The 70805-nt window shown below is 34.7% G+C and overlaps 2 protein-coding genes across 6 annotated transcripts; both read right to left on the bottom strand.

Annotated features, from left to right (window-relative positions):
- Positions 1 to 35834: 35834 nt before the first annotated feature.
- On the bottom strand, positions 35835 to 65968 carry LOC108913616. Of its 4 annotated transcripts, none has more exons than XM_023456223.1 (4): positions 65739 to 65968; positions 43666 to 43715; positions 40483 to 40909; positions 35835 to 39305 (listed from the first exon to the last, which is right to left on the bottom strand). In XM_023456223.1, exons 3-4 carry the CDS (start codon positions 40899 to 40901, stop codon positions 36110 to 36112), a joined length of 3615 nt encoding a protein of 1204 aa, XP_023311991.1. In that variant the 5' UTR covers positions 40902 to 40909; positions 43666 to 43715; positions 65739 to 65968; the 3' UTR covers positions 35835 to 36109. The 4 variants fall into 4 exon arrangements, with proteins under 4 accessions (XP_023311991.1, XP_023311989.1, XP_023311990.1 ...); XM_023456221.1 differs by lacking the exon at positions 65739 to 65968 and adding an exon at positions 43878 to 44116; XM_023456222.1 differs by lacking the exon at positions 43666 to 43715.
- On the bottom strand, positions 44541 to 46324 carry LOC111691272. Of its 2 annotated transcripts, none has more exons than XM_023456224.1 (2): positions 45662 to 46324; positions 44541 to 45395 (listed from the first exon to the last, which is right to left on the bottom strand). In XM_023456224.1, the coding sequence occupies exons 1-2, from the start codon at positions 46082 to 46084 to the stop codon at positions 45168 to 45170; spliced, it is 651 nt and encodes a 216-aa protein (XP_023311992.1). In that variant the 5' UTR covers positions 46085 to 46324; the 3' UTR covers positions 44541 to 45167. The 2 variants fall into 2 exon arrangements, with proteins under 2 accessions (XP_023311992.1, XP_023311993.1); XM_023456225.1 differs by having other exon boundaries at positions 45827 to 46324.
- Positions 65969 to 70805: the final 4837 nt, after the last annotated feature.

Genomic DNA, 70805 nt, shown 5'->3' with positions numbered 1-70805 from the left:
AAACTGTCACTAGCTGTCAGTTGCTTGTAATTGTGTGCATTGTTGCAGTAAACGTACTTTTTTACTCAATTTTCTGTGTACTTAAGTACTTAGTAAGTTATAATGGCGCTTGAATTAAGTGAAACGGAAAGAATACAGGTTTTAATGATGGTGGGGATATGGTGACAGGAAAAGGACACAGCAGGAAGTATGCGAGTTGTTTAACGAACTTCATCCAAACAGACCTCAAATAACACAATCTTGTGTTTCCAAATTGTTAAAAAAATTTAACGAGATGGGAAGCGCTAAAGACAAACTACATACAAGGCGGCCAAAAACAGCTACTGATGATGATACTACATTAAATGTGCTTCTGTCAATACAAGAGAACCCACATTTGTCCAGTTGGGAAGTTGGTAGGGTGCAAGCCATTTCACACCGTTCTGTGTTGAAACAGCTCCACAAGGAAAAGTTTCATCCATACAAGATGCAGCTCGTTCAAAAACTTGTGCAAAATGATTTGAATTTTGTAACACTATGTTAGATAAATTTAACATGGATTTGGAATTTGGCAAAAAGATTGTGTTCATCGACGAAGCCACTTTTATCCTTCATGGATTTTATAATAAACAGAATTATCTATATTGGTGTCAAGAAAATCCTCATTGGATACGAGAAACTCGAATCCAGCGACCAGAAAAAATGAATGTCTGGGCAGGTATACTAGGAAATATTATTGGACCATTTTTTATTGATGGGAACCTAACTGCCGACAAATATCTTTCTCTGAGAGAACAAATTGTACCTGCTTTGAAGGCCCTAGGTCCAATTCATCGAATGTGGTTTCAGGAAGATGGAGCCCCTCCACATTATGGAAGGGCCATAAGAGAATATCTAAATGAAATGTTTCCTGCAAGGTGGATAGGTCGCGGAAGTGCCATTAAATGGCCAGCAAGGTCACCCGATTTCAATCCGTGTGATAATTTTTTGTGGGGTTACTTAAAAAGTATAGTCTACAAAGAAAGACCAGTAGATGTGGAAGATCTTAAAGCGAGGATCAGAATCGAGCTACGGCAAATTTGACACCACACGTTGGCAAACTTGAGTGATTCGTTTTTAAAGAGACTAAGAATGTGCCTGAACAATAATGACCGTCATTTTGCACATTTAATGAATTAGTTCACATACGTTCCATTTTTTCATTTATCCTATTAAAATTAGCTTAAAACGTTGATCTTCTGATTTTTTGACTCCTTACTTTAGGACATAAAATAAAATTATAAAAATTGAATTTACTGTATTTTTTCTTATGTGACCCCATTCAAATTGTATTGTATCGTATTTAGGAAGGTCCAATGTATTAATTTTCACCAAAAAAAGTATATGGTGCCGTTTAAAAAAATTAAGTCGGTTACCTTGGTAACCACATTTTTTGTGATACGAAAGATTGCTTATATCACTCAACGGAAAATAATTTCCCCTAATACTTTTATTAAAACATGTTTTTGATATAACGAATATTTTAAGAAATATAAGCAATATTCCACAATTTGTATCCACACTGTATGATAATGAAAAGGACGATATGTTGACGAAAGCTCCTCAAGTAGTAAATTCATGAATACCAAACCAATATTCGGGCTATCAGAATTTTATGTAACAGGATCCATACATAACACTTCAACAGAATTGGTCTGAGAGCCACCTCAAGACGTCAGAGAGACTCCAGTAGAGTTACTGCTTGCCTTCCCATCATAACACAGATCTGTTTAAAACTCTTAGGATGCTAAGTGGGTCGTAACACCTGAGTACAGCGGTTAATGCTTCATTCACATACGATTAGTGTGGTTGCATTGGTACTGTAGAAAAGTTCTTAACATGCATTGCAATAGGGACCTTCAGATAAACGCTGATGTACTGTAGCTGGTACGGCAGAACCTAGAAGCGTTTTTACCAATCCGTTACCACTACAAGGACCAATTAGACAACAGCATACATCACATAACACCACAAAACATACAATACAGCAAATAATACTAATTTTATGTACAGGGTAGATAATATTTATACCATACAAGTACAATGCAACAGCACAACTGGAGTGCCATTGCACGTTTATCTGAACGTTACTTAACTGTGCCACGTTCTACAATTACATCAAAATCAATAAGGTAGGGTGCCTGTACTCTGTACTATATGAAACAATAGTCGTTCTTTTAATACATATCGCTAGCATTGTAAACACAGTTAGCTTAGCGCGTTGTGACGTCTTAATATTAGCTGTTTTAACATGCATATTGAGTGTATTGAACATGTAGCTAGTGTAACACTGTGGTATACATAAGCATAAAGCAACAATATAATATATAATTTACTTTTAAAACAAATTTACCAAAATGAAGCAAAAAATAAGTACCTATTTAAAATCTTACCGTTTATGCACTGAAGAAACAATCTCATCCATCTGAGATTCGTTCAAGACAAAAGAAATTCTCTTCAGTATTTTCATTCTTAATGCATAAGATGTTGTTGGAAGAAAATCATTAATAAAGGCCTCTGGAGAAATTTTTCCAATAATTTCCAATAAAAGGGGGGGATGTTTTAAAATCTTGCTTATAAATATTTCATTTCCTTCTTTAATTACTTGTAACAATTTTGTAGACATTTTGAAATGAATAAATATATCAATTTGAAATAGCTTTTCTAGATGTGTTCTAGGACATAAACTCTTCAAATCATCTTCATTCAAAGGAGGCTGCGCTTTTAGAAGTTTAAAAAAATTCTTTTTTCTTTCCGTTACCAAATCACCTTCTAAATTATAAAATTGTGCCACAAAATCTGAAGTGGCCATGATATATGCTAAAAAATAATAATAATTACTTCATATAAAATTTAACATATTTCTACTTATAAAATTGGGAAATTCAGTGAAGTGAACATAAACTAGAATATTTTGGGAAACCATGGACAGTAATCAACTAGATATTAAAACAAACAGGGCGTTCAAAAAAGTAAAACTTTCTCTAAGCAGTGCCTTTAATTTTTGTTTTCGTTAAAAACTGTAATAAACAAATAAAAATAAATCCGTGCGTACCAGTGACAATACCAGACAGGTAGTATGCGTTGCTAGGATACAAGTAAGTATCGTCTAGGAATGCCGGAAGCATCATTTGAATCTGCTGCTGGTGTAGAGTAGGTACACCACTTGCAATTCGAAAATTTAAAACTGCTGTCCTATCCCAGCTATTTTGTCCGTTATAAAGCATTAATGTCATGAATTTTTAAACAGCGTGATACAAAAATAATTTTCGAGAATTCTGTGAATAATACACACTCCTTATTTTGATTTAAAATATAATTAAATTAATTATTAACATAACACGTTGCTACTAATAAAACAATAAATCACTTCTTGAAATTAAGACGGCCACTTCTGACAGAGGAAAACTAGATGGCTCCACCAACAAATTATTTCAAAGATGATAATAAATTTAAAGGAACTAAATTTATTGCAAATGAAAAGTTGTAAGGGTTTAGCATTTGTTGGAGCTCCTAATGACATAATTTGGTTAGAAAATATTCGCTATTTTACGAGAAATAAAATTATCTTTGAGAAACTGTTTATGGCTAAAAACTTTGTTTTTTAGATCAAAACGGTTATTTAAAATATGTCATTAGGAAATTTGAGGTTTTCTGAAGGTACCTTGACAAAATTCAAGTCTAGAAATGGTTTAATATTTAAATGCATCATATTTGAAAATCGTAAGAATTCACCGACATGGAAAACTGAACATTATTTACACACCCGATGACAGTTAGAAACTAAAATACGTTTACAACTTTGGACACTCTGTAACAGATGGCGCTCGCCTCACTTCATTCTGATATTATGTAATTGTTTTGTTATTCAATTCACGGTCCGTAAAAAAGACAATCGAGTATAGACAGAAATTATGGGCGTGGCTTATCTACAAAATTTCTAACCTCTAGGATTTATGTTTGTTTACATTCGACTTGGCTAGTGATTTTGCATTTTTCCAAGTAGTAGATCTTTCATAGTTATTTGGGTATTTTGCAGTAATTAGTTAGTTATTGTTAATAGTTTTTAATAAGTTGATGGTGTAGTGTTTAATATAAACTATTGATTTACCACGTAAAAATGCCAGGAGTGAGGTGTAGTGTTGCAATTTGCAATAATAATTTTTATAGTGCTAACCAAGACAATTTAAAAATTTTATTTTGAAGAGTCAATCTTTGAACGCGATCTTCAATCAGAGCTATTAAGTTTATCATCAAGAAAAATACTTAAAGAAAACAGGTTAAATGTTAAATTTCTAGTTTAACTGATTGTATTCACTTCAAAAAGGACTAAATTTATTGTTATTGTTGTATAACAAATTGATGTGATTGTTAGAAAAGCGACTGGAAATTTTCGGTATCTATCGGAATGTGATTTTAATATTTTTGTAAACTTGACAATTTTTCTTAAAATTAAATGTTATGTCAAAAGTTCTGTGAGAATAACTTTTCCTCCTCTTCCTTTCATTTTATTCCTCCATTTAACTCTGAACACTGAAAAAAACTCTTTCAAGGCTAAAAACTACTGTATAGTTTACTTGTAAAAACTTAAGAATTTTTTTATTCGGAACATCAACTGTAATTGAATAAATATGATAAATGATAATTATAGCTGGTACGTACAAAAATAAATTATGTTGCGGCCTATTATAATAAAGAATTAAAGTACTCATATTACCTGTTAATTAATCATAATCATTACTGATTTAATTTATTATTTTATGTTAAAAGGAGTGTGGTACAAGAAAAGTGACAATTTTAAATTTGCCTCTTATTTTCTTATGGGATATGCAATGAGTCAGAAAGAGATGACAGTTGAACGAAGATAAACTGGAATTTGGTGACGTATTTTGTTTTTATTGGTTGATTGACTTATGCGGCGACCGTCTCTTAACGGACTATGATTGTTATTCACCTGCCCCATAGACAGAGTTGCCAAATGTAGCGATTTATCGCCATTGTGGCGAGATGACACCGTATTCTAATGGCTGCCAAAATTTCACATAGCAACTAACGACTTTTATATTTTTATACGATAGTAGTAATTATTTGTATAAAGTGTCACTTGTTTAAAGATAAAATATAAAATTTCTGATTTGAATCTGCGTTGAAATATTTTCTTTGCAGTCCAATTTGTATTTTGTTACTCTTTTATGTCTGATTTTTAAATATTCTTTCAGAATGTTTAGTCCTATGAAAGTAACTTAATTTTTTTACAACTTTTATTTCAAACAGAGTTTTTGGCTACTGTATTTCCATCTACTGACGGCAATAGATAAAATTTATTTGGCAACCCTGCCCATAGAACTTTATGCCCCCCAGCCCAAACAACATTTATCTATGATTGCCAAAGAATTATACATATACAATTATTGGGCCAGCCCGCCCAGATTTGATTCATAAAAAGATAAGTTATGTTATGCGACATATGACTTCAATCAATATTTTGAAATTTTATATTGTCCTATTTGCTTTTAAATTTAAAATGTAGGTATACGTTTAAGTTTTGCAAGGTTTATAGGGAGTGTTCGGGGCAATTTTTTTGCAGTGGTCCATTTATTACCTGACTGCTAATTTATCAAATCCAAACGTATATGTGGATCACATTATGATAACAATTAAAAAAGTATTGCTGTATTCAAAAATATCCAACGTTAAAAATTGTAACATTGCTATGATAGGCCCTGGCAAGCCAAAAAAGCACATTTTTGGAAAATTAAAAAATATTAATTATATTTCGATACCTATATTAATTTTTATTTTAAAGAGGCGCTCGCAAAAATTGACTAGATCTTCTCAGCGGATGACCCTACAGTAATTTTTTAGTATAGACCTATTTTCTTCGTAAAGAGTTGTGTTACCATGCTATAAAAAAGTTTTGACAACTTTATTAATTTTAAGGATCAAAACATTTTTCAAATAACTTTCAATTTTTACTTTATGACGACTTTTATAGAAAGAAATTGCTGACATTTTTTCACGAATTAAAAGAAAATGTCTTTCTATGACTGAATACGAGGTAACTTTTTTATTTAAAAATCTAGAGGACGCAATTAACATTTTACAGAGATGCGCTTGATGGAGGTTAATATTGAGTACCTACTTAAATTTTCAAAAAAAATAAAATAATAGAATGTGTTTCACTGATTTTGTATTAGTATTAGTAAATAAGTAAAAATTAAAGCGTAAAGACGCGCGCTCGCTCTGGAAACTGAAGAAGTGCATTCTAAATGGCTCGCGCTTGCAAAATCTTTGATATCTGATATCTCGGCTTCTGGACCACGTGCAAAAATCCTTTTGTGCTTAAATGCAACCGACGTTACACATAAATGTATTAGGAGTTGACATTAATTCTACGGTATACCTGTGACACCTTTTGTTCAAAAGTCATACTTATATTGACTTTATATTAAACTACCGCAGCATAGCCAGGTTCTTATCCTAGCTGTATATTACAATTTAATAATTTTAAGCGATGCTAACGCCCAAATATCCCTGGTGGCAGAAATCGCCGTCTTAATATTTCTAATATTTTTAAATTCTATATTTATCACGATCATTATCTATTTTAAGACGCCTTTGCACAAGTAAAAAAATCTTTATCACCGCTGCTCCGTCCAAGGACACCGGCGAAAACGGTTAAATCACAGATTAATACACTAGTCCAGTCATTAGTTTTTTTTTTGGGGAAAAAATTCTTGTTGGAGTTTTTTTGGGGATTTTTTTTGGGAACGTTTTTTTAACAAAATATCAAAAAATCAACTGGAGACTAGTTGGGAAACTTTACTTAAATAATGTTCAAAGTTATGGAAAAAATTTTAATAAATGTTAACATTTTTTCAGTCATTTTTAAACAAATTAAATTTGAAAAATTAAATTCTTAGTAAATGCATATGTCAATACAACTATTTAGGTACAAAAGCAACTAATGATCGAAACTCTACAACGCCTGTGAGTTTGGGAAAAATGAATTGAAAACAGCATCTTCTTAGATAACAAATTCCGCCAACGCCAAACTGATGAAGCTTTCCGGCATAAATTTTTATCACTTATCAAGGGTGCAAAGAGCTTAAAAAATCCTGAATTACAAGTGTCTGCGACGAAAATTGCATTAATGATTACCAATTGAAAAAAAACGGCAATTTTCGACCATTTTTGAGCTTTCGCGCATAAACAAATTATCGGAATTTAATCGGACTTGTCTCATTTTACAGGTTTATTTAATACCTACGTTTTTTGTATAAACCATTTTTCACTATGAATAACGGTTTTTTTACGCTAGTAAAAAAAACACTTTTCCATAACATTGACCTTTGTGTAAATAAAGTATCCCAACATTCCCAACTAGTCTCGAGTTGATTTTTTGATATTTTGTTTATAACAGGTTTCCGAACAATATTCCGCAGATAAATTTCTAACAGTATTTGTTTCCCGAAACATTCTGTTTCATATCTATAATGACTGGACTATACATACAGTTGGACGAACTGAGGTTACAAATCTCAGAGCGCACTATCAGCTTCAAGGGTTGTTATAATTAACTATTTTCCTAAAATGTTCCGGGAATGTGCATATTATTCACAAACACAATACTGAAATTAATGTAAGTAAATAAAATGACAGTTATATATCCGACCGTGTTGAATAGTATTTAGGTCCCAAATTTTGATTATAATTCTGTGTCGACAACGAAATGAAATTGCTAGCTTATGCTAGTTTATTGCTGTGATTTTGATTATTGAAAACAATTTATTATTAACGCATCCTACGAACCATTAAAAAAATCCCCAAGTTTGTAAATACCCTAATTTTTTTCTTTCTGTGTAAATGAAATTGAAAATGAATATAGTTTCATAATTAACCCTTGGTCGATCTTTTTGGGTTTGTTTACCTAATAGATTTGCTTTTCATTTTGTTGAATATTATGAGAAATATACAGTAACAAAAATTAAAACTCATAGGACCAATCTAAGTGTGTTTACTTTATCTTTCTGTTTATTTATTAAGACCGAGCTTGACCCATGCCTTTCTCAAAGAGGTATATTGATAACTGTAGAAATATGTATCATAAGCCCATCTAAAAAGCACTTCTTCAGGTAAACGCTGAGCTGAACAGACGCACTATAATTCATTTGGACTTAGGTATGGACAAAATTAAATAGCGCCTCGTAGAAAAAAGATAAAAAAAAAAACAAAAATAGCATTTTAAAGCTTAAGTAGAACAGATTAAGGGAAAAATAATCACATTTCACCAGCACCCTATTTACACCCTCAAAATTGAACCCCAAAATTATAATTTTGAAAAAATGTAATTTTTTTTCCAAAATTATAATTTTGGGGATCAATTTTGAGGGTGTAAATGGGGTGCTGGTGAAATGTGATTATTTTTCCCTTAATCTGTTCTACTTAAGCTTTAAAACGCTATTTTTTGTATTTTTTTATCTTTTTCTACGAGGCGCTACTTAATTTTGTCCATACCTAAGTCCAAATGAATTATAGTGAGACGTCTCTAGTTTTATTTATTAGCCCTAATTTCCAACATATTTCACACTTGGAAAGATGCAAAAATAAACAGAGGAAGAAGATAAACAGAAAATACCATTGCTTATCTATAAATAGAACATTTCCCAAAATTATTAGTACTTACCTAAAAAATTACACAATATACGTTAATGTTATTCCATATACGTATGTATATTCCCAGTCGAATTCGAATTGGTATATCGGAGTAGGCGAAAGCTCCAATATTTTTTTATAGTAGAAATATGTATTGTTATTATTATNAATAACTGATAAATAAGTAAAAACTTACCTGGGCATAACCCCGGCACAGGTGCTGTAACAAAGATGCCGACGGCGTCTATGCTTAAGCCGGGGATTAGGTCGGTGATTAAAAGGAAAGAAAGGGATTCTTTCCAGGTAGCCTTAATAAAGGCAGGTAGAATTTGCTCCTTGCACTACACTTTCACAAAACACGTGTGCTCTGGTCGGCTGCCCGCTAGGAACTGATACTGCAACTGAACCTTTAGTCGTGAATTAAAACGATCCGTCCACAGAACATCCTAACTAAGAACGAAATCCTTACTCTTGTTCAATAGGGGTCAGGCTTAGTGACGCCATCTCTTGTTTCGGGCTATGTACTAAGTGGAGCCCGCGAAATTTGAACTTTGCTGTATTAAAATTTATTATTGTAATTAACATACATATTAAATGTTAATTTAACATGCTAATTACTAACATATTAAATTAGCATTACTATTTAATATGCGAGCAATTAGCATGTTAAATTAGCATTTAATATGTTAAATTCTACTGAAGTCTAGTTATTGGTACTGAGAACATCAAATCAAATGAAGAAAAAGTAGGTTACTTGAAAAAAGGCCATAAAATAAAAAGCACAACATAATAAGTAAGTATTTTATTTCAATAGACCAATATAAATAAAGTATGAGAGATTAATATATGTACATAAGAAATACACAATAGTACATTGTGTAACGAGTGAGGAAAAGTTGCCAATAGCGCCACACGGGCGCAGTTGACGCACAAGCGAAGCGAGTGTGGAAAGTGCCCAACTGGCGCTATGGCAACTTTTCCGAACGAGTTGCACATACTATTTTCTATCACAAATGCGAGTCGTTATGAGACCTATAGCATAGGAGGTTATGTGCACGGAAAGTGCCAGATAGTACAACGGCGTGATGTTATTTTCATAGCGCAGCGCTGGAGCATTGCGCTATGCTATAGGTCCCATAGCGAGCGCGCGTGATAGAAATACAAATAATAAACCTGAAAATAGTAATTTTTACGAAACTATGCTTAGAAAATACAATTGTTTGTTAACATACTTATTACATACCTTATTACTATAAACATACATACTGATTAATTATTTTTTATGGATTCTTTTTGTGTACAATTCGTGACATATATTTTCAATTGCATTTTTTTGCTTGTGGATTACTTTTGCCCATGATTATGTTATCTAACTTTTTTATGTAATTAAATATATAATTTTTTTTGCAAAATAATCTAATATGAAATTTTCTGTCATTTCTGTGAACACATTCTTCGAATTGCAGCATTACTTTACATTTTAGAACATTTGCGACAGTTCTTTTAGATAATTTTTGCCTATAGCATCTGGTATATATATATTTGGAGAAGATTATACATCTTAATTAAATTTTTTATTAAATTTATTGAACCATATTTTAATTTTCTGGCATTAAAATCATATTCCTTTAAAGATGTTAACTTATGATGAAAATCATCTGTGTCTTCAGCATCGTGCAACAAATTTTTTTTGCAAAGATCACAATTAGGTATTTTTTTAAACAATTTATTGTATAGAAATCCAGATACATAACTATTGCCGCCGATTCAATTTGGCTTATTGACATTTGACTTATGTCGGGTATATGCCAGCGATCTGCTGGTTCATTTGGTAGCTGACATGGTTTAATAATTTCCCTTATTGTAGCTATTGATTCTGAAAGATCTTGAATCTTTCGGATGGTGCTGAATGCTTTTAATTAGCAATGTTTTATAATACGAACAGAAGTCTATGCATGTAGAATTTACATTTCTTACACTCATTTGACAAGAAAAATTTTCAAGTGGATCTTGGTTAAACATTCTTGTTCCAAATTTTGAATATCCAAGATCCATAAGTCTTTTTCTAATTTGCAAAAATCCATTTACGTTTTTTTCCAACTTTCCAAGACCGGAGGTCTACTGCGGTCAGAAGATTTGGATTTTATAAATTCCATTGAATTTATTATACGTAATAATCGTAACCATTCGGCCGCATGGGAAGATTTAGCAGAAACTAATTGTTTGAGATGTTTTCCATCACATTTTGATGAAGAACCATTTACACTGTCAAATATTAATAGTAATTCAGCTGTTTCCAGAGCACTGGCNTTTTTGCAAAATAATCAAATATGAAATTTTCTATGTCATTTCTGTGAACACACTCTTCAAATTGCAACATTACTTTACATTTTAAAACATTTACGACACGTTCTTTTAGATAATTTTTACCTATAGCATCTGGTATATATATTTGCAGAAGATTATACATCTTAACTAAATTTTTTATTAAATTTATTGAACTATATTTTAATTTTCTGGCATTAAAATCATATTCCTTTAAAGATGTTAACTTATGATGAAAATCATCTGTGTCTTCAGCATCGTGCAATAAATTTTTTTTGCAAACAGCACAATTAGGTATTTTTTTAAATAATTCATTGCATAAAAATCCAGATACATAACCTATTGCTGCTGATTCAATTTGGCTTATTGAAATTTGAGTTATGTCGGGTATATGCCAGCGATCTGCTGGTTCATTTGGTAGCTGACATGGTTTAATCATTTCCCTTATTGTAGCTATCGATTCTGAAAGATCTTCTTCACAATTTGAATCTTTTGGATGGTACTGAATGTTTTTAATTAGCAATGCTTTATAATAAGAACAAAAGTCTATACATGTAGGATTTACATTTCTTACACCATATTGTCTCATTTGGCAAAAAAAATTTTCCAGTGGATCTTGGTTAAACATTCTTGTTCCAAATTTTGAATATCCAAGATCCATAAGTCTTTTTCTAATTTGCAAAAATCCATTTATGGTTTTTTTCCAACCTTCCAAAACCGGAGGTCTACTGCGGTCAGAAGACTTGGATTTTATAAATTCCATTGAATTTATTATACGTAGCGATCGTAACCATTCTGCCGCATGGGAAGATTTAGCAGAAACTAATTGTTTGAGATGTTTACCATCACATTTTGATGAAGAACTATTTACACTGTCAAATAAATTGTCAAATATTAATAATAATTCAGCCGTTTCCAAAGCACTGGCATCTAATTGAGATATGCCATCAGTAGACTGTAATCCTGAAAGTGCACAATATTTTATTGCCGTTGCCACAGTAGCACTAAAAACCTGTGCTGCAATAGACACCTTCATTTTCTTTATTTTTTGCGGTACAATATGCAAATCATGAATTTTTTTCATGACTCTGATGTTATTAGATCTATCAATATTATAAGCTTTTTGGATATGACACCAAGAAGCCCTTTTCTTAATCCCATCTACTGAATAAGTTAAGTCTTTTGTTAGTAGATTATTTCTTATACTTTTTAATAAATGGGGCGGATCAAACAATGGCACAATTGATGAGTTACTTACAGTAATTATGTAATCACGTGGCTCTACACCTTTTAAAATCAAATTTCTTTTACTTTCTTCTGTAAGCATATTAATGGCTTTGACGTTATTAGTTCCTTGGTCACATACTGATGCAATTACAATAAAGCCTATTTTTTCACATTGCATTACAATTTCCCTATAATAATTAACAATAGTGCTGGCAGACATAGCAGATTTATGAAACATGAAACCAACAGGTTGCTTCCACTTTTTAAACACACCTCGTAACATAAATACAGTTGCATGGTCAGCTATATTTTGGTTTCCCGCCTCAAAACCTACTACTCTATCTCTATGCACATCATAATCCAAATGGGGTTGAATGGCCATCTCGTCAAATAGAATTATGCAACACTTATCCTTGTCTGTCATACTTTTTGCATTATTGCCTAAACTATCAAACACTACCTGGGAAATACCGGGGCCAACTGGAATCTGGCGGAGTAATTTCCGTAATGTCACCGATGTCGGCAAGTTAAAACCTAATCTATTTAAATTTCTGTATGTGCTTGGACTTGTCTTCCATAGTAATAAAGAATCCAATTTTTCCTCCAAGGTAAACCTCCTTGCTTTTCGTTTCAACCTCACATTTCTTAATTGACAAGCAAAGAATCGCTTTTGAAAAGGCGTCAGATTTTCAGTTAATTTTTGTATGTTTTGAGAATGAATCACTTTACGCGCTTCTAGAAGTCTCTTTTTAAGGGAAGCCTTGCTTTGATTTAATCGCCGCCCCTTACGTTTCAAATAATTAACTTGGTTATATAATTGTAGTGCTTTTGGCGACAGATTCTTCAACCTCGTTGGAGGAATTATGGGGCTCCTAATTACACCTGAAATGAAATACATATATAGATTTCAGTAAAGTATGTTAGTATATACAGAATGTCTCAAAAGTATATATTTTAGTTTTAAATATTATTTCTTGAAATGAGACACCCGTTCTTTATATTTTAATTCTCTGTTCAATTGTCTAACAAAAATTTATAATAGTATATATGCCTATTTCTAACGCATTCCGAAATAATTAACAAAGAGGTTATATCTGTAGACAGAGCATTAAATTTTATCCCAGTAGTTGCTATGGTTTCCATTATATGAAATTTATTTAGACATGTATGACATAATTATGGAAAACACTGGATTTTAAATAGAGGTCCTGTCACTCAACAATGTTGAAAAGATAAAAATGATAAAATACACTAGATCAAAAAATTTTTAAGTTTTCAAAAATTGGTACTTACTTCTGCACTCAGAAGTAACAGTCATTGGAGAACATTCATAAGTTTGAGAGGTTGATGCTAAGGGCTCTTTATTAGTCATATCCAAGAATGGTCTCTTTGGACTAATTCCTTCCAGTATTGCAGTTGCTTGCCTCTTTGGAGTTAAAATATTCTCCTTTTCAATGGCGCAAAATGTAATTGCAGACAGGCCCGGATCCAGAGGGGGTGGCGATGTGGCGATCGCCACCCCCAAAGCACAACATTTTTTAAAGATCTTCAATTTCTCCAAACGACAACAGGCAGTTAGTCGATATTAATGAAGTAGAAGGATTCATTAGTGTCAAGCTCCTCTGAAAGAAGTGCTTTGCGCCACCCCCAAAACCAGTCTCTGGATCCGGGCCTGATTGCAGAGGCTGGCGCTGCATCGGTGTCAATGTCGAGTTGAACTTCTATGGGGTCTGTAAAAAGAGGAATTATAGGAAACTTAAAAAAGAAACACTAGACTGTTTAACAAGCATAGAAAACCAATAATTAGCCAGAAAATACATTCATTTAGGGTATATCCATTTTTTTAAGTGTCTTAATCAATACTTGTATATCTTTTGGATATCTTTTCTAAGTAAAAATATATTTTTTCCATGTACAATATAAGTGAAATATAACTGTTATTTTAAGTATTTGAAACTTAAACAGCCTATTCTAAATCTTAATATAGATTTTATATCAACCCAAATCTTTTGTAGTAAATTTTTGTACAATGGACAAGGTAAAAAAATTTTTTTGTTTTCAAAAATTGGTACTTACTTCTGCACTCAGAAGTAACAGTCACTGGAGAACATTCAGAAATTTGAGAGGTTGATGCTAAAGGCTCTTTGTTAGTCATATCCAAGAATGGTCTCTTTGGACTAATTCCTTCCAGTATTGCAGTTGCTTGCCTCTTTGGAGTTAAAATATTCTCCTTTTCAATGGCGCAAAATGTAACTGCAGAGGCCGGCGCTGCATCGGTGTCAATGCCGAGTTGAACTTCTATGGGGTCTGTAAAAAGAGGAATTATAGGAAATTAAGGAAAGAAACACTAGACTGTTTAACAAGCATAGAAAATCAATAATTAGCCAGAAAATACATTCATTTAATCAATACTTGTATAACTTTTGGATATCTTTTCTAAGTAAAAATATATTTTTTCCATGTACAGGTTAAGTGAAATATAACTGTTATTTTAAGTATTTGAAACTTAAACGGCCTATTCTAAATCTTAACATAGATTTTATATNCAGGCCCGGATCCAGAGGGGGTGGCGATGTGGCGATCGCCACCCCCAAAGCACAACATTTTTTAAAGATCTTCAATTTCTCCAAACGACAACAGGCAGTTAGTCGATATTAATGAAGTAGAAGGATTCATTAGTGTCAAGCTCCTCTGAAAGAAGTGCTTTGCGCCACCCCCAAAACCAGTCTCTGGATCCGGGCCTGATTGCAGAGGCTGGCGCTGCATCGGTGTCAATGTCGAGTTGAACTTCTATGGGGTCTGTAAAAAGAGGAATTATAGGAAACTTAAAAAAGAAACACTAGACTGTTTAACAAGCATAGAAAACCAATAATTAGCCAGAAAATACATTCATTTAGGGTATATCCATTTTTTTAAGTGTCTTAATCAATACTTGTATATCTTTTGGATATCTTTTCTAAGTAAAAATATATTTTTTCCATGTACAATATAAGTGAAATATAACTGTTATTTTAAGTATTTGAAACTTAAACAGCCTATTCTAAATCTTAATATAGATTTTATATCAACCCAAATCTTTTGTAGTAAATTTTTGTACAATGGACAAGGTAAAAAAATTTTTTTGTTTTCAAAAATTGGTACTTACTTCTGCACTCAGAAGTAACAGTCACTGGAGAACATTCAGAAATTTGAGAGGTTGATGCTAAAGGCTCTTTGTTAGTCATATCCAAGAATGGTCTCTTTGGACTAATTCCTTCCAGTATTGCAGTTGCTTGCCTCTTTGGAGTTAAAATATTCTCCTTTTCAATGGCGCAAAATGTAANAATAAAATTTGACAAATAAATGTCGCTCCCAAATTCATCGTAATTGTGTGTATAGAAATGTGTATAATGCATCTTGGTGTAGAGCATAGAATTATTATATAACTTCAATTTTTACTTACTTCAAAACACACACTAGTGAACTATATGAAATATCTATATACAGTTCAATAAAAACACTCAATATTAAAATAAACAACTATAAATCACAGAAAAGAGCCAACGTAAGTAAACAACATTCACCAAACACCAAGATAAAATGGCGGATACGAAAATGACACAATGACGAAAAATTCGACAGGACAAGTAGATATCTACTTACCACAAAACAGAAACTATTTGCTGATGGCGCACCCTGACGTCTCGGGCTGTGAAGTTCTGCGTGTTACGGCAATAACGTAGGAGGTTTTTAGGCCCTGGATCCGTCTGTTATATCTAACCTAACAACGACTGCGTCAGATTGAGATATATTTTTAGTAGTGATGGGAGAATTCGAATGCAAGAATCGATATCCATTCGATTCTTAAAAGTTCTCGCAGTTCTCGAGAACTTTTATGTCGGCATTCGAATACTTGAGAATTCATGATGAGATTTCGAGTATCCCTCAGGACAGGCAGATAGATGGACTAGACAGTAGGCGGATGTTATTTAGAGGCCAAAATTGAATGTTTTTTAACATTTGTTGTATTGCCAAATAATTTAAACTTTTTACTTATTTATTTATTACTTTTTTTAAAATGAAATCCCAAACTAATGATTTTCAGCCAGGCTTCATTTTAAAAATAAGAATTCAATAATTATAAAATAACTAAAAACATTCATATTTAATAACGGAAAATGCTCCGTGAAACAAACCACATCTCTCGTTCGTTGCGAGGTTTACCTTAATTACTAACTGCTAAGCTACCATCGATGCGAGTACGAATAAAAATATCCCAATGATGCTTTCGAATCCACACCGTGTCGCCGACATACACCGATTCTGCATTGTCGCTGTTCTCGAGTCCTGTTCTCGGATACTCATTCGGTCTCGGTCCGGTACTCGGTTCTCGGATAATCATTCGATTCTTAAAAGTATTTGAGTACCGAGTTCTCGATTCTTAAAAATACTCGATTCTGCCCATCACNATGCCGGCATTCGAATACTTGAGAATTCATGACGAGATTTCGAGTATCCCTCAGGGCAGGCAGATAGATGGACTAGACACTAGGCGGATGTGCTTTAGAGGCCAAAATTGACTGTTTTTTAAGATTTGTTGTATTGCCAAATAATTTAAACTTTTTACTTATTTATTACTTTTTTTAAAATAAAATCCCAAACTAATGATTTGCAGCCAGGCTTCATTTTAAAAATAAGAATTCAATAATTATAAAATAACTAAAAACATTAATATTTAATAACGGAAAATGCTCCGTGAAACAAACCACATCTCTCGTTCGTTGCGAGGTTTACCTTAATTACTAACTGCTAAGCTACCATCGATGCGATTACGAATAAAAATATCCCAATGATGCATTCGAATCCACACCATGTCGCCATACACCGATTCTGCATTGCCGCTGTTCTCGAGTCCTGTACACGGATACTCATTCGGTCTCGGTCCGGTACTCGGTTCTCGGATAATCATTCGATTCTTAAAAGTATTCGATTACCGAGTTCTCGATTCTTAAAAATACTCGATTCTGCCCATCACTAATTTTTAGACTACCTGGAAAGCAGTGGCAGCTCGTGTCTTTGTTATCTGAGTAGGCGACGTGTTCATACTCTATTTTCTAGCCATGTCATAATTTTAAGAGTTTGTTCCTTTAGGTCATTTTAAATAAAAAAGCTTTAAGAACCCCAGATTTAAAGCCACAGTTTGATATAATTATTATTCACAATCTCACTATTACTGACTAACCATTTCGAAATTCTTTCACCGGTGTAAGTCTAAACTGATTCACAATTTTTTAATGGGACAAAGTGACTGACGACAAAAATTAACGAACGGAAAGTGATGGACTGCACTTCAACCATGATCGTGGTTAAAATAGATGTTATTGTTGGTATGGTTACCTTTTGTACATGGGTCATCACAAAACAGTTTATCTCGACAACAGCCGGGTCATTAGCCAGAAATCAAGAGGGTACATGAAACAAATATCAAAGTTACTGTTCTGTCAATAAAAAACAAATAATAAATAGGTAACTCACCGGGGGGGTTACACTTCACCTAACTTTAGGATTCGAGGTACATCCTTCCATAGGTTTCCATTATATCAATTAGCAAACATGTATAATTTTTTCTTCAACAACTAGCTAGTGTCACCTAAAATGAGTCGAGGCTTCCCCGGATGCCAACTAGTTAGCATACCAACTACCGGGTGTGTGAGTCATATTATTATTATGACACCTACCTCAACACCACCCAGTATGTGTCAATCAAAGCACATGCAAGACCCCGTAGAACTTACAAGGCACACTTCGAAGGATTCACAGCCATTAAGACCGGGAACATGTGGACCGCTCTGGGGTTTTCAAAAACATAAACGAATATGGCATATTACTCACAAATTCACAAGTCATTAAACTTTATTCAAGCTAGCAAATTATATAATTGTAAATTATATAATTATATAAATATTAAGGGCAAATAAACACTTGGCCGGCGCACTCCGTGTCAACAGCTGAGATTTGATTCAAAGCTACCACGATAGTTTTCATTTCATAATAAAATATTGTTACGAAATATATATTTTTTTGTCAAAGTTGTGTTGTGTAAATAATATTATTTTTGCCAAAGTTGTTTTTGTTGTGTGGTGTGTTGTGTTATTTTGTTTTGTTTGTGTAAATAATAATTGTGAAATACAAACCGTTCTTTGCTCACCCTGTACTTTACCTTTTCCCTTGCCACCTGATGTTAGATGCTTGTTTTACTATTCGTGATCTCAGGAGTCGGTTCTATTGATTTTTATACACACACAAGAACAACGCAACACACCAAAAAAATAGATTAAACTTTAATACAATTTTATTCCAAAATTTTGTTGTGGGTTGACTTATAACTTTCAAATTGTAGCTCAAATTATAAATACCTTTCTTAACACTAATAAAGAATATTTTTATTAATTTTGTGGTCTTATCTAATTTAGTACAATCAAATACATTACACACATTGTTTTAAATTTTTTTTTTACTCTATTAGCAATTACTTTAAATTAGTCAATTTGTTGTATTGTATTTTGCCTATCTTACAGGGCATAATCTCTTTTTGACATAAAATTCTAGTCTAATTAAATATGGCCGTTGTATTAATAATTTAGATCGATCTCGAGGATTTTGTAAAGCTTTTTGGAAATATGATTGTTGGACTTGATTTAATTTTAGTCAGGTAAGTTCTATTGTTTATTCTGCATCTTTTTACTAAGGTTTGAAGCGATAGAAAACTATCATTTATAGGTTATAGCTATATGTTTTGTTTCTAGTGCTCTTTAAATTTTATTTTAGGTACCTGATTTTCGCTAGCTTGTACTTTTCCTTATTGGAAACTGCGTGGATGTTCTGGATACCATTTATGGAGCCACTGGAAACCTCTCTGAACTCCTCACAACTGGTAACGGAAATTTTTCTTTTCGAAGGTAAATTTCTTTCTTGTGTTTTTTTTACAACAAACTTTTAACTTTTCTGGTAAGTTTAGTTTTCTTACTTGACTATTCTTTCCTTTAACAAATTTAGATTTTGTGGAGCTGCTTCTTTACTCTCTGCATTCTCCAAAACCCAAGCCGTAACTAATCAACCAACTTTTGTTTCTCCTCCTTTCTCGAATGTTCTGGTTTTAATTTTTCTTAAGGTCCCTTCACAGAATTTCCAGTCTTTGGATGTCCTTCTTTAACAACACTTTTCACTACACTCCTTATAACTAATACATTTTTACAAATGTCCTTTTATTTTTAAACAATAACAACCAATTTTATCACTAATTATTATTAAAATATTCTAATTATTATTAAAATATTCTTTATTTTATGTTCTTTTTGTAGGTCATCTCCAGGTAAAGCCAACTTTAGTTTTGACTGTGGTGTATATGTTGTCCACCAAAATAATTAGCACGCCAGTTAAACTCTAATTCTTTATTAAATTGGTTTACACACAATAATTGGAATACTAGAAGTACTGGGTTATAAACACTTGCTGTGCCGATGCCGGTCAACTAGAGAGTGTCACAGATTGCCTGCCTAAGGGTACGGTCAGCTATCCAGAAGGGTCGTTATTCTTTTGGATTTATGGCATGACAAGTGGTTCTGAGACAGGCAAATCTGTTTCAATACAATTTCTTATTGTAAATATTTTCTATGAACGCAGAGGCGTACTAGGGAACGTGTGTCCCCACAGTACCCCCCTGCTAGTGCTAAAGTTATCTGGTAGAAATAAAAAGAAATAAGAGAACTATGTACATATTAATTGAATCCGCCTTGCAGTCGATCTGGGAATCGGACACGTCTGCCTGCTCTTGTGGTCCTGACGTTCCTGATGACGTTATCTTCCTGGATATTGAGAGGACCACCCGGGTTGATTGTTTCCTCGGACTGCGATGTAGGCTGGCTTCAGTCTATCAACTGATACGGTAGTATCACGTCCGTTGATGTGGACGACAAACGTCTTCTCATTCCGCTTTAGGACTTTATATGGTCCGTCGTAAGGCTGTTGCAGGATCCGCTTCGAGCTGTCTCGGCGTACAAAAACTTGGTCTGTGGTGGCGAGGTCTTTGAAGACAAAAATTTTTTGATTGTTGTGCCGCGACCCGTTTCTGGGTCGTAAGTCTCTCATCAGCTGACGGAGCGACTTCACAAACTCTGCAGCGTCTTCAGCGGCTTGGTCTAGATGTTGTGGGGCTAGGAACTCTCCAGGCAGGCGTAGTGACTGGCCGTACACTAGTTCTGCTGCTGTTCCTTGGATGTCCTCTTTCCAGGCTGAACGAATTCCCAGGAGCACCGTGGACAAGGTCTCCGTCCATCTGGTATCGCCATGGCACATTATTGCTGCCTACAGTTGTCTATGGAATCGTTTCACTAAACCATTTGCTGCCGGGTGATATGCTGTCGTCCTTAGGTGGGTTGCGCCTAACAAGCACTTTAGATGCTTGAATAGGTGTGATTCGAACTGTCTGCCTTGATCGGTGATAATTCGTACAGGCGTCCCAAATCTGGCAATCCAGTGGTCAAAAAGAGCTCGAGCAACTGTCGCTGCTTCTTGGTCACACAGGGGTACAGCTTCTGGCCAGCGAGAAAAAAAATCGGTCAATCATAGTAAGACAATACCGATATCCTTCGGATGGTGGCATGATAACTATGTCAATGTGTACGTGTTTGAACCTAGTTGAGGGTGGTGCAAATTTTCCAAGAGGTGCGGATACATGGCGAGTAACATTGGATTTTTGGCACTGAACACAGCTACGCACCCGCCATTCTCTGCAGTTTGCTTTGATTGACGGCCAGACATAACGTTTCGTCATAAGCTTGACCGTCGCTCTTGTTCCAGGGTGGGACAGGCGGTGCACAGAGTCGAAAGCAGTTTTGCGAAATGGTTCAGTGATAAAAGGTCGAGCTGTTTGAGTGGATACGTCACAGAATACGGATACGTCCGTACCAGGAATACGTACTAACTTGAGACGTAGTGAGGAATCGTCCTTAAGGTGCTTCTGTAACTCAACGTCGTCTCGTTGTGACGCTGCCAGTGCTTCGTAATCCAATGCATGTCTCAACTCTTCAATACGCGATAGGGTATCCGCCACAACATTGTTTTTACCGGACACGTGACGTATGTCAGTGGTAAATTGGCTTATAAAATCCAAATGTCGGAACTGTCGAGGCGAGCACTGCTTGTTCTTCTGCGTAAAGGCGACAGTGATGGGTTTATGGTCGGTGTATACGGTGAACGACCTTCCTTCTACCATTGTGTTTAAAATGTTTCACTGACAGGTATATGGCGAGTAACTCTCTATCGTAGGCTCCATATTTTTGCTCCGCTGTACTGAGTTTCTTAGAAAAGAAATCTAAGGGTTGCCAGGCACCTTCTATAAATTGTTGCAGGGACGCTCCCACGGCAATGTCCGATGCATCACTAAAAATAGCTAGTGGCGCGTTATGTTGGGGGTGTGTCAATAAAGTTGCTTGGGCTAGACTCTCCTTACTAGCCTCAAATGTGCGAACACTTTCTGCTGTCCAGTTGATGGGCGTTCTTCCCTTTACATTGCCTTTTAACAGTTCATTCAATGGGGCCTGAATCTGTGCGGCATTGGGTAAGAATCTCCTAAATAAATTTAACATACCCAAAAATTGTCGCAGCTTTTTCACGGTATCTGGACGGGGAAAGGAACGGATTGTGTCCACTTTCTTAGGTAGCGGGCTTGTGCCTTTCTCCAGAAATGAGGTAGCCGAGAAATTTTACTTCAGGTTTCCCAAAAATGCACTTCGCGGAATTCACTACAACACCATATGTCTTAAACCTTTCGTATAACAACTCGAGGTGTCGCAAATGTTCGCTGTGCGACGTCGATGCCACCAAAATGTCATCAATGTAGGCGAAACAAAAGTCTAAACCTTGCAGCACTTCGTCTATAAACCGCTGAAAAGTCTGCGCAGCGTTGCGCAATCCGAAGGTCATAAAATTAAACTCGAATAGTCCGAATGGCGTAGTAATTGCGGTTTTCGGAATATCTTCAACTGCTACCGGAATCTGGTTAAATGCACGCACTAAGTCAGTGGTACTAAACACCGTTTTACCTTGAAGTATCTGAGAAAAATCTTAAATGTGTCTCACAGGATACCGATCGGGAAGTGTCCTCGCGTTTAGGTCACGGTAATCGCCACAGGGTCTCCATTCGTTGTCCTTTTTCGGCACTAGGTGCAATGGCGATGCCCACGAACTCTGTGATGGACGGGCGATACCCAGTTGCACCATGGTCTCGAACTCGCGATTTGCAATTTTCAACTTATCTGGCGCAAAACGTCGCGGTCGTTGCGCAACCGGAGGGCCAGGTGTCATAATTATATGGTGCCTGGTATTGTGGTTGACAAATTTTGTCACCCCGTCTGGTCGGGTAATTTCTGGAAATCGTCGAAGCAATTCGTGAAAGATTGATGTTCCTGAAATGGTTTTAACAATAGGAGCTCACACTCGGTCACCTCGCCTCGCAAAGTAAGATGAGTATTTTGATCTAGTAGTCGCCCCTTTTGAATATCTATAAGTAGTCCGTAATGAGCTAGAAAATCGGCGCCTATTATAGGCTTAGCCACATCCGCCACTACGAATTTCCAGGTAAATTGTCGTCGCAATCCGAGATTTAATGACAGGTTAATGGTGCCATAGGTGTTAATGACTGTACCATTTGCCGCGCAAAGTTCGTAGGTCGATTTTTTCCGCGGTTTCGTCATGGGAGAGATCGGGTAAACACACAAATCCGCACCAGTGTCTATTAAAAACTTTATATTTGTGGATTTGTCTATGACGAACAAGCGGCGCGATTTCACTGGGCTAACGTCATCTGCCGCCATCAACGACTGCCCCTCTCGTTTCCCGCAGCTTCTGTGCTGTAACTACACGGTTTTCGGCACTTATTGGCTTCCGGACCGAACTTCCAATGGTACCAACACATACCGTTATTCTCCTGTCTTGTCGCGGGACCTCGAACGTGAGCGGGTCCTGGATCGTGTATAACGTCGCGGTGGATCGTCCGGGCATCTAATCTTTATAGCAGCGAATTCTTGAAGTGCAGTAGTAAGCGCGTTTTGCATGTAATCTAAACGTGCATTTATGGAGGCCACGCCGGTGGTTGCTTCAGACACTTCTGCGTGCGGGTCATACAGATCCGCCACTGAATCCGCGATTTCCGCTCTTTTGTCCAGGCTAAGATCTTTATGCCCCGCAAGAAGAACTTGTACCTGTTTAGGTAGGCGACCTAGCCACAATGTCTGTAACACTTCTTCCGGGAATGCAGCACCCGCGAGTCCGCGAAGATGACGGAGGAACTGCGACGGCTTTCTATCACCAAGGGGTTCGTATTTTGTTCTTGTGTCGAGCCCATTCTTTTAATAAGTTCACTTTTTAACAGAGTATATGAACGCTTACTCGTGGGTTTGACTATGATGTCGCGCACTTCCATAGCATATTTTGGGTCTAGACTGTTTACCGCATAACCGTATTTTGTGCTGTCGCGGGTTATGCCTGCGGCCTCGAAACTGCTCTCCAATAATGTAAACCACAGCTCCGGGTCTGAGGGAATAAATGGAGGCACTCTCACGGAGACATGGTCCACTGATGGTAGGCTCGATTTGTTGTTGGCATCGGGGGTGTTAGGCATGATGTCGTTCACTTTTCCTGGTTCGGTTTTCAGATCACGTCGGGGTCACCACTGTGGTGTATATGTTGACCACCAAAATAATCAGCACGCCAGTTAAACTCTAATTCTTTATTAAATTGGTTTACACACAATAATTGGAATACTAGAAGTACAGGGTTATAAACACTTGCTGTGCCGATGCCGGTCAACCAGAGAGTGTCACAGATTGCCTGCCTAAGGGTACGGTCAGCTACCCAGAAGGGTCGTTATTCTTTTGGATTTATGGCATGACAAGTGCTTCTGAGATAGGCAAATCTGTTTCAATACAATTTCTTATTGTAAATATTTTCTATGAACGCAGATGCGTACCAGGGAACGTGTGTCCCCACATGACAATTGAGAAAAATTATATTTTAATTTGACAATCGATAAAATTTTTATACTATGACTTAAGTTCCATTGATATATCTTCTATACAGTTACTCGTCTTCCCGTGATATGTATACCGGATTCATCTAAGTATAGATATTTGGCTTGTATTTGATATATGTCACTCTAGGTTTAAATTCTGTTTTCTCATTGCACTGAGTGTTAACAAGTGTCGATGTCATGCATTCTTTTGAAAAATTTATTTTGTACTTGTGAATTAAATTAAAATTATTTATTTTATACTTATTTTATATTCAGAATCTTTATATTAACAATTTTATACTATTTTATTGTTTGCTATATTAATAATTAATTTTTATTTATGATCCAAAGTTCGGTTAGGTAACTTATCATTCGTGATTCTTTGTGTACATTTCCAATTCGTTACAATTTATATTTGTTAGATTTCTTATGATTATTGGAACTTTAATTAAACAAAAAGAATTAAACAGATACAATTTTATTCTAGACTTTTAACAACTGCATAACCCGACAGCTAGATAGCGAGTGTATCACGTTTCCTTGGTACTCGACGTCTTTCATCGGCCGTGGTGATCTCACTCATGCCAGTAACATCAACAAACAAACGATAACCGCCGTCCCATTGAATGCTGGCATCCAGTTTCTAACACGGCCCTTCCTGACATCAAGCATCCTCGCGCTGCTGGGGAAGCGGGATTTGAACTATACTCAGTGGCGGCGCGTGAACATTTATTGAATGTGTTCTGCTTAGAGTTGTTACATTTGTTGAATTGATTTCCGGAATATTAAGTGTCCGGAGTCTCTAAATGGCACCGCAGGCGAAAAATTTTAAAATTTTCAAGGTCACGCGTTTTCCTGGCACTTCTGAATTTCAAGGAACAATCCGTTTATACAAAAATACAGATTTTCACAAGAACGATTTTTGAAATTGATATCTTTTTGAAACATCTATTCACGAATTACCTACTGACGTTATAAATAACTTGGAATAAACTAAATATATTTTATTAAATTATTGAATATTGTTTATAAACAAAAAAATCGTTCGTGAAGTTTACCAACAATTCAACGAATTTTAATTTTCCTCGCCGTGTTATGATTTTTTCTTTATCTTGTTTTATATAATATGTACATATATTATATTCCGAGAGTTATACGCGCAAATTCGAAATCCGGGACCATACAGCCAATTCCCGATACAATTACAGAAAATCCCGGTCATACTCATTTGGCTAGATGTTCTTTTAATATGTCGTCAAGATCTGCACTAAAATTTATGAGTCCACGAATTACATAAGGGTTGTCCGAATTTTTTGTCTCGTCGTGTCCACGAAGTGTTAATTCGAAAGCTCTGCAAAATTTTATGCAATCTATGATTTTAGATAATACATAAGGATTTTTCGTTACCTGTTCATTGTGTTTCCGTATATTATCCCAATATGCAGAATCTAACCGAGTTCTTATGTTTATTTTACCTAATGACTTAAATGACTTAAATCTTTCACACTGTACGTATATTGTCCATGCTTCATCCCCACCGAAAAGTAAGCACGGAAAACAAAACAGTGTATTTTTTATATCACACCCGTACACCCGCTCTGCTTTTGTGTATACATTATTGTTAAATTGACTTTTATAACTTTCGGCTTGTTCCACTAACTTCAATATTTAATTATGGTGTTGGCCCACCTAATTCTTTTATTTTTAGTTTATCTTCATAAGGCAGAGAACCAAATAAAGTTTTTTTGTAAAAACGAAACGCTATTCATTTTTTTACTATAATATCCGTAGATGCCTAAACGAAAATATTCACACGTGTCGGTCGCAGAAATAAACCACCACATACCACGTACGAAATATTACTGCATTTACTGCAGCAGTGGCTGTTGTTATTGCAGCCACAAAGGTCCATATAATAGTGTACTGGGTTACGTGCCTGATTAGCCAATAGAAACAAAGGACGCATCTAACTGTTCGCTGTGCACACATTTTGTATATGAAGTTGCATATATTAAGAAGCGTAGCTCGCTTCGTAATAAATAATAATATAAGCTCCTAGATATTTTATAGATTCTTTTAGCGCGAGTACATTTGGATTCTTTAAATATTTTGTTGATATTTAATATGATTAAATACATAAAATTTTATGTGTTCTGCAGGTCCGAAGCTCTTATGGTAAAACCGCCACTGACTATACTGTAAACATACAAGATTTATTAGATATTATAAACTGTGTGCTTTAACAGTATCTTCGAAAATAACACTCAGTATATAGGAAACACAATCACTTTTGCACTATTGTCGGAATGTTTTTCCACTCACGGCGTCATGGGGTAGTTCATGCCACCGCTGCCTTGTTAGAACAAAGGGATGACAAATAAAAATACGACTATTGAATGCACTGTGTATGTTGTATTTATCAATCGCTCTGAACAACTAACTGCTTAAAATCTAAAACCATTTCAGTTCATAAAATGTATCGATTAATGTTTAAAAATCTATCATAAACAATAAACGTTCGAGGTCCAGCTGCGTCAGCTCACGTGCAGGCCCGGTCACCTCGTTTCTTACACAGGTAAGAAAACCCAATTACAGGAAACACATAATCAACAACATTTACAATTGAATAATAAAAAAATAAATAAATCAGATACTTTTAAAGGCACACAGACACACTAATGTTGAAATATGGAATTATTATGTATGTATTACCATAATTTGCAGGAATACCATTAACATTTGAAAACAGAATATATATGTATTGTTCGGTAAAATATGCCTGTAGGTTATGCAACTATTAATACGTCTCAAACCAGGGTGACGAACTGTTTCTCTTTGTTGTTGTTTTTACTACAAGAAGGAAATCATTGTTATTTATTTCTAGATTCCAAATCCCGGGAAAATAAGAAGAGAAAATCACAGCTAACAAGAGACGGTTGTGTGGAGTCGACAAGCGCCATCACAATGTGTGTTTTGGTTCCGACAGAGAACGGTTCTAGGACGGTTCAAATCAGTTGACCGTTCCACTCATAACAACATCTAAGCCAAGATATACTAACAATTGTAAAGTATCGAGATCAGCCGGTGATGTCATGTTGGTGGAACCTCAAATAGTGCTGACAGGACGGCTTACGTATCGATAACTAGGGAGCCGAGAGCCGAGATCATTAACATTTTAACTATGCTAGAGTACATATGCTAAAGTACATATCTTTAAGTTGTGAACTAAATATTCATAGGATATTGTTTTAGTTTGTATTTTTGATTGCTGTTCAACGAACATTTAACACAATATAGTTGTGTAGCTATTCTAAACTGTTCTAGGACTATCCGCAGATAGAACCAAAATAAGCCGTCAAACATTCCTCCAAAAGCCGCAACATTCACCACGAGATAGTCGCAGTTTGGAGATTCAACATACTAGCTATTATAACAATTGGGTACTCGTTTGGAGCAGACTACAGCAATTGGTGTGGTCGATCGGATTAGAAAATATTTCGTCTGTCTTTTTATTTCAATATCCACTTCATTTTCAAAGCAGCTTAAATTTGACAGGTTTGTAATAATATTCATTTTATTTGAAATTAAAAATTACTAGGCTGAAACGATTAACAACTCGTCCTGGCATTTTTTAAGGTCAATTAACACGTTTTAATAATTATCTTAAAGATTTTGAAGAAACTACAGATTTTTAATACAATTACAAGCCCGTGCAGACATGTTATTGAGCATTATTTCTGATTTTAATAATATCCATGATACGATGATCTTTCATCCCGGACAAAAATAATGTTATCTCAATTATAGGCCGATGAAGGTAGCTGCTACTGCTTTTGCCACATCAAATTCTCTTAATACTACAAATAATTGCTTTAATATCAAATTGCCACGGGTAAACATACCAGAATTTAAAGGGGATTATGAAACATGGTCGCAGTTTTATCGTACCTTCGATTCATTATTTAACATTAATCCCACTTTGTCAGACGCACAAATATTTTATTATTTGTATGGTTATCTGAAAGATGAGCTGCATATACATCTAGTAAGCTCCTTCATTATATCAGATGATAATTACAACGAAGCGCGGAAACCATTGTGAAAAGATGTCATAGTAACAAAAATATCATTCGCTTATATTTAAAGGCAATATTTGAATTGCCAATTATCGCAAAAGAATCATATCTATTCATCACTAAGACAATTTTTGGATACATTTCTAAAACATTTTGAATCTTTACAAAACTTAAAAGAACCCGTTGATTATTGGGATAGAATTTTATTATATTTGTTAACATCAAAATTAGATATTACNATTTTAATAATATCCATGATACGATGATCTTTCATCCCGGACAAAAATAATGTTATCTCAATTACAGGCCGATGAAGGTAGCTGCTACTGCTTTTGCCACATCAAATTCTCTTAATACTTCAAATAATTGCTTTAATATCAAATTGCCACGGGTAAACATACCAGAATTTAAAGGGGATTATGAAACATGGTCGCAGTTTTATCGTACCTTCGATTCATTATTTAACATTAATCCCACTTTGTCAGACGCACAGATATTTTATTATTTGTATGGTTATCTGAAAGATGAGCTGCATATACATATAGTAAGCTCCTTCACTATATCAGATGATAATTACAACGAAGCGCGGAAACCATTGTGAAAAGATGTCATAGTAACAAAAATATCATTCGCTCATATTTAAAGGCAATATTTGAATTGCCAATTATCGCAAAAGAATCATATCTATTCATCACTAAGACAATTTTTGGATACATTTCTAAAACATTTTGAATCTTTACAAAACTTAAAAGAACCCGTTGATTATTGGGATAGAATTTTATTATATTTGTTAACATCAAAATTAGATATTACTATCGCACGAGAATGAGAATGGTTAACAAAAAATATACAATCGCCTATAACAGGAGATTTTTATCAAATTTCTATCGGAAACATGCGAATTATTGCATACAATTCAATCAAAATTCGGTTAATCATACTTGTCACTCAAAAGGCAAACAGCGGTGAGGATCATGCTCTTATATCGACAAATATATTAGCTGCCCATTTTGTCCATACAGTCATTTCATTTATAATTATAGATAACATAACTAACTTAGCGCTGCAAATTTCATTCGATATCACGGAACTACATATTCCTGAAACAATCAAATTAGCAGATAAAAAGATTTCAATAAGACTAGGAGCAAACATATTGTTTTATTTACTTTGCGTCGGTCAAATAAAGCTATGATGCAATCAGCTTATAGGTAAGTATTACACAAAACAAAGTTGGGCTAGATTGTTGCTGGTCAAATGTCAGTAAGTGGTAACAGTTCGAAATCATCATGTTTTCTTAGCATAAATGCGGAAATACAGAATCAAATCAAACGTTTTTCCAAAATCAAAGGAAAATGCAGCACAAATTAAACATTCAAAGGCAGAAATACATATTGTGATGATTCAGGCAGGTTCGTGATAAAATCACCATTTCGTGCATATCACTTGAATCTTGGTGAATCTGTGAATAGTGCTATAAAAAGTTTTCATCCTCTCAAACACAAATTAAATAAAAATAGCCAGTTAACACAAAATTATTTTGCCTTGTCTGATTAACACATTCTGAATTACATGGCTCATCATTGTGTGGAGAAGCCTCAGAGGAATGTTTACTTATTCCTCTGAGGGAGAAACAATATCTTGTTATCCATGGGCGTAGTAGCTACAATTTTTTCTTGGACTGGCACAGACCTCTCGAAATTAATGACTTTCCGATATAAAATTTGAACATGTTTTGATTTGATTCAAAAAAAGGCCACTGACTTACCGATATGACAAAGATGATAATATTAGATTTTTTTCTGGGGTGGGCACCGGGCTTTCTAGGGTGGGCCGAGGAAGATGTGGGAGAGCAAATTTTTTTTGTTTTTACTGCGCAATGGTAGAGTGCACTGAGGTTATTTGGCTGTGTTCACGCTCCACCATGTCTTCCTTGCACTCTCAAGACCTTATTAGCTAGAAGCTTTCATGACACAGATCTGTCCAGAAGGGTATAGAAGTAGAAGCTGTGTAATAGGCGTACCAACCCCTTCGGGGAAACTTTCTTTCCGTAATATACTGTTACTCACAACTTTATTCATATTTAAAGGATGTTTTTGTTGCCTTCCTTTTTAAAGGAAGGCTCTACACATAAATTTAAGGGGTATACGATTTTTTTTTACCTATTCGGATTCAGCGTCAAAAAATGCATAGGAATACCATGGTCAGTCATTCAAATAACGATCTTTTTTTAATACGTCTCGTGATTGATTATTTTGTATGTGTCGAAAATATTGAGTGATTCTTAGAGATTATTTGTTGTACCCATACCACACATAACGCGTTCAGGAACTTCTTCCTGCTGATTTTCCTCCACGTATTTATTCTGCCAATGGCTTTTGCACACATTGGTTCAAATCAACTATTGACGCTGATTCTTTTTACCGATGAAGCAAATTTCTCAAGAACTGCAATAAGAATTCTCACAATAACCTTCTATGGGCTGAAGAAAATTAACATGAGTTACTTGAAGATCGTTTTCAACATCATTTCTCGTTGAACGTTTGGGTTGGAACTGTGGGTGATTGGACCGGTATTTCTACCAGGAAGACTTACAGTCGAGGTGTATCGCAATTTTTAGGTACAAACGCTACTCAGTTTCTGGTGAATATACCATTGGCAACAAGAAATGCAATGTGGTTTATGCACGATGATACACCAGCGCATTTTAGTGTGGTTGCTCGTGAGTTTTTAACAGTAACGTACGGAATTCGTTTTATTGGTCGGGGTGGACCTCACTTATGTCCTGCTCGATTCCCGGATTACCTACTTCTTATGGGGCCATTTAAAGTCATTAGTTTATACTACTCCTGTGGAAAATGTGGAAGATTTAAGAAATTGGATAATTGCTGGGTGTAACTCAATAAGAAACAACCCTGGTATTTTTAAAATAATTCGGCAGTCAATGAGGAGAAGACTGCATTCTTGCATCCTAGCTGGAGGTAGTCATTTTCAACAGTTCTTGTAGCTTAAGAAGCTTTACATGTAATTTTCGGTAAAGTGTTATTTTTCTCTGTATCTTCGGAACAAAGCGGCTTTTCAAAAGTCCAGGGAATAACCCCTTGAATGTTTGCTTAACATATGCTTTTTATGTTTGCTTAATATATGTTTAATAAACACGGCCTGGAAGGGTTAACACCAGGCCATTATAATAGGTTATCCATTTCGAGCTTGGGATAGTAAAGCTCTGCCAATCGATATTTGTCAAATGTCACTATCATCCAGACTGGTATTTGTTTAGTTAAAGATTTGCCATTTCACAATATGGAACGTTTTACGACCGAACAACGCGTTAAAATTATTAAATTATGCTACGAAAATGGTGGATCTTCGATGGCTGCATTACGTGGAGATTATGATTGACATAATTGTCCATCCCAGCAAACAACCACCAATACAGTGAGGAAATTCCAATAGACTGGATCGGTAGCAGACATCGTAAGACCTGTGCATCATCGTTTTGCCCGTTCAATCGAAAACATAGCCGCTGTGAATGAAAGTGTTAACGATGACCTGAATCTTTCGACTTCAAGTTGAGCTCAGCATTTGGGCCTGTCATGCGGCGCCATTATCATCGACTTTTTTTAGCTTGAAATTGAAGAGTTTGATCTGGACGATATGTGGTTTCAACAAAATGGGGCCACATGCCACACAACGCGGCCAATTATGACTCTATTGCGCGAGAAATTCCCAGGACGCGTAATTTCGAGATTCGGCGATGTGGCTTAGCCACCAAAATCCTACGATTTAACGCCTTTGGATTTCTTTTTGGGGCTATACGAAATACCGTGGTTTGCGCACAATCCCACAACTTTGGAGTAATTGAAGGACGAGATACGTCAAGTTATGGCCAAATTATTGCCCGAATTGTGTGAAAAAGTCTTCGAAAATTACCTCAAAAAGATTGAGTCCTGCAAACGGTTCCGTGGAGGATATTTGAATGATATTGTTTTTCACGCAAAATGACATAGTCCAAACTTTATTATGAAATAAAAGTACCATCGAAATTTAAATATTCAGTGTGCTTTTTTAAACTTTACTTTCCCAAGGAGAAAATGGATAACTCGTTATAATTGGGGAGACGTCATTAACCGCAATTCCAGAAATCAATGAGGAAAATTCAAAATTAAGTCACTCAATGATATTCCACCATATACGTCAAATGTCCCAACATTTTTGTACTAGATGGACAAATCGAATACCTACTCACATTTCTTTAGGTATGCGACCTAAATCAACGTCAGCTAAAGGGGACTAAATGGAAGTTTGACACAGATCTATCAATCATCAATTATGGGTTCTGCGGTGCTTCCAAATTAGGACAAAGCTCCCCCTCTTTGTTGGCCCAAAGAAAGGATCATCGCCGTTCTTCCTGAAGCTGATAAGAAGAGCGTAGTATTAGTGAAAACTCAGCATGCTGTAGGTGCAGATACCTTCTACTTTTCTTTGAAAGGAGTCTTTTCAAGGGGGTGGTAATAAGGAAAATTGTTTGCAAATTCAAGTAACCTTTACATTTGACATTTGAAATTCAGACTTCTCTAATTTCAACGTTCCTCATTAGTTTTTGTTCAAATTTTACCTCAACAATGAGGAAATAGCACAATACCAAGTTTATATCTTCAACGATTCTTGTATAATATTAATATATATAATATTAAATATGTTTCGTTCTTGTTTCTATGTTTCTTTTGTATTATTACTTTCATTTACTATGTAATAATAATGAAAAATTAATATATTTTTTTAATTTACTTAAAAATATATTTATGCAATACCTTCATGCAATTTAATTTTATAAAATAACGTAAATATGACAGTCGTAGAAAGGCACTCATAAATAAATTATATAAATACTATAAACTGTAACAAAATTTCAATCATTAGTAGCACAAAAAGTCATTTTTTATTCATAAAAATAGTGGTACAAGTTCTTGACATGTTTCCAAAAATTTGTATTAACAGAGTTACGTTTAGTTTTTTTTTAAATTAATACTTTGTCATAACTATGTATATTTTAATAATCTAAAAATAATAAAATTTCTTTCGAAATAAGTAGGTAATTCAAAAAACATAAGTAACTGTCGATTTCATTTGCCTGAAAGTGCCTTTAATTAACATCAATTTAATTCTTTAAATTCAGCTTTCTGAACAGAATAATTATAGAGTAATAATTATCCTTATTCTATAAATAAGCAATAATAAGTAATAATAAGTAATAATAAGTAATAAGTAATAAGTGCAGTTTCTTATTGAGCTGTGTCACAATTTTTAACTTTTTTTCAAATGTGAAGAAATAAGACTACATATTTAAACGATTTCAAGGATCTATTACCTGGAAAANTGTTGTTCTTTCTATTTGTCACATGTTTAATTTGAATTGTATGTAAATAAAGGTTAGGTGTATTTACTCTGCTTTTGTTTTATATAATTAAACCATACATCCCCTCTACAATGTTAGTAGCCAGCGCCTTCCGGTCAATTAAAAATGGATACACACAACGTAGGTAGTCCTTATGACGATCACATATTTTTGGCCACAACTACGTTTACTTATTTTTTGTCGAACCAAGGGTCGTTATACTACAGGAGGTAGTCATTTTCAACAGTTCTTGTAGTTTAAGAGGCTTTACATGTAATTTTCCGTAATCAAATGTTATTTTTCTCGTCCTGTATCTTCGGAAGCAGCTTTTCAAAAATCATCGGAGGACAAAATATTCTTAGAACAGTCCAGGGAATAACCCCTTGAATGTTTGTCGTATGTATAATAAACACGGCCTGGGAGCGTTAACATCAGGCCATTATATAATTATTGGAGAGACGCCATTAACCGCAATTCCAGAAATCAATGAGGAAAATTCAAAAATAAATCACTATTCAACCATATAACGTCAAATGTCCCAACATTTTTGTACTAGGACAAATCGATACCTACATCACACTTCTTTAGGTATGTGACCTACATTAACGTCAGTAGGGGATCAAATGGAAGTTTGATATAGATCTATCATCAATTGTGGGTTTTGCGGTGCTTCCAAAAGAGGACGATGCTCCCCCTCTTCGTTGGCCCAAGGGAAGGATCATCGTCGTCCTTCCTGGAGCTAAGAAGAAAGTATTAGTGAAAACTAAGTATGGTGTAGGTGCAGATTACCTCACTACTTTTCTTTGAAAGGGGACTTTTTAAGGGGGGTTATAATAAGTATTTTTTTTTGCAAATTCAAATAACTTTTACATTTGATATTTGACTTCAGACTTCTCTAATTCCGACGTTCCTCATTAGTTTTTGTTCAAATTTTACCTGTATGTAGCACCAATGAGGAAACAGCACTCCACCAATTTCAAAGTCTATATCTTCAACGATTCTTGTAATAATTGATCATAAACATTCAAAAAATTGTATAATATTAAATATGTTTCGTTCTTGTTTCTATGTTTCTTTTGTATTATTGCTTTCATTTACTATGTAATAATAATGAAAAATTAATATATTTTTTTAATTTACTTAAAAATATATTTATGCAATACCTTCATGCAATTTAATTTTATAAAATAACGTAAATATGAAAGTCGCAGAAAGGCACTCATAAATAAATTATATAAATACTATAAACCGTAACAAAATTTCAATCATTAGTAGCACAAAAAGTCATTTTTTATTCATAAAAATAGTGGTACAAGTTCTTGACATGTTTCCAAAAATTTGTATTAACAGAGTTACGTTTAGTTTTTTTTTTAATTAATACTTTGTCATAACTATGTATATTTTAATAATCTAAAAATAATAAAATTTCTTTCGAAATAAGTAGGTAATTCAAAAAACATAAGTAACTGTCGATTTCATTTGCCTGAAAGTGCCTTTAATTAACATCAATTTAATTCTTTAAATTCAGCTTTCTGAACAGAATAATTATAGAGTAATAATTATCCTTATTCTATAAATAAGCAATAATAAGTAATAATAAGTAATAAGTGCAGTTTCTTATTGAGCTGTGTCACACAGAGCAATTTTTAACTTTTTTTCTAATCTGAAGAAGAAAGACTACATATTTAAACGATTTCAAGGATCTATTAACTGGAAAAACACATGTCAAGTATACAAACACATTAAATAGTACATAAAATATATATTAATAACAACAAAAAATCAGTACAAAGCTTATAAATAGAAAATACAATCACAATATTTAGAGAAATGATTAATTATCAGTAATCCAACATGATTTATTTTCTTCCTACATAGCAGTATAATGTACAAGTAAAAATGAAATTTTTTCACTTTTAAAGTTTGTTACTATGTACTTATCTTGTATATAATTTTTTCAAGCATTACTAGAAATTAATATACAGGGTGAGTAATTAATAATGGTACACAGCTTAATGGCAGATTGTTGTAAAAACATTTCTAACTTTCAAAATTCAAAATTATAAAATACAAAACATATTTTCACATTGATAGGACAGTATAACTAGCGACCCTAGACGTGACCCCAACACTGTTTGCATATTCGTATTTGTCACCTCAACAAACATAAATCTACAATCATAACAATCGATCCATACATACTTAAAATATAGCAAAAAATCGAAAATATCTTTTCAATTTTAACACCTTGTAGAACGAAAAGGAGCAACAATTGACTAAGGCATGTTTGGCTCAATCGCTATATTTTGACGTCTGCCATTAAGGCACGACTTACCCCGTATATTTACATATTCATACATTCTATCCAAAATAACTGTTAAAGTACACAGACACAATAAGCTGATCTGAATTCTTTAAAATTTCCATAATTTTACTATGAATATCATCTACATCATTATCACGAGACTGACCTTTTATTAAATCAATAACCAATATATAATTAATAGTTGAATTTTTAATTGTTAGAATATTATAAAGAAATAAATATATTTCCCTTTTAGTGAATGTGTGTTTGTGCAACACTAAGTCTTTAAATTTATAATAAATATAGGGCCCATATTCTGCAATTAATTCTTCTAAATAAATCAATACTTCATTTGCATAATTCTTGACAATATTGTCAGATGATTTACATTTAAAATATAATAAATCAAGTAACACGTGCTCATTGAACATTTTAATGGGCGTAAAAGTATTGGACCAATGTTGTTTAAACAGTTCTATATAATAATTATTAGCTGTATCAATTTTATTATTGTTTTTTACATCGTCTGTCGCTAAGTCATAGAAATTATCAAAAAATGATTTAATAGCGTGTGTTGGAAATGAGAGAATGATATCAAAAATCAATTTGAAATTGCCAGCTTGTTCTAATCTCACATTTCGTAAAAAAAAACACACAAAGCGGGTAATGCCGTATAAATTGTGATCATCCTTAGGAGGATTTTTAAAATAATGTGTAATAACGTGCTTATAAAAATCAATTGTCAAAGATAATAAAACGTCATCTGAATCTAAAATAGCATTTAAAAATAATTGTAAATATTGTTGTATGTTAATATCTTTCTTTCTTAAATTTTCAAAGAAATACCAACATTTTTGGATATACACAGTTTTATATTTTTTTGGTACAACAATTTTTACCAACCTCGTTAACGTTTCATCGTCATTTTTATCAATTGTACTTAAGTTCAAAGCCACCAAAGTTAGCAACTCTTCACAAGGATTTTTACAAAAATATTTTAAGGTAGCAGAGAATACATGTTTCTGACTGGAGATATGATTTTCGTCAAAGTTCCGCAACATACTTAAAGCGTAATCATAATTCAGAACCTCGCAACTTAAAAACAATACGTGCTTTTTCACGGAAACTGCTCTTTTGGATAATACATCCATGTAGGAATACAGCAGTTCCTCTGGAGCTCTATAGCAAACACTATAGAGTGAGGGCAAGGCAGACTGCAAATAGTCACCTACGCAGAACTTCATCAACGTAGGAAGAACAATTACAGGTTCATGCAGTTTCTTCAAGGATCCTGCAACTTCACATTGTAAGTAGTACATTTGATTTAACGCTTCATCAGCAAGATTTATCTTTTCTTTAACAGGTAGAAATCGTTTCGAAATAACTTCGATGTACTCATCTGTTGTTAATAATATAGAGAGATACTCAATTACTTTTTTATACATATCTAGGTCAATTTCTTTCTTGGGTTCGCTATTAGTTTCCATTTTGGTACTGCTAGGAGCCTGTTTTTTAAATATATCTTTCAAGAAATCATCAAGCCATGTCAACTTATCGGTGCAATAGGCTACAATTTTCTTGTCGAAACCCAAATGAGACATAAATTTAATTTCTTTAATTTTAATGTACGTTTGGTTCGCCATCCATATCAAATCGAAATAAGGAGTTATAGCTTTTGGATTATTTAGAAATAGCCAGTTTATAATGCTTCGACAGAAATCAATATATTTAAATTTTTCTAGGTTATCCCAAAATAACTCGATGATGTTATTGTCAAATTCTGATCGATCCAGTTTTTTTATACTCATCTCCACAATATGGCCAAAATTAAAGCTTTTTTCAATATCTTGTTGAAATATTTCAAGAAGTCGAGTTTCCTCAATTACTATTATTGGCTTTTCTGGAAACTTAAAATTATAATTGATAACCTTAATTAATAGATTCCTCTCATTGTCTTCCAACGTCGTATAATCAGAATCCAATATTGACTTTATGTATGGAAGAAATCCTGGAAAATCTGATAAATCAATAATATATTCAGTATTACTTTCATTAAAATCAATTAAGATATTGATAAATTTCTCATTAAATTTTGTGTCATCGATTTCTTCCACTTTTCGATAGTTACTAATTATTTCAATCAAAATTTGCCTATTGACTTTTTTATTTTCTAAATCAACATAAAGACTGTTTCTATTTGCTTCTTTTATGTACCTTATCAGTTCTTTTCGATGAGGTTTTCCATGGAGAATTAAATATTCTACATATTTTAAGTAAAATGTAACAGTACCGTAATACAACTGTTTTCTTAATTTTAAGATTGTAAGCATTTCAGTTACGTGATTCCAGTGGTTTTGATTAAGTTTCTCCAATTTAAATAAATACCTAATTTTATCAAGAATTTCTGAAGTATTGTCTTCGTTTCGATGTCGAAAACAAATATATTTTAATACCGCTTCTAATGACGTATAATCTTCATTTTTCTGACAGTTTTCTAGTAAGAGTACTACTAACATTTTTCGTTCGTAAATATCTGACGTAACGTTAATTTTTTCTTTAATCAAAGGAATCGTTGTATTCGGATCACAATATTTTAACAAGTCATTTGATTTGTGTTTTTTATAGTGTCTTTCTGCCCATTTGTTCATGACAGTTTTATTTGGAAACAACTTTATAAAATCCGAATTCAAGTAAATTAAGTTATCTAAAATATTATTTCCAAAGACTTTTAAATAGGTTTGCGCAAACATATCCCACTGTTTGTTTTTTGGGTAATGTCGAAGTAGTTTGTGGGAAAAATTATATGTATTTATATTATATGTATCTCTTGGAAAGAATTCAAAATAAACTTCTTTAAAATTACCATGCAACTTTCGAACAATAACATCTAATTTTAAAAACTCCGAATAATGTTTGATACTACTAAGAAAATCGTCATTACTGTGACGTAAAAAGTTTTTACTTGTTCTGCGTCCTAAATTTATTTTAGAAATGGAGTGTTCCTCGTGTAGCTTATACCACATTTTCGGATTTTTTAACGCGACGTATTGACATACATTTGTGTGACTATACTCTGATTTTTCTGGTAATGTCTTGTAATAATTTATATAGAATAAAAATAGTTCAGTATCTTTATCAAAAATAAATTTAACCTGTCTTGGTTTCAGGACCACTTCATGGTTAGACAAAAAGTCTTTAATCTTCTTTGAACTGCATGTGTGGATTAGTTTTGTAGCTATGTTAAGTCCGTACCTGTAAATAAGATATAACGAATTAGGAAAACAAATGATTTCTGAACAAACAAAAAACTAAAGCGCTCTGGTAGCAATCGACGGTAGCACTATGACCAGATAGTGTGCTATCTTTTTTGTTGTTGCAGTTATCTAGCGAGTTATGTTAATATGTTTTGAAAGTCATCACTTTATACTTCTTCAATTTTACTTTTGTTATTTTTTTTTTAAATTAATTTGAACAGAATCACAGAAAAGTGAAAATGGCCATCAGTTGCACCTGCAGATTTAGTCTTCGATACAATAATCTCTTACTCTGTACTATCAAATTCATTTTTTTTTCAAAATTATTTCATTGACAGTCCGTGTGTGCAGCCTTGATCTTATCCAATTCTTTTAATGTTAAGATATATAATATTAGCAATTTTCATAACTCGAATTTGAATCAAACGACTAAATATATTTTGGAGATATATAAGAAAATGGAAAAAATAACTTCCTGTATCTAGAAAACAAAATAAAAAAGGCTCCGTGTTGAAAGAGAATGATTGTTTTAGTTTTGTATGAGAAATATTTCTTGAGGTACCCAGTATAATGCAAGATTTAAATACAGCTCGCACCATCATATATAGTGGTGTAAATGAAATGTTTTATTGTAAATAGACGAAGTATATCATACTAGTAATTTTACAAAGTAGTGTACAACTACTGTAAAGTAGTCCATTGTTTGTGTGTGAAAGTTATACACTGATGCTCTTTGATGCTCTTTTTCCACTGCACTGGAAATTGGAGAACATACGTTCCTGAACTGGTTTGTAAGCCAGCACGATATACTGATGCAAAGACGAAGATTTTATACATATCCTCCGTCATTGCTTGCTTAACAGTGAAAAAACAGGGACACCATTTCTGTCACCACAAGACGTCAGAGAGACTCCAGCACAGTTAGTGCTTGCCTTCCCACATAACACAGATGTGTTTTAAATTTCTTAGCTGAATGCAAATGAGTCGTAAGGCAGCGGTTAGTGACGTCTTAATATTAGCTATTTTAACGCGGATACTGAATGTAGCGAACATATAGCTACAATAACACTGTAGTCCACATAAGCATAAAGCAACAATGTGTGGACATTGTATATTATGTATATGTAGATACAGACATTAAAAAATAAGTCACATAGATATAATTAAAATCTTACCGTTTATGTACTGAAGAAACAATCTCGTCCATCTGGGATTCGCTCAAGACTAAAGAAAGTCTCTTCAGTATCTTCATTCTTAATGCATAAGATGTGGTTGGAAGAAAATCATTAACAAAAGCCTCTAGAGAAATCTTCCCAAAAATTTCCAATAAAAGCGTGGGATGTTTTAAAATCTTGCTTATAAATATTTCATTTCCTCCTTTAATTACTTCCAGTAATTTTGAAGACATTTTAAAATGAATAAATATGTCAATTTGAAATAGCCTTTCTAGATGTGTTCTTGGGCATAAACTCTTCAAATCATCTTCATTTAGAGAAGGTTGCGTTTTTAGAAGTTTAAAAAAATTCTTTTTTCTTTCCGATACCAAATCACCTTCTAAATTGTAAAATTGTGTCACAAAATCTGACGTGGCCATGATATATGCTAAAAAAAAATAGTTAGTTCAACTAGAGTTTAAAAAGTTTACAAAGTAGTAATGAAACAATAGATAATCAATTCTTGAAATTAATAATTTAAATTATATATTTATTAGGATCATTATCTATTTTAATACGCAAAAGCACAAGTAAAAAATTCTTATTACAGCGCTGATCGCCATTGGACGAGCTGAAGTCACAAATCTCAAAACGCATGATCAGCTTCAAGAATTATAATCAACTATTTATCTAGGTTCTTCGGAAAGTTCTGGAAATGTGCCTACTAACTGCAAACACAATGCTGTATTTATAATTAATGTGTTGAATATAGTATTTACTCCCCAAATCTATAACATTATGTTTGTGACTACCAATCTCTCTATGTGATTTTTTAAATACTTCTTTATATTAGTGCTAGTGCTTCGAAATTTGAACGGGCCTTATATTCTAGATGGGCAGCCAGCCAAATAGAAAAAATAACGAAATCTGGGATCCTGAAATCAAGGAGCTAACGTTAATTCAAGAGTCTGGAGTTTGGAATCCACTTTGAGACGTAACAGCCAGAGATAACTTTAATAAAATCCTGTTTGGGATTTAGGTAGTTTTCGTACAATTAATATACAGGGTAGCCCATCGAAAATCCAAAAACAGGTCAAATTTGTATCTGAGGGGGACAACTTTTGGCTCAAAAAGCATACCAAAATCTTCAACCCCCTAAGTGGGGGTGCTATCCCCTAAATTTTTTCAAATGGGAATGGGGGTCAAGTGGGGGGTCATTAGAAAGGGCTTTTAATTCTCTATACATCGATTCTTACTTTTTGAAAATCGATTCATTATTTTAGAAAATATGCAGCTTTGAAAATACGAACAATATTTTTGACGAGAAATGCGAAAATCGATTTAATTTTACTTCAAAACTTACGGTATTAGTCAAGTAAATGCTGAAAATGTTGTCCGCCAACTTGCATACAATGATACAGGTTGTCTTCAAACCGTTGTCGAACATTCTGGAGCACTTGCGGTGTTACTTCGCGACATACATTAATGATTCGTCCTCGCAGATCTTCCAAGGTATCAGGTGGAGTGCTGTAAACTTTGCTTTTAATGTGCCCCCAGAGAAAGAAATCTAAAGGATTTAAGTCGGGTGACCGAGGGGGCCACTCAATTGCACCTCTTCGTCCTATCCAGCGTCCTGGAAACGTCTCATTTAGGTAATTGCGCACATTGAGCGAGTAATGTGGAGGAGCTCCGTCTTGCTGGAAAATCAGTTCGTGTTCATTGTAAGCAGGGTCGTCCTCTATGATATTTGTTAGAGCTGGGTCGATGACATTTTGTAGTAAATCCAAGTACATATCGCCTGTCAAATTTCCAGGAAGGAAAAAAGGACCTACAATGGAATTTCCAAAAATACCTGCCCATACATTCAACTTCTGGGGGTGTTGGGAGTGTGTCTCATGGAAAATCCTTGGATTGGTATCAGCCCAGTAACGACAATTATGGCGATTCACTAAACCATTCAAGAAGAACGTACACTCGTCCGAAAAACACACATTAAAGAGGAAATTATCGTTTATCGCTCGTTCAGTCATTATTTCGCAAAATTGCAAACGACGATCAAAATCGTCTTCATTTAGCTCTTGCACTAGCCGAATCTTATAAGGATGGAATTTGTATTTTTTTAATATTCGTTGGACACTTGTACGACTCACTCCTGTCGCAGTAGCCAATTGCATTGTACTCAGCGTACTATCCATTGCCACTTGCCCCAATACCGCTATTTCCGTAGGTTCATTTAGTACCGGATTTTCAACCTGCCTCTTTTTGTTATGAACGGAGCCAGTTTCGCGAAATTTGGCCACCAATTCGCGAACAATTTTTCCAGACGCATGTTTCTCAGGATGCCGTTGGTTGAACAGTTCGGCGACCCGATTTCCGCATTCATTGTTTTTGAAAAAAAGCTCAATAATTTCTACTCTTTCTGGAATTGAGTACACCATAATTAATCAATTTAAAAGACTCGGCAGTATTGGTACTCTTCAACTACAAGTCACAAGACAGTTATCTAGCAACTTCTTGTGGCCTATCTAAATACGAAACAAAAAGCGGACAATTTTTTGCTCACCAAAATCAGGCTAAAGAATTCGCAAATCAGAAAAAAAAACAGCGAATTCTTTTGAAGGAATTTACCAAGCTAATACCGTAAGTTTTGAAGTAAAATTAAATCGATTTTCGCATTTCTCGTCAAAAATATTGTTCGTATTTTCAAAGCTGCATATTTTCTAAAATAATGGATCGATTTTCAAAAAGTAAGAATCGATGTATAGAGAATTAAAAGCCCTTTCTAATGACTACCCAATTGACCCCCCATTCCCATTTAAAAAAATTTGGGGGATGGCACCCCCACTTAGGGGGTTGAAGATTTTGCTATGATTTTTGCGCCAAAAGTTGTCCCCCTCAGAAGCAAACTTTACCTGTTTTTGGATTTGGACGAAAAGTTCATTACTACCCTGTAATGCCTTGCGGCACGTTTTCGATGAGCTACCCTGTATAGAAAAACCTAATCAGGTCTATCAGTTTAAATTTCTTTATTAAGAATTGAGAAAGTCTTGCACGCGAACATTTAGACACTAGCTGTTAACCCGGCCAACTGTATAATTTGTGCCTGAATAAAGATTAAAATGTCGACAGCGAAATAAAATTGTTAGTTTGGATTACCTGTGCTGTGATTATTGAGAATGTTTATTATTAATGCGTCCTACCTACCATTAAAAAATTCTCTCCACGTTTGTAAACACCCTACTCTTTCTGCGTAACTGAAATTGAAAACGAACATGATTTTATAAAAATAACCCTTAATTAATCCTGTTGGGTTTGTGTTTAATAGTTTTGTTTTTTTTTTTCACGAGTGGAAAGATGTACGAATAAACATAGTTACTTATCTATACACAAAACATTTCAAAATAAATGGTTCTTACCTAAAAAATTGCACAATATGAGTTAATGTTATTCCATTTATATTCCCAGTTGATACACTGAATCGGTGTATTTGAGTAGGTTAAAGCTCCAATATTATTTTTTAGTAGAAATACGTATTATGTTATATTATCCTTCAGCATCTAAGATAAACGTAAACACTCATAGATGATGAGATATAGATAGAAACATTAGTAACGAATTAAAACAACTTAGTTGTAGTGTAGTATCTAAGCGACTAACAGCGACTGACTCATATTAGAGAAATGGTTTTAGACTAACTGGAAAACAGTGGCAGCTCGTGTCTTTTCATTTGAGTAGGCGACGGCGACGTGTATACGAGTATTCTCGTATTTTTTAGTCATATCATAATTTCAAGAGTTTGTTCCTTACCTAAGTGTTCCTTAAACAAAAAAGGTTTAGGAATTCCACATTTAAAGCCACTGGTTTTCGAGTTAGAGTCCCATCAATTTATGCCAAACATCTTCAGATATATTTGAATAAGAAATACTTACATATATATTTTTAATTTCAACATTCTCGAAAACCTTTGACTAATAGTATATTATGCAACGATCATGTAATGATGGTTATTAATACACGAGCATTAACCGGGATACGAAACGAGCCGAAGGCGAGCTTCGTATGGTTTATGGGAGTGTATTAATAACCATTACATGAGAGTTGCATACGCTATTTTTTCTACACCCGATAAATAATCAAAAACCATAAATTTTATATTTTTATTGAACACAATAGGTAACAGTAATTATTCGTATTTCTATAAAAAAATCTACAAAATTGTAATTAATACCTCGGGTATTGGTATTGCCATAGATACAAGAAAACTATAAACATTTTATTTGTATTTATATTCAACATATAATAATTGTAATTAATCCGATTTTTTTAAAATATTAAGATTATTTATTGTGCAGTTTGAAAAGTTTATTCCAGGTCCCACTGATCTGGAAGTGGAAGGAATATTTACATTTATTTCATTATTGCTAGTCTCAATAGAGTTCAATATTGTATTGGAAATGCTGATTTTATTCTGAACCGAATTTTCAATGTAGCCTTCTGCCACTGAATTGGATTTCCAGCCACCATGGCGTTTTAATGTAGTAATATCACCACCGGCATCTACTAATACGGTTGCAGATGTCCTACGAAAACAATGCCCTGTATATAAATTCGGATCAGGCAGATTTAAATATGTTGCTATTTTCTTCCCTATATCACCAAATTTATTAATACCAATGTTTTGAATTGTGCATTTTCCATTTAAATACTTAATTAACGAAAAAAGATGGGGTGGGGCAAATTTTAGGCCGTAGATTCAGATATTTTTTACTAATTTCGTAGTATTTGCCGGTAATTGTAAATGTTCGTTGTACTTTTGTTTTAGTTTCTATCACATTAATAATTAAGATTCCATTCATATCTTTGACATTTTCACATTTTAGGTCATGTAGTTCATGCCTTCGACATGCTCCCATTATTCCAAAAATCATTGCTACCTAAAAGAAAACAACAATAATAAATAAAGAGAAGAAAAAAAAAAGAAAAAAAGAAAAATAAAAAAAAAAGCAGGATGACCTAGGCTGGTTTCTAACCCGGATCTCATACTGTAGTCTAGTCCAAATTGAGCGCCTTAACCCGCTCGGCCACGAGTTCGGTTCATTAGTTTGCTCGAAATTAATGAAATATACCTATCATGCATGAGTCGAATGGAAAATGTAATCATGAATTTTTTTTAAAAATGCAATGTTAGATAGATACTTACTTTTAAAAATAAAAACCGTTCATCGGGTGCTTCGTCGATAAACGTTTTTATTTGTTCAGGTGAATATATTTTTGCTTTTTTTCCAACATATCCTTCGGACTTTCGCTTTAATAAAGCTTGTAGTTTCTTATATTTAGAAATGTTTATATTATGGTTTATATTTACCAACGTTTTTATTATTGAATAATGTGTCCATGTACTAGATGATTTCATAGTTTCCATCAATTCTTGAAAATAAGCAATTAAAACATTTTCGGAGAATGTCGAAATATTATTTGTATTTCTCCAGTCCATAAACCGTTGATAAAGTTTTTCGTACACTTTCTTAGATTTTTGGGGTAAAATATTTTGAACTGCATTTTCTGCTTTCTCCGATATGTGTGGAGGAGTCGATGGTAATTCTATATCGCTGATATCAGACATTTTGATAAATTATCGAAGTTTAGCTAGGTATCTACGAAAATTTAATACGTACTGATTTTGACATCTAAAATAATTACATAGGAACCTAGGATAAACGTCAAATGCACAGCATGCTTGATTGAAAAATTATGGGTTTCTATTGATTAAAAATCTGTATCGTAATGAAAAATCTGTATCGTAATGGGTATCATTATGAAACGGATTATGGGCATATAAGTGCATTGTTATAATACGGGTGTAGAAAAAGTCTATTAATTCATTATGGATTTTAGAGCATAAGCCTCTTCAGTCACATTTCTAATAGTTTTAGAGCAATTTGTTCCCTTGATAATACATTCCTTTTGGAGTGGCAGATACTTTTTTAAAATATAAAATACCCTGTGATACCCTTACATTATTTCTGCAAAACAACAAACACTGCGAAGAAATATCCAAAAATATATATTTAATTACATTTTTTTTTAATTGGCAGCTAGCGAGGATAAAAAATATTGAACCCAAGATGTTAACTTTAGTAGTTGACGAATTAGCTTTGACGTATTAGTGTCAGTTAATTGCATTCTCATAAAATCGTATAATGTTCGGTGGTCGTAAATGTGTATTTTATTCTAGGCAGTCCAATGTCCTTGAAAGGCAATTTTTTATAATCACCAACTTAACACACCATAAAACACTATTTCCTATACTTAGAGGTATTACAATCCCGCTGTTACTGAAATGAAGACGACCATTTTGAAATTGTGCCGCCGATGCAAATACAAAAATTCATTTTTTTAATGTGACAAATTCACGGACGACAGATTTTAACGAAAAGTGACGGAAACTGCACAGGCAGAGCCCGAGAACTTATACTTGAAAATATGGGGAAACTAGGAACCACGTGACTTGAGATGGATATACAAGTTGGGGAAAGAGTATAGATGTCGCCACAAAGATTTTGGGTTGGGCTATAGCTCTTGGGTACCTGGCATATCTCCGTCAAAAATGAATATAAAAATCTGAAATTTTAAGGGTGTACTCTAGATGGGGAGACCTAAGAGCGCACCTAATTTCAACTCACCCCTTCCACCCTAGGGGGTGCAGAGGGGGTGAGGGGTGGTTTTTTTGGACGTACCTTATTTATTTTGCGATTTTCGGATTCTACGCGTAAAACTACCCCCGGAAATGCGTTCTTGCCGAATTCGCACAAAAACCAAAATAGTATAGTATATAGTATACCCCTCAAATTTCAGATTTTTATATTCATTTTTGACAGAGATATGCCCAGGTACCCAAGAACTATAGTCATCGAAAAAACGACAAAGTCCATATGAGGTGGGTAGTTTTACGCGTAGAATCCGAAAATCGCAAAATAAATAGGGTACGTCCAAAAAACCACCCTTCACCCCCCTTTGCACCCCCTAGGGCGGAAGGGGCGAGTTGAAATTACGTGCGCTCTTAGGTCATTTTTGACGGAGATATGCCAGGTACCCAAGAGCTATAGTCCAACCCATTTATTGATATAACATAATAATGTCTGATCATCATATAATCACATTTTTTTTATTAATAAAATGTTTTTTTTTTGTTTTTTTTAATAAAAAATGTGATCAGAGGTAGGTAGTTTTTTTATGGATATCAACACAACGAAAATTTTAAAGTTGCATAATAAATCTCTGTTACAAGAATTAATCAAAGATTGGTTTAGTAAAATTATTTACTTGTAATATTTTTTTAATCACCGTGAAAGCTAATACAATATAGAAATCACTGAAACTCTATAATCATTTCCATTCTTTTTTTTTCAAAATATGTACTGAAATTTGAAATTTTTTCAACAAACATTTCAAAAAGTTATAGTATCAAAATTATTTCTTATTTTAAGTAGGAAGGCTATTAGAGCATTTAAAAGTGTCTTTAATGCTTGAGTGATTTTAATGCTTTTTATCAAATGTACTTATTTTCTCATGGTGACAAAAAGTATCTACGTGAAAATTATTTTACAAAACCAATTTCTGAGTGATCTGTGTAGGGAGAGATTTGTTATTTAATTTTAAATTTGGCGGCGGCAGAATACCTAAAACAAATATTGGGTAGGTATATAGTTGTAGAGCGTACAACTAGATGGCGCTTGCATTTTTACCGGCTACAGGTAATTTAACTCACTATATTACCGATAATTCCTAGAAAAGGAAAGCAATAGAAGTTGGAGAAAGTGTCAACAGTTAGTGCTGTTGATGACCACGAAATTTGTTCAAGTTTCCTATCTACAGTATCATTTATCTAGGTGCACAGGTCAGTGCAGTGTTACGTTACGCTTTCTATTATGTAACGTGCAGAGCATCGAATCAAGGAAATGGAACAGAGCGTCACAGTTTGTGGCGAGAGTTTAGAGAACCACCAGTAATAATATATTTGTTGTAGCTTATTTTCAAATGAGATAATAGATGACTATGATATGTGCAAATGAAGATACTTATGAATCTAGCTTAATATGTTATATTTTTTTAATTTCGTATGGATTAACGAGAAATTCAGTAACAGCTTAATATATGAATATCTGCTAGGAATTTTTTACTTGGTCGGGTTATACAAACTTACTCTTACCCTCAAAAGTAGGTATTTATTGGTTTTAATTCAATTCTTACCTGTACGTAGCAACAATGGAAAATAGTCACTAATCTTTTGAATTTAGTCGTGGATTAATAATCTATAAATAGGTATGCGAGCAGCAGATCGTAAAGGAATAATGATTGAAAGGCGCCACGTAAAACAAATACAAGATAACAGTATCGATTTGTTTTTGATAAAATATAAAAAAATCAGATATGATATACAAATTCGCTTCTCACTACAGGGATCTCGAAAACGGTAAGAAATACAAACTAGCTTAAATGGGGGCAAAGATGCGTAATCAGGGGACCAACATTATGCCTTTAAAAAATCTAGGCTAACATGATTGGTTTTCGAAATATTTGAATATTTCCAGGATGGATTTCACAGGGTCTAACGACACTTACAGTGTACGATAACTCAATAAACAAAGAAATCTAAATAAAAAATTTAGGTAAATTTGGAACAAATACACTGAAGATGAATTTTTCGAGACAAAACGTCTGGGGCAGTACAGTATTGGGGGTCGTGAAGGCTTGCAAAAAATGTAATAAAATTTCTAGGGTCGTATTTAAAAAATGAAGTTGATGATGGTCCTGGAGAGACGAAACGTTATACACAAAAATTGATTATGCCATTCGATAGAGGGCAAAAAGTGGCCAAGAGAAAGTGTTGTTCTTTTTTCAATATCACCTCAAACAAGGCTGAAATGAAACAAAAACGGATTTCTAAAATTTCGGTTTTTTTTTTCAAATAATTCGAAAACGAATAATATTAGCCTTGATTTTTTAGAGGCATAATATTGGTCCCCTGATTACGCAACTTTGCCCCCATTTAAGCTACTTCGTATATCTCTCAGTTTCCGAGATCCCTGTAGTGAGAAGCGAATTTGTAACAGCCTGTATACCAACATTAAGATATAAATACTAACTTCAGAGAATTAAAATAAAAAATAAAAAAATTGTTTTAATTTTCAATTCTTTGTTGAAAAAAAGTGACAGAAAAGAATAAATCCTACCTATAAACTGTAACAAAATTTCAGTCATTAGTGACACAAAAAATTTTCTATTAATAATAGTGGTAGTAGTACCTTAACATGTTTTTTCCGGAAACCCAGATTAACAGTTATGTTAGGTACTTCAGTTATTTTTTTAAATTAACATTTTGTCGTAAGTCATAACTTTTGGTATATTTATTTTTAATAACAAATTATATCTACGAAAAAGAAATAATCAATGTTCTAAAACCGTAAATTGCTTATATGATTGATATTAAACAGACAAGATTTAAATAACTTAATAGTCAATGTGTCTTGTTATTGTTGTTGTTAGTCATTAGTAGTTTATGAATCAATTTATTTTCCGTAGATTGTTATTTTTGATCAACCCTGAAGATGGCATAATAGCCGAAACTAGTAGGAAAGAAAATAAAATAGTTTTATACGGAATTAAGAAAAACTCCAATTTTCTTTTTTCATCAAAGAGATGTTAGCACACATTGTGCGTTTAACAATGGGGCACAGGCTGTACAGATTAATATTTTAATTAAGAAAGATAGATGGGAAGCTATCTATCCAAATTGAAATAATTTTCACATCCACAATTTCCAAGTGCCTTACTCTATACAGGGTTTTGAAAATTCGCACAAGGTATACAAACAGATCAAATATTAAAATATATTTTAATAGCAACAATAAATAGTCAGTACAAAGCTTATAAATAGAAAATACAATCACAATATTTAGAGAAATTATTATCACTATATTGCAAACTTTATTTATAACAAAAATACAACATAACTTACTTTCGTCCTAAATAGCAACATAATGTACATGTAAAAATAAAATTTTATCTTTTTTAAAGTTACTTTGCAGCTTGTATATATTTTTCTTCAAGATTTTTAGAAATTATTATATACTCGTATTTACATATTTACACTTTCTATCCAAAACAACTGTTAAAGTACATAGACACAACAGGCTGATCTGAATTCTTTAAAATTTCCATGATGTAGATGAATATCATCTACTTCATCATTACAAGATTGGCCATTCATTAAATCAATAACTAATATATAATTAATAATTGAATTTTTAATTGTTAAAATATTATAAACAAATAAATACATCTCCATTTGTGTGAATGTGTGTTTGCATAGCACTGTCATTAAATTTAGAATAAATATAGGGTCCATATTTTTCAATCAGTTCTTCTAAGTAAATCAACACTTCTTTTGCATAATTCTCGACAATATTGTCAGATGATTTACACATTAAATATAATAAATCAAGTAAAAGTATTGGACCAATGTTGTTTAAAAAGTTCTATATAATAATTACGAGCTGTATCAATTATATTATTGTTTTTTACATCGTCTATCGCTAAATCATAGAAATCATCAAAAAATGATTTAATAGCGCGTGTTGGAAATGAGGGAACGATATCAAAAATGAATTTGAAGTTATTAACTTGTTCTAATCTCACATTTCGTAAAAATAAAAACACAAAGCGATAAATGCCGCTTAAATCGTGATCATCCTTAGGAGGATATTTAAAATAATGTGTAATAACATGCTTATAAAAATCAAATGTCAATGATAATAAAACGTCATCTGAAGCTAAAATAACATCTAATAATAATTGCAAATAGTGTTGTACGTTAATATATTCCTTTCTTAAACTTTCAAAGAAATGCCAACACTTTTGGATATACACAGTTTTATATTTTTTTGGTACAACAATCTCTACCAAACTAGTTAACGTTTCATTGTCATTTTTATCAATTGTATTTAAGTTCACAGCGACCAAGGTTAGCAACTCTTCACAAGGATTTTTACGAAAATATTTTAGTAGTAGCAGAGAACATATGTTTTTGACTGGAAACATGATTTTCGTCAAAGTTTCGCAATCTATTTAAACCATAATCATAATTCAGAACCTCACAACTTAAAAACAGTGCGTGTTTTTTAACAGAAATTGCTCTTTTGGATAATACATCCATGTAGGAATACAGCAGCTCCTCTGGAGCTCTATAGCAAATACTATAGAGTGAGGGCAAGGTAGACTGTAAATAGTCACCTACGCAGAATTTCATCAACGTAGGAAGAACAATTACAGGTTCATGGAGTTTCTTCAAGGATCGTGCAACTTCACATTGTAAGTAGTAAATTTGATTTAATGCTTCATCAGCAAGATTTATTTTTTGTTTGACAGGTAGAAATCGTTTCGTAATAATTTTAATGTACTCAGTTGTTGTTACTAATATAGAGAGATACTCAATTACATTTTCATACACATCTAGGTCAATTTCTTTCTTGGGTTCACTGTCAGTTTCCATTTTGGTACTTTTATGAGACTGTTTTTCAAATATATCTTTCAAAAATTCATCAAGGCTTGCCAACTTATCGGTGCAATAGTCTACAACTTTCTTGTCGAAACCCAAATGAGACATAAATTTAATTTCTTTAATTAAAAATAAGGAATTATAGCTTTTGGATTATACAGAAGTAGCCAGTTTATAATATTTCGACAGAAATCAAAATATTAAAATTTTTCTAGGTTGTCCCAAAATAACTCAATGATACTATTGTCAAATTCTGATCGAACCAGTTTTTTATACTCTTCTCCACAATATGGCCGAAATTAAAGCTTTTTTCACTATCTTGTTGCATTATTTCAAGAAGTCGAGTTTCCTCAATTACTATTATCGGCTTTTCCGGAAACTTAAAATTATAATTGATAACTTTAATTAACAGATTTCTTTCATTGTCTTTCAACATTGTATAATCATCATCCAATATTGACTTTATGTACGGAACAAGTCTTGAATAATCTGATAAATCAATCATATATTCAGTATTACTTTCGTTAAAATCAAATAAGATATTGATAAATTTCTCCTTAAATTCTATATCATCGATTTCTTGGACTTCTCGATAGATATTAATGATTTCAGTTAAAATTTGCCTTTTGACTTTTTTATTTTCTAAATCAATATAACCAATATAATTTCCTTTTGCATGATTCAACCTCTTTTATGTACATTATGAGTTCTTTTTGATAAGGTTTCCCATGGAGAATTAAATATTCTATATATTTTAGGTAAAATGTAACACTATAGTAATATGATTGTTTTCTTAATTTTAAGATTGTGAGCATTTCATTTATGTGATTCCAGTGGTTTTCATTAAATTCCTCCAATTTAAATAAATACCTAATTTGATCAAGAATTTCTGAAGTATTTTTTTCGTTTCGATGACGAAAACAAATGTATTTTAATACCGCTTCTAATGACGTAAAATCTTCATTTTCCTGACAATTTCTTAGTAAAAGTATTACGAAAATTTCTCGATCGCAAATATCTGAAGTAACATTATTTTTTTCTTTAATCAAAGGAATCGCTGTATTTGGATCACAATATTTTAACAAGTCATCAACTTTATGTTTTTTATAATGTTTTCTGCCCATTTACAGTTTTATTCGGAAATAACTCTAAAAAATCTGAATTCAAGTAAATTAAGTTATCTAAAATATTATTTCCAAAGGCTTTTAAATAGGTTTGCGCAAACATATCCCACTGTTTGTTTTTTGGGTAATGTCGAAGTAGTACGTAGGAAAGTTATATGTATTTATATTATACGTATCTCTTGGAAATAATTCAAAATAAACATCTTTAAAATTACCATGCAACTTTCGAACAATAACATCTAATTTCAAAAACTCGGAAAAATGTTGGATATTACTAAGAAAATCATCACTACTGTGACGTAAAAAGTTTTTACTTGTTCTGCATCCTGAATTTATTTGAGAAATGGAGTGTTCCTTGTACACAAGGTATAAAATGTGGTATAAGCTACAGCTTATACCACATTTTCGGTTTTTTTAACGCGACATATTGACATATATTTCTGTGACTATACTCTGATTTTTCTGGTAATGTCTTGTAATAACTGAAATAGAATAAAAATAGTTCGGTATCTTTATAAAAAATAAATTTAACCTATCTTGGATTCAGTACCACTTCATGGTTAGACAAAAGTCTTTAATCTTCTTTGAACTGCATGTGTGGATTAGTTTTGTAGCTATGTTAAGTCCGTACCTGCAAAAATTGTTAATTAAAAACTCCGGTGAACTAGGAAAGCTAAAGATTTCTAAACTAACTAAACTAAACTAAAGCGTCCTGGTAGCAGTCGACGGTAAATGAACATGGAACAAAATGCATACGATATCTAAGGCAAATATGTGAGGCATATCTTTGCTATATTTTTAAAATGCCACTTAATACGTAGATCCTTTTATTTTTTTAACACCTTTTAGATTCGTTATTATTCATTTTTCGACTAAGGCAAATTTAGTTAAATCAACTTATTTTGAGCGTTGTACATACCCTTTAGAGACACCCTGTATACAGGGTGTATAAAAATGAATAGAGCAATTTGAAACTGCTGTAAGTACACGATAGTAGAAGCAAAAAAAATCTTAATAAGCATGGGTCAGAAAACGAGTCGTTTGCGAGATAATTCCGATAGCCAAATAGTAATATAGGCTCCGTAAGACACAATATTATTACCTCAAAATAGATCTGGAACTCGTTCCAGTCATTTTACTCGGACTATCCACAATGTGGTAACACGCAAATGGATGCCAGGGTATGAAGGAATATCGGTCAATGGAAAAGTAGATTCTCTAGTAAGGTTGTGATCGGCAAACATATTTCCAGGTCCTCCAATATAATCTTTGTGAAGCAATAATGCGTTAATTACATCACCTTCTGGGAATAAATTACCAGGAGTTTTAAGAAGGAGATTAAGTGAGTAGACTTTTAAACCTGATGAAGGCAATACTCTTTTTCATCTCGGAGTATACAGACAGGAACACAGTAAACCTATGGGATGCAGTACTGAGGTCCACAGCATTAGCTGGCTACATATATTAAAGTAATATAATGCAGTAAATTCCCTTCTGCGTATTATTAAAATTCACTTAGAAACGGTGTGTTTGTTGCATGTGGTCAAGACTCACTATCAGCGAAGTTTTCAGAATATGTAGCGGAGAAGCAAATCTGCTTAGATGCATCTGTCACCGTAAGTACAGTATGTATGTTGCGCGTAGTTTCTGTTCCAGGAAGAAAATAGCCCACAAAGCGAGGCAGTGTTTGAGAAAATCTCCGGGAGCTATTGGGAGGGAAGGGCGGTTTCCTTCTTCAAACGTGAGCACCAAAAGCACCATGAGGTAGGAGATACCTATCGCCAGACGGTAAACTAAGATTTAAGGATAGCGAGGAAAGGTTTCTCTGCTACATGGCTCTCAGAAGAGTTAACTAACAAGCTGCAAAACGATCTAGCGTATGGGATTGATGCTTTCTGTAGATAGCCCTTCGACATACATCATCACAGTTGTATATTTTGATGAGACTTCATCCCCATATACAACAATGGGTCTACAAGTACACCCAACTTATCTTTTATCTACATTATTCAAAGACTTCACATAAATATACTGGATGGGAAATCTTGGTTTGCCAATCATGATGTGTCCATATGTGATATGCAACCAGAGAACTAGTGTATCTAGAAAGACGATATAGGAAACAGCATATTTAAATTTGCACAAATAATCAAGCAGCTCTGCGCGAGCTTTTGTCCTGCAGGATTACATCTCCCATTCTCTTGGAGTGTGTCCTTATCTCTGGTTGGGCGGAAAAGTCATATGAAATAGACCTGGGTTTCTAGTCACAGCTATGTGGCTAATGATGAAAGGTCAATGTGGGGCCTAAACCAATATTCGGGTTATCGGAATGCTCTGTAACAAAACTGGATCAAAGAACGTTCAGGTAGATTTGGCTTACGACAAGCGATGCATTTCATAAGGGCCATGAGTTAAAGCAAATCAGAAAATTGGCATGATTAGCAGAAACAGGATTAGCAATGTTAAAGAACATCGGAACAAGCACCTCAATAGAATTGGTCTGAGAGCCACATGATATGCCGATACATAGGGACAACATTTCTGTTATCTCATGACGTCAGACTCCAGCAGAGTAAGTACTTGTCTTCCCACACAACAGAGGTCTGTTTTAAAACTCTAAGTTGAATGTTGGTCGTAATACAGCGGTAGTACCGTAGTACAGCGGTTAACTGTGCCACGTTCCACAAGTACATCAACATCACATGGTGTCCATTTTATATGGCTACATTTATTTGAAACAGCAGTCGCTCTTAACACATCGCTAGCATTGTAAACACAACTAACTTAACGCTTTGTGACGTCTTAATATTTGCTGTTCTAACTCGAATATTGAATGTATGGAACATGTAGCTAACATAACACTGTGGTATGCATAAGTATAAAGCAACAATACAATATATAAAATATAACTTACCAAAATGAAGCAAGAAATAATTAAATAAATAATAAATAAATAATTTAAATAAATATTTAAATTCTTACCGTTTGTGCACTGAAGAAACAATCTCATCCATTTGAGATTCGCTCAAGACAAAAGAAATTCTCTTCAGTATTTTCATTCTTAATGCATAAGATGTTGTTGGAAGAAAATCATTAACAAACGCCTTTGGAGAAATTTTTCCAATAATTTCCAATAAAAGCGAAGGATGTTTTAAAATCTTGCTTATTTATTTCATTTCCTCCTTTAATTACTTCTAACAATTTTGTAGACATTTTGAAATGAATAAATATATCAATTTGAAATAGCCTTTCTAGATGTGTTCTTGGGCATAAACTCTTCGTCATCTTCATTCAAAGAAGGCTGCGTTTTTAGAAGTTTAAAAAAATCTCTTTTCTTTCCGATACCAAGTCACCTAAATTATAAAATTGTGTCACAAAATCTGAATTGGCCATGATATATGCTTAAAAAATAATTACGTCAGATAAAGTAATAATTTTACATATTTGTAAAATTGGAAAAATTCAGTACTTGAAGTGAACATAAACTAGAATATTTATGCAGATAATGGTAATTAAAATAAAATTTGGTATTGGTTCTATATTCGGATAATGGTATTTAATAACTGATGACGTTTTAAGTCTAACCAACATTTATAGCTAATGCAATATCATATCAAATCATAGACATATATGCAGGATGGTTATAAAGTTGGAGAGGATAATTGAAAAGTAAATAAATCGAAATGCAAAAACTCCATTGGCAAAATTATTTTTAGCAAATAGAATACATTATTTAACACCTATTTCCTCTTTTTTCTACTTAATTTGAAAGGTAGTAAGCTAATTCAAATAAATTCAAACAATTTTAATTTGATAGAATTTCAAGGAACATCTATATACAGGATGATTCAGAATTTATCCAAAAAAAAAATTGGACATACAAGGGACTCTTACAAACACAATCTTGTAAAGAAAAAATCAAAAAGGGCAGTTCGAAAATGATTTAAAAATACACTTTTGCACGGCACTGGAAACTGGTCCACTGTAAAACCCGACCTCGCACAATGCGACAGGCATGGCGGCAAAGTGTGATAAAAACGGACAAAAATTCTCGAAAGGAAAGAAATAAATAGAATTCTATAGCACTTATTTTATATCAGCAAATTCAACTGCTTTTTAGTGTTATTGTAATTATTAATAAATAAAATGAATTTGTGGTTTTAAATAATAAAATAATTTGACATACCTGATGTTACAACAATTGTTTAAAATTTAATCACCAACGTGTAAACACATTTGGGTCCGTCTTACACAGTTTCTACGAACTAACACAAATTTTGTCACCATAACACAAATGCTTCACCATAACACAAATTTAATGTTGTCTTGCTTCACAATAAATTAAAACGATATCCATCAATTTCAAGTTGCTATACACGCAAGCCATTTTTGACACTAACTACTAAAAAACACCACAGATAACAGGAAAACAGCATCGCAACGACGATTGTAAAATCGGATTTCAATATTCGGAGTCGCTGAGGCCACGTTGCTTTCCACGCCTATTACGAATGACGCTAGAGACTACAGTCCAGCTATGTATTGGTTGAATGTACTACAACTTCAATAATTTTTTCTCGGAAGCTATAAGGATTTTACAAATTTTTTTTTACGATATTGACTCCATTTCTCATACCGCATCTATCCCCAAATTTTTTTGGATAAGTTGTGAATCACTCTGTACACTAAGGTATACTTATTGGTAAATCGGTAAAATGTATCGTGAATATTAATATGCTTATTATTTAGAAAAATTATATTTAAGATAAGTAAATGGTCAAAACAAATATAAAGCGCAGAGTCTTGCAATAAGGGAATGAATGACATGTAACTTCTCCTGTTTTTGCACTAGTGTCTAGCATGGATATGTGCTTTTATTTTATAGTTCCATTCCGATTAATCACACTTATTTGCATTAGAAGAATAAATTTCTAAACCTAAATCTGCAGAAATATAGTTTTTTAAAAAAATTACTTATACCGTTTCAAATATTTTACGAATTAGAAATTATTTATCACGGTTAATATTAAAACCGAGATTAAAGCTCTTCCTGTAAGGAAGATATAAAAACAAGTTGCAAATTAAATAATTCGTGGTCCATAAAATTCATGAGTGAAAACCATAATTCCTGGAAAAGAGAGTTTATTGTCCAATTACAAAGATTATCCTACTGCTTTTAGTTTACAAAAAAATATGTACCCAGAAATATACTTTTCTAATTTATTAAATAACTTGCTGCAGAATATGTGTAAAATAATAAAAGCTTATAGGTATATTACAATAATAATTTTCGAGGATTTTGTGGATATTAATACACACTCTTTGATATTTTGACAGGGTGTCCCACTAAGGTCGGCGAGGCACGATATTAGGGAAAAAAAAATTGACAAATAAATCAACCTGGAAATGGTTTTCATGTTCGTAGCTCTACCGCTAGGGGCTCAATCTAGCAGGCAGGCCTAGCACCCCCGGGTCGGTCGTGGAGACAACTAGCCGTGAGAGTGAGCTGGCAGCAGAGAATGCCAGATTACGGCAAATGATCGACGACCTCAGAGATGAACTGAGGCAACAGAGGAAGGCGTTCGAGGACCTTGAAAAGAGGTCTCGAGAACAGCACGCCGAGCTGTTAAACACCCTCAAGGGACAACAGACCCCAAAAGGGGTAAAGCGAGGTAAGCTAGGGACCTCGTTGGGTTCCGCAGAGGAGTCTTACAAGGCTAAAAAGAAGCCAGCAAAAGCGAACGAAACACCTGTCGCCGAACAGGTGCCCGAGATCGTACCAGCGACGACATCAGAGCGCGCGGCTCCTGCAGAGAAAGCCGAGAGGATACCGCCTGTCATCCTTCGCAAGTAGGAGCAGTGGACGGAGGTCAGCAGGAGTTTGACAAACAAGAAAATAAATTACACCAGGGCCAGGTTAACGGGTGACGGCATCGCCATTCACCCGCAAACGCCTGATGATTATCGACGCCTCACGCGTGTCCTCGCCGATGAGGGGAAGAAATTTCACACCTTCTCTTTCCCAAGCGGCTGCTGAGGGCCGTGATCAGAGGGCTACCAGACGGAATTTCCAACGAGGAAATTCGGTCTGACCTCGAAGTGCAGGGCTTCAAAATAACATCTGTTTTCAGAATGAAGAGCCGGAGGAACAAGGCCCCCATGCCTCTAGTACTTGTACAAGTCCCCCAGGAGCAAGAGGACCTGCTCAAGGTGACAAGATGCTGCCACCTAATCGTCAGGGTGGAACCGCAGAGGGCGAGAACCGAGCCGACGCAGTGCCATCGCTGCCAGCGCTTCAGTCACGCGCAGAGCCGTTGCACCGCAGCTGTCAAGTGTGTGAAGTGCGGCGAGGGTCACCGCTCGGCAGTCTGCACTAAGAAGCGCGAGACCCCGGCAAAGTGCGCCAACTGCGGTGGCGAACATCCCGCCAGCTACCGCAGATGCCCTTGCTTCCCTAAGAAGATGACAGGGAGCAAGAAGCAGCAGCGCAAGAGGACCCCGAGCCGACAAACAGCAGGCTAAGTTGGCACACCTCCCGAAGGTAACGGCGGCGAAAAGCTTCGCTGACGCCGCCCCCGCGGCACCTAAGGGGGGGGGGGGGGAAAATCGACAGGAGCACGGAACCCGCAAATGTGGCCACAAATGCGGGAGATGTACTCCGCGATGTCGGCTTTTTTCAGTAAAATGTCATCTCTGTTACAGGAGTAAATGGACCCTCCGACTAGTGTGCAGTCCCTCAGAATTGCCTCCTGGAATGTCGACGGAGCGAAAAATCGAACTCAAGGAGCTCTTGCCCCGTCTAGACGTGGACGTGATGGCGATACAAGAGACCAAAGTAGAGGACGCACATACTGGCTACCTAGCGTATCGCAGGGACCGAAATAGATATGCTGCAGGTTCCTCAGCTAGAAAACATGGAAGCCGCCACCGTATCGATCCGTACTCGCAGGTACGGAGACATCGCCGTGGTGACCTGCTATCAACCCACTCAGCTCCCGCTCACCGATCACGATTTACGCGCGGTCCTGGAGACGTGGCCCCAAACCGTAGCCATCGGGGACTTTAACGCGAAATCGCCCGAATGGCACAACACGACCAACACCACGCGTGGCAGGATGCTTCTGCAATTCTTGCAGAACCACGAGAACGTTGCAGCGTATGGTCCCGATGGACCGACGTACTACGGTGCAGTTGGAAGACCAGACGTGTTGGATATCGCTTTGCTCAGGGCAATACCTATGGACGCCGATCTGGCGACGCACTACGAGGGGGCGACGAGCCATGCCCCTATTCTCCTAACCTTGGGAGACGAGCGTTGCGGCGAGGACACCGTTGCCAAGCGGCGGACCGACTGGGGCCTATTCCGCGCAGAAATGCAACGAATATGCGCACCCATTCCGGTCGTCCGCGACACGGCGGACCTCGAGGCTGCCATCGCGAGTCTTGAGACGGATATCCACACCGCCTTGGAAGCCAGCACCACGGAGACGACGGAGAGGAGGATAGCGAACTATGCAGGACCTCTTATATTGCAGGACCTAATCAGGGAAAAACGTGCGGCGAAAAAAAGAGCCACGAGGACAGCACACCTCCGGGATAAGCAGACGTTAAACCAGCTGAACCGGAGGGTAAAAGCGGCCCTAGAGGAGTACTACCAGGACTCGTGGCAACGACATCTGGAGTCACTAAACCCCGAAGACCGCAGCCTGTGGACGATGCAACGGGCGCTGAGGACCACCCGGAAGCCTATGCCTCCCATTCACGGAGAGAACGGGATCGTCTACACCAGGTATGAAAAGGCCGAGGCATTCGCCGACAGCCTTGAATTACAGTGTAGGGAAAACCTTCTCGACGACGAAGACGAGGACCACGCCGACGAGGTGGAACGACGCGTACGGCGCTACAGACGCCAACCCGACAGGGACGACATTAGGCCGGCGACACCCGAGGAGGTGAGGGACATCCTGCGGCGCCTCAACCCCCGCAAGGCACCCGGATGCGACCAGATCGGAAATCGAATACTCAGAAAGCTCCCCCACAAGGGAGTGATGGCGCTGCTCAACATCGTCAACGCCATCCTGAGACTGCGAAGATTCCCCGCTAGGTGGAAGAAAGCCGACGTCATCTTCTTCCCGAAACCAGGTAAGAATCTAACCTTTGCTGCCAGTTACAGGCCCATCAGTCTCCTGCCGATGATGAGCAAGGTAGCGGAGAGGATCATCCTGACCAGACTGCGTGAGAGCTCGGACGAATTGCGAGTCATCCCCGACGAACAATTCGCCTACCGCAGCGGACACTCAACGGAGCAACAGATACTCAGGTTAGTAGAACATCTGTCCGCAGGTTTCAACAACCGAGAATCCACCGCGGCAGTCTTCCTGGACGTCGCCAAGGCCTTCGACAGGGTCTGGCACGATGGGCTTCTGGCTAAGATGCTCGACTTTGGCTACCCTGTCGGACTGGTCAAACTGGTGGAGTCCTTCCTCAGAGGCAGGAAGCTGCGTGCGAAGGTGGAAGGGGCCCTATCCACCTATCGAGACGTCGAAGCAGGCGTCCCCCAAGGAGCCGTGCTATCACCGCACCTGTTCAACATCTATACATCCGACATGCCCAGGACAGAGCGCACTACCGTGTGCCTCTATGCCGATGACACCGCCATAACGGCCCGTTCCCTGAACCCCGATATGGCGAAGAGGTACCTCCAAAGAGCTGTAAGCCAACTAGAGGACTGGTGCAACAGGTGGAAGGTGGCGATCAACCCGGAGAAAAGCACAGGTATTATGTTTTCTCGTAGGTACCAAACGCGCCCCCAGGGACACGTGAAGTTCAACGGAGAAGACATCCAGTGGGCGACCACCGTCAAGTACCTAGGGGTAACCCTGGATCGCACGCTGACGTGGAAGCCGCACGTCGAAGCAGTGACGCGCAAAGCGAAGATGGTGAGGGCGAAGCTTTATCCGCTTCTGTGCAGGGACAGCCGTCTCTGCCTGCGGAATAAGCTAACCCTCATCAGAGCAGTACTGCAGCCACAGCTGACATACGCTGGAACCGCGTGGGGACACGCAGCGAAGACGCACCTAGCCCGGGTGCAAGCCGTCGAGAATATCGCCCTCCGTTGCGCGACGGGGGCCCCTTGGTTCGTCCGCAACAGCGACATTCGCCGGGATCTGGGATTCACCTCAGCCCTGGAAGCGATCAGAGAGCGCGCGAGAAAGCTTTTCGAGCGCGCCGAGATCCACAGCAACCCGCTGATCCGGAACGCGGTGGACTACCGACCCGAAGAGGCTGCCGGCAGACGCAGGCGGCCTAGACATCAACTCCTGGACGCAGGGTGAGTCGAAATTTTTCTGTCTGTTTCAGGACCGCCAGGATCAAGAGACGAAAACGAACACACACACACACACACATTCCCCCCTACCTTCCTTATCCCACTCTCCCCTCCCGCGCTAGCCTAAGGGCCACCTTAGCAAAGCGCTTCCTAAGCTGCATAGCTGCACGACCTCACCCAAAACCACCACCCCGGTCGCAAACGACGCCAGTCGTTTACGACTAACACACGACACCCCCGGGGTTTTACACAGACGAGCCGGCGAAGAAAGAAGAGCGCCAGAAGAAAGGGCGCTAGCCGGCGGGGCCCAGCCAGGACAGGAGGAGGCTCCACGAACCGATCCAATCCGGCCGCGTTGGTGGTTCGGAATGATGGGGAAAGAGCCTACCTCTACGAGGCGTCCGGGCCTACAGCGATGAAGTGAGTAAAGAGCGATAATCCCGCTCGACTCCGCTCCATCCGAGGTCATTTTTCCTGCCAAGGATATTGGCGCGCCGGATTCATTGCGCATAACTTTTGTTATTGACATTTTGTTCTATCTCTCGACAGAAAGGGTGGGGGAAGCCGCTAATGTCTGATCAGAAAAATGCATTTTTTTAAGGATTGGCTCATCAAAAACCCAGTGTTATACCTTGTTGGAAAGGTCTTTTCATGCTTTATCTAGTGGTGAATGCGTAATATCATTTACCTCAATGTGTAAACCTATAGATGACATTATTTCAAAAAAAGTCGTTTTATGGATTTTTCTTGATAATTTTAAACGCAATGTTATAGTTTTCTTTTCATAAATGCACAGAAATTGATGGATATATAAGTTTGAAATTTCTAACGAAGTGTTTATTTATTGGTGCTATTTATCCAAGTTTAGGTTGTTTCACGTTTTCTTAAAAAAGTGAAATAGCAGTATAAACCTTTTTATAGGTTAGATTGAAGAGCTTAAAAATAGCTACATTTTGACGCCAAAAACAGTTCGATATCTTTTTTATTATCAAGTTATTCGCAAATTAGTGAGCAAAAAAGTAATTAATGATAATGAATTGAGGAACACGACGCTAACGAAATAGGACATTTAATTACCAAAACAAAATCCTTTAAAAAAAAAATGTATTTTTCTGATCAGACCACTCTTTCTGTCGAGAGATAGAACAAAATGTTAATAACAAAAGTGCAATGAATCCGGCTATCCATATTAGTACTATTTAATATACCTGAATAAGAAAACATTTCTGACAAAAACTATATGTTGGTATGTCAATTGCGTCCCCTATCGGCCGAGCTACCAACTTGAAAACCATTTCCAGCGATTTCTCTTGGTCGATTTATTAATCAAAATTTTTTTCCCGAAGTTCTAGGGCCTATATTTTCTCTAATATCGTACCTCGCCGCCCTTAGTGGGACACTCTGTACAGTTGGACGAATTGGTGTCACAAATTACAAAGCGCAAGGGTTATAATTAACCAGTGGCAACTTTTGGCTTCCATACCAGGGAGGGCCGAAAAATTTAGGTACAAAGTATTGAAAAAAAATTGAAATATTGGGAAAATGTGTTCAATATAATTTTTTAAAGTGAAACTCCATTCTTCTGCTTTTGTTCAAAATACACTTTACAATTACTTTTTTATTAAAGTCTGGTATTTCTCGCACCATTATTAACCAATTTAAACTTTTATAATCTTAAAAGAAACACATAAGAAACAATAAGTAAGTAACAAACACAAATTACCTTTAATAGGAATAAAAGCTTTTCACTGATGCGCTACGGTAACCGTGACCACCGCTGTAAGCACTTTAGAGATGTAGAGGCGAGCTTCGCGGACCCCACGTATTCAGAGTTTTCCAAACGAATTTTGCAAGTCGAGTTAAATTGACTGCACATTACAAATTTAACATTTCCTTTTTAATGTGATTCATAAGGCGAATCTACTTAATTATTTATTTTATTATTAATATCTAGGGGAGCGGCGCCCTAGATATTATAATGTAATTTTTTTAAAGGCTGTACGTATTATCATAGTAGAGCGGTGCTAGATCTCCAAAATGGGTCGGGCCCTAAGTTCTGAATGGGCAGTCAGCAAGTCAGACAAATAAAAAACGAAATCCCGAGATGACAGGTTAAATCGCAGAGTCTGAACACGCTCACAGAGTCTGGAGATAGCAATTCACTTAGCTTCGAGGCTCCCCGGAGCATGCGTATTTCAACGAATAACGAAATGCTAACTTGGTTTAATCACAGAATATCCTAACTACTATTCTGTGATTTATGGTTGGTTTATAAAAAAGTATTAGTCCTAACTTAGTCTTAGTCTTAGTATTAACCTTTATACTAATCTAAGTATTAGTCCTAAGAATAGGTACACGTTTATAAAAACAATGTGTGGTCCTAATTTTATTAAGATTAACCAATGAGCGATTCGACTACGCGAATGGCTAGTAATATCACAGCATAATACTTGTTTATTATTCTGTGGTAATGTTATTTTATTTGTTTTGTTGGTGAGTGAAAAGAAAAATATAACCTATTACTATGGTAATGGCGTAATGGCGACCACCAGACAAAGACAGGAGACCACTATGCTACGAAATGCAATACTTGTGCATGCGCACTTCTCAGATCTTAGTCTTAATCTAGAAAAATTAAAAGATGCGAACTTTCAAGGTCATGTCTTAAGACCTCCTTAAGACTAGGGATTTTTATAAACCGATACATTACATTATGTACATTTAACTTTTTAGGACTAAGATTAAGGTTAAGTTACGGCTAAGTTAGGACTAATACTTTTTTATAAACCAACCATTAATAAATATGCTGTGATTTTGATTATTGAAAATACTTATTTTAACGCATCATACCAATCATTAAAAAAATTTCCGCAACTTTGTAAACTCCCTACATTTTTTTTTCTGGATAAATGGAATTAAAAATAAATATAGTTTCATAAGAATAACCCTTGATCGGTCTCTTTGGGTTTGTTTATGGTTGGTTTATAAAAAAGTATTAGTCCTAACTTAGCCGTAACTTAACCTTAATCTTAGTCCTAAAAACTTTGTAAACACTCTACATTTGTTTTCTGGGTAAATGGAATTAAAAATGAATATAGTTTCATAAGAATAGGTAACCCTTAATGGGTCTCTTTGGGTTTGTTTACCTGATAGATTTATTCTTTATTTTACGCGTGGAAAGATGCATAAATAAACAGAGGAAGAATATAAACAGAAAATACCGTTGCTTATATAAAAACAGAACATTTTCCAAAATAATTGTACTTACCTAAAAAATTGCACAATATGCGTTAATGTATATTCCCAGTTGATATCGAATCGGTATTTTTGAGTTGGTGAAAGCTCCAATATTTTTTTTATAGCCAAAACATGTATTATGTTACATTATTCTTCAGTATCTAAGAGACACCTAAATACCCATAGATGATAAGAGACATTAAAAACAACTAAATCATTAGTCGTGAATTAAAACAACTCAGTTGCAATATCTAACCTAACACTCCTAACAAGTGACTGATTCAGATTAGAGAACTATTTTTAATCTTTACACTACCGGAAAACAGTGGCAGCTCGTGTCTTTCTCATTTGAGCAGGCGACTTGTATTTTTTAGCCATGTCATAATTTTAAGAGTTTGTCGAAAGATTCATTCTAAAGCAAAAATATTTAAAAACACCAGATTTAAACCTGCATAGTTTCGATATAGCTATTATTCACAATGCCACTGTTAAAATGAAGCCGACTATTTCGAAATTCTTTGGCCGGTGTAAGTCTAACATGCAATTGCCTAAAATGGAACAGCGCTATTATTTCAGTAAAGTACTGAAGAGATTAAGAAGGAATAAAATTGTTTTAGATATTCAATCAGTCTTCTCACAAACTGATTATTATTTATCTTGGTATCTAACAGATTCAAAATTCTGTTGGACAACAGAAACTAGTGAAAAATGACGGTGACTGCACTTGATTGTGACATTTTAGATGGTTAGCTTAAGATATGTTCTCATAGTTAAATTCATTGATCAATATCGTTGAATCTACGCAACTGAACATAGAACTGAAAGTAAAATTCGTTGACATGATTCAAGAACATTGAATATACAGTCTAAAAAGTGTCACTGTTAAAAATGGCTACAAGGAAAATTGTGTACCTATGCTGGCGTTGGTAGATATTATGCGTGAATCTTTAAAAAACTTAATCAGAAATACCTAGGAACAAAATAATATCTTGTCGTTAGAGGGTGACGCCATGAGATATGAGGGTGCTCCAGTAAAGCTGTTAATTGGAATTGGCTACAGGTAACTTGGATACCTTTAAAAATCATTTAAAAATTACTGAAAAGAAATTTGAAGAACTTCGGCAGACGAGTACAGAAAAAAATACTTTATTAATGGGCGTTCTTCCAGTAAGATTCAAATTACAAGTATTTTTAAGATATATAGCCACAGGAGATTCGTTTCTATATCTGAGTACACTGTACAGACTGCCCAAAACTAATATTTTACAATAAGTTCATGTATAATTTTTTTTTAAAAGAGCAAGCTTTTAGTGCCATCATGCATTGTCATCCAAACCAAACGTGTATACAAAATTTCAGCTCAATCGGTTGGGAATAACTGGTTTAAAATTAAGTTACTAACAAGAGTAACAAGGCAAGTTAAATAAAAGCTTGTAATAAAAAAATAATCTCAAAAACACAGAACGGCTTTTTAATGCAACTGAACACATTCTCAAGGTCCAGCTGTGTTCAATATAATTCAATCATTTCTATCAATCAACAAAAAGTAGACACGTCTTTCACTGTTATTGAAACACAATATTCTGTTTACATTAACCTATTTTATTTCAACGGCATATATTCAACGATAATGATCAATGAAGTTGACTAACGAGAACCCACCTGTAAGCTTTGTTTTCTATAACAGGCAGAGTATCGAATCAAGGAGATGGAACAGAGCGCCACATATATTTGTGATCAAAATTTAGAGAAATTGTAATAATAATCTATTTACTGTACTTTATTTGCAAATAAGATAATGAATGACCATGATATGTGCAAATAAAGGTGCTTATAAATCTAGTTCTAGGAAACTTTTAGTTGGTTGGGTTATAATAATTTAGAGTCCCTTTTCTTTAACCCCAAAGTAGTAGTAGTATTTTCTCTTTCATTCAAGTATTTGTAACATGGTTAATAAGACAGATTTAATTAAAAATTAAGATAACCAATTAAAAAATAGGAAAAAAATTTATAAAAGTTTAAAATACGTTACAATGCGAATGTTGAAATATGGGATTATTATTTATTACCATAATTTTCATGAATATTAAGAAAGCTGATGGTACGCCTTGGCATGACTTAACTGAATGATTTATTGCTCTGTCGTATTTCAAAACAAAATATGTATTTATAATGGTATAAAAATTTAGCAGATTAGATTAGGATATCATAGGAAAACATAATGTATTATTTAATTATGAATTTATTATTATGTCTCAATACCTGGACGAGCCGTCACTGTTAGATAAAATTATCCGTAAAAGCCTATACAAGCTACCAGGTTATACAATTCCAAATACATTCGAGTAGTTTATTTGGTTGTGTTTGGTTGTCTACATCGCTGAGGGTTTATGCTTCTATATGAAGATAGCAATGAATGAAATGAAAATGTAAACCATAAGAAATATGACAATTTAAATATCTCATTTAAAGATTTATTTATCTGCTGAATTCATATCCTATTTTTGGAAATAGATGTACATACACTGTTGTTCTTGAATTATTATTGTGTGTGTTGTGTCTTCAGCTAAATAAATACGAAAAAATATAGAAATGTTTGCCTATTTCCACAGAATAGGAAAATATTAAATCTTTAAATTATTTACCTCCACATTAGAGAGACGTAACTCAGGAAGTGATATTAGAATATTTGATTATACAAGAAAAACTTTCGTTAATAGTCTACACAGAATCGTCTTTTTAGAATGGTGGTTTATTTATCTCACCTGTTTTGAAATAACTTTAGCAATATTGTTTAAATTATGAACCTATATTAAAGAAAAAAGTACTTTTTGAATAGGTAGGCTACCAACTAAAATTAGATATACAATTACAATAGACGCTACATAATAGTACAGTAGTGGCGTTAATAAAAAACCGTCTAGCAGTACAGATAGTCGTAATGTAATACCTGTGCTCTATATTACTGTCACGTTACTAATGTGGTTCTGACCTCATTCATTTTGAAACAAATAGTTATATAAAACTCGCAATTTTTTAATTTACATATATAAACAATCACTGTGGGTGGCATTCAAAATCTCTAGGTTAGTTAAATAGTAGGTACGTAAAAGAATGTTATTGTTTATGTTTCTACCGACAAGGTGATACTTTATATTTTGCAAAGGTATCTATCTAAAAATTTATGAATATTCACAAAGAATCATTAGCATTAAATTCTTCTTTCTATTCAAGTATTTATTATTCTATTCTTATATTTATTTCATTTAGTACTTTCAAAAATAAAATAAGTGTGTCATAGTTTGAAATAAAAAAAATAACTCTTAAGAAAACAATAACATAAATGAGACCAACAGAAAAAGGAATAATTAAAATGCAGAAATAAGATGTACGTTTGATCGTTGAGTATTGATCTTTGTCCAATATACAGGCTGTTACAAATTCGCTTCTCACTACAGGGATCTCGGAAACGGTAAGAGGTACGAAGTAGCTTAAATGTGGGCCTAGTTGCGTACTTAGGGGACCAGCATTATGCCTCTAAAAAATCAAGGCTAACATAATTAGTTTTCGAAATATACAAACAAACAAACAATACCTGATCGGCGACGTTCTTCTGCAACATGACAATGCGCGACCATGTATCGCCAATATGACCAAAACAACCATTCGGAAGTTGAACTGGGAAGTTCTGCCCCACCAGCCTTACTTTCCCGATCTCTCGACAATGAGTTAAAAGCTTGACTGGATGAGTTTTTGCAGTCAAAACCGAAGGATTTCTACAGAAGTATCGAGAAACTGGTTGAATACTGGAAGGATGTCACAAATATCGATAGATTGACTTGCTTGCTTTGCTAAACATTATCAGTAGATTGTAGGCACCAAATAAGAAAAAAGTTTTAATAAACACAGGTCTCATATTGACTCCTAAGGGAACTGTAGTTGTGCACCTTGAGAATAACTTGAAACTCTTTTTGGAGACATTTTTGGTCTTAAAGTGTTTGGCAGGATAATGAACATCCAACTTGGTAACTCTTACTTTTATGTAGGGTGGGACACACGAAAATCGATTTTACTCAAGAAATGGCACTTCCCATGCCTATAAAAAAGTTATGGAGTTTTTGCTCCCACCCCATTAATTCCGACCTATTTTAAAATCGCACTGTAGAATGATTGTCTATAGTCTTAATAAGAATAAAATATTTAGTAAATCTCTAAAATTTCATAGTTTCGGAGATAGCGAATAAATCCTGCAAACACGTATACGTTTTTAAAAAGTGTTTCTAACGTGTCACTAGTTAATAATTCGTGTTACGATAGAAAATCAACCGTTCTTTTGTGGAGATAACTATCGTATCGTTAAAAATACATACGAAAACTGTTGGCAATCTTTTTAGAAATTATATACATTATAAACGTCTTTTTAACGTATGTGCGTTTACTGGGAAAACCCTACTCAGAATCGCACCTTTAAGGAACATTGTCTCACTTATGCTGTTTTAATTTTTTTATTCTTGAACGTAAAAACTACCTATGAAATTGAAAGGCTAATTATGGAACACTATGAATTCTAAGTTAGATGATAGAAAAATGTTAAGATTTATTTCTAAAAGCCAACTTTGGCATATTGTTAAGAAAAGCAAATTAGTTACGTGTCAATACCTAATAAATATCGTGCAGGAGGATAATATTATCTAACTTAGTTTGGATATAATGGAAAAGATTTTTCGAATAATTGTGGTACATAAGCTTTAAAATAAACATATTTTTTATAGTTTAGTACACTGACATTTAGATGGAATTTAGATTTAATTATCAAATATAATTTTTCAAACAATCTGGAAACGGTATCTAACTACAAATCATAGAATATAATGATCGACTATATCAATAAAATTAAAATTTTGTGGACAGAAAGCTACTCAAGTTATCAGGAAAACAATAATTATTATTTATGCTTTATATTATGGAAAAATTATCTGCGCTTAGATTATTTTATAAATACATAACTGTACCATTCATCACTATTTAGATTACTGTGACATTTGCACAATATAATTATAAATTTACACGGTCGATAGCCGCACGGTTTAAGGCGTCA

Source organism: Anoplophora glabripennis, unplaced genomic scaffold (assembly GCF_000390285.2).
Source record: "Anoplophora glabripennis isolate ALB-LARVAE unplaced genomic scaffold, Agla_2.0 scaffold1257, whole genome shotgun sequence".
In the NCBI taxonomy this organism is placed as follows: domain Eukaryota; kingdom Metazoa; phylum Arthropoda; class Insecta; order Coleoptera; family Cerambycidae; genus Anoplophora; species Anoplophora glabripennis.
The sequence above is the reverse complement of the archived record's forward strand: the minus strand, read 5'-3'. Positions and strand labels throughout refer to the sequence as shown.

Excerpts from the sequence above, each read along its gene's own strand:
- LOC108913616 (XM_023456223.1), bottom strand. The coding sequence starts at position 40,901 with ATGGCCACGTCAGATTTTGTGACACAATTTTACAATTTAGAAGGTGAT. Across the intron at positions 39,306-40,482 it reads GTTTCTTCAGTACATAAACG|GTACGGACTTAACATAGCTA; the intron begins GTAAGATTTTAA and ends TCTTATTTACAG.
- LOC111691272 (XM_023456224.1), bottom strand. The coding sequence starts at position 46,084 with ATGTCTGATATCAGCGATATAGAATTACCATCGACTCCTCCACACATA. Across the intron at positions 45,396-45,661 it reads AACGGTTTTTATTTTTAAAA|GTAGCAATGATTTTTGGAAT; the intron begins GTAAGTATCTAT and ends GTTTTCTTTTAG.